Source organism: Thalia democratica, chromosome 5, assembly GCF_965202585.1.
Source record: "Thalia democratica chromosome 5, ktThaDemo2.hap1.1, whole genome shotgun sequence".
Lineage (NCBI taxonomy): Eukaryota > Metazoa > Chordata > Thaliacea > Salpida > Salpidae > Thalia > Thalia democratica.
The window spans coordinates 34,108,873-34,180,961 of NC_139169.1; the positions used below are offsets into that span (position 1 = coordinate 34,108,873).

The 72,089-nt window shown below is 25.8% G+C and overlaps 2 protein-coding genes across 3 annotated transcripts; one reads left to right on the plus strand and one right to left on the minus strand.

Annotated features, from left to right (window-relative positions):
• Nucleotides 1-744: 744 nt before the first annotated feature.
• LOC145836437 (uncharacterized) lies at nucleotides 745-4,428 on the minus strand. The gene is made up of 4 exons (XM_082944236.1): nucleotides 4,222-4,428; nucleotides 3,787-4,067; nucleotides 3,186-3,293; nucleotides 745-1,045 (listed from the first exon to the last, which is right to left on the minus strand). Exons 1-4 carry the CDS (start codon nucleotides 4,426-4,428, stop codon nucleotides 745-747), a joined length of 897 nt encoding a protein of 298 aa, XP_082800362.1.
• An 18,035-nt stretch (nucleotides 4,429-22,463) lies between these two features.
• LOC145835839 (tetratricopeptide repeat protein 13-like) lies at nucleotides 22,464-58,010 on the plus strand. Of its 2 annotated transcripts, XM_082943573.1 has the most exons (24): nucleotides 22,464-22,634; nucleotides 23,711-23,820; nucleotides 25,378-25,453; nucleotides 25,879-25,949; nucleotides 33,197-33,370; nucleotides 34,028-34,144; nucleotides 35,345-35,544; nucleotides 36,396-36,537; nucleotides 39,013-39,117; nucleotides 39,370-39,436; nucleotides 39,934-40,052; nucleotides 48,310-48,347; nucleotides 48,647-48,737; nucleotides 49,603-49,723; nucleotides 50,201-50,252; nucleotides 50,360-50,446; nucleotides 50,690-50,764; nucleotides 51,289-51,376; nucleotides 52,636-52,766; nucleotides 53,441-53,579; nucleotides 54,370-54,455; nucleotides 54,700-54,778; nucleotides 56,873-56,952; nucleotides 57,266-58,010. In XM_082943573.1, exons 1-24 carry the CDS (start codon nucleotides 22,478-22,480, stop codon nucleotides 57,384-57,386), a joined length of 2,526 nt encoding a protein of 841 aa, XP_082799699.1. In that variant the 5' UTR covers nucleotides 22,464-22,477; the 3' UTR covers nucleotides 57,387-58,010. The 2 variants fall into 2 exon arrangements, with proteins under 2 accessions (XP_082799699.1, XP_082799700.1); XM_082943574.1 differs by lacking the exons at nucleotides 54,700-54,778; nucleotides 56,873-56,952; nucleotides 57,266-58,010 and having other exon boundaries at nucleotides 54,380-54,426.
• Nucleotides 58,011-72,089: the final 14,079 nt, after the last annotated feature.

The following is a 72,089-nucleotide window of genomic DNA, read 5'->3' on the forward strand; positions in this document are numbered from 1 at the left end:
ACATTCAAGGTTTTAACACGTATATTTTTTATGGCTTAAACATTAATTTTACTTAGATTTTTTGGGCTTTAACAAATCAGTTTAAGGCTTCTTTTTGTTTTAAGACACGAAAAAGATTATATTGGCAGTGCTAAAATAAATATCTCAAAATAATTAATGCGTACACTTTTTGAAATAAAAAGTATTGAAAAACTTTACAGTAGAATACTCATAAAGATAATGTAGTTAATAGATTACACAAAATGTTTTTCAAGTTTTTTTCATGTTTAGCGGTTAATGTTTTTTTAGCATTAGATTGTTTAACTAATATTAAGTTTAAAAAATGAAATATGAAACTTAAATACTATCTTTTAATGTTTTATAAAATTTTAATGCACAAAAACTTTGTAAAATTTTCATACATTATGAGCTTCATTAAAAAAGTTGAACAAAAATTTTGTTTAATAAACATAAAGTTTATTTGATGCCTTTGATTTTTAAAGTATATATGTACAGCTAAAAAAAATAAAACAAATCATATGTAAAACATTTATAAGAAACTAAATACAAGAGATTAATTTCAAATAGTAACTTATATGTTACAAAAAACTTGTATGTCTCTTCAAAAATCAGATAAGACTTGATTAAAAACTGTCCAAATAAATACTTTGTCACTAAAAATAAAAATAAACAAAAACTCATCAACCCGTTCAACCAGCAACCCTGCTTTCACAGTTTCCCCTTTCAAACCTCCACATGCCCTCACTACAGAATCCCGCCCACCACCGTCCCGTTCACGCACCCCTCATGCCTCCTGTCCACCACCAGCCCCTCCTCCCCGCAGCACTCCGCATGCTCGCTCCTGTCGTGCAGCACGCCGTAGCAGCACATGTGCTTTGTGACGTCATAGTAGCGCGTGTCGCAGCACTTCATGGCCTTCGAAGGCAGGTTGGAAGGCGCGGGCTTGGTGTGCAGCTGTCCGTTGCAGCACTCCTTGTAGTAGGAGTTGTAGCCCTGCTTCTTGCAGCACTTGTTCTCGTCTATCTTCCTGTCGCAGTCGTACAACCTGCAATGGTATTTTATAGCATGTGCATATATTTTTTTTTTCTGCATTTTGAACCTACAGCTAATGATTGAAAATAATTTTATTGACTTTGTGAAACATATGTTGTGTTTGTTTAAAACTCTAAATTTCACAATAAGTTATTTAAAAGCCATTCAAGTTGACTCTGTGGAAAGTGATTCTGTTTATGTCATGAAATCATTTTCTATATTTCTATTACATATATGTTTTTAATTTTGTAATGAGAAAAAATTGTTAAATCATATCAATCGTTTAATCTGCAATTTTTATTTAGCAGGCGTTAAATAAATTTTTAGGTCACTGTAAATCAAGCTAATTGGTATAAAAAGTTTGAATAAGCTAAGTTTTTGTTTTAAAAACTATGTTAAATATATTTCTGTTTTACTGCATTTTAGAAACTATCTACGTTTAATTGCGGGAAACTTTTGATTTTTTCTCTGCTTAACAGTTGTCAAAAATGCATTATAATGTATTTAGATTTTAAGCTTTTCAACGACTGCTCAAAAATATACCAAATGCTATTATATCTAAAATTTTTAACGTTTTTTTTTGATATAGCACAATGTTCAAAAAAAGTTTATAAATTTAAAGTTTAGCATCTTATTTCTTTTAGTTGACAACGTTTTGCAAAGTTCAATGGTGCTTTAGGAACAATATAAGGTTACAAAAAGGGTCATAAAGCTCAAAAACCTTGAAGTGACAATCCTCATTTTTGAATTATAATTAGTATGTACATTAAGAAAGTTAAGATTAACTTACAGACAAAATTGTTTTTAAGACCAAAACTTTAAAAAAAAATTCTGTAAAGAATATTTTGAAACCAAAAAACTTTTTTAAGATGAAATTTATAATGAGTTATATATATAACTTTTACATAAAATAGTTCATCTCGTTTTTCTGTAGATTCCAAACCATGTTTAAGACTAACGGTAAAATGTAGTTATAAATAAATATTTCAGGAAGTTGTGTAGTTTTTTCTTGTCAATTTTTGAGAAATTTATAGAGCATGTGAAGCATTTTTGAATTGAAAATAACAAAGTTAGTCGCATTTAAACTTGTATAACTTTTAAAGTACTTCAAGCAGAAAAATAACTAACACAGTTTTGAAAAGAAAAAATCAACTTCACACAACTTAATTTATTTTCCTACTTGACAAAAGCTGTTAGTTTTCTCTTGACCCTCTTTTGAACCTACTGTGCAAATAAGAGCTGTTCTAAATTATAACATATTCTAAATATGTCACTGTTTTCCTGCTAGCATATTTTTCCAAAAATATGTTAAGTTAAAACATTTAACACTCTTCACAGCAGCAAGTAGTTTAAATTAAGAGTTTGTAATAGTTTCATTTATTTTTCATTGACGACTTTCTTATAATTCATGCTATATTACAACTTTTGTACTTTTGTAGATAACTATGTTTTTCAAATATTTTAACTTTTTAAAACTGCTAGTGAATGAAGGTGTTATCAAGTTAAATACAGAGCTTAACAAATATTCAATGTTTTTTCTTAATCTATTGAAAAATGCAAACAACTGAAATTGATGAATAATTTGTTTAGCAGTAGCAAAGGAAACAGTATACAACAATTTTTGTATGTTAAAAGTTCAGATAGATAACTTCTTTTTTATCGTCTAAAAAACATTGCTTCCGTCATTAACTTGAAAAACAAAAAATAAAGTTAAGTGTTTTTTTTTAATTGAAATTATACTCTTAAAGCTTATATTTGTTTAATTATTTATCTTTTTAAGCAAGTTTTGGTCTATAACTAGATGTTTTTGGTTGCTTAAACAATTAATGTGTATTGTAAATGTTACGAAATCCGACAATAAAAATACAAGCGCTTTTGGAATAAAATATTTACTTAGCCAATTATTATTACGATTACTTTAACTAAGCAATCATACGTTATACCAAACTTTCTCTGCTTTTGAACAACAACGTCATTATTAATATACTAAATACAACAGATAAATTGCAAACCTAGTAAGCATGTGAGGATATGATTGTATTTGACAGTTCTTACAAATAAATAATAATAAATAAAGTGAGTATACAACATAATTAAAAGATATATATAAAGATGTATTTTTATTATAAGATAATAAAGATATAATATCAAACCTGGTAAGTATGTGGGGAGACGCTTGTATCGGACAGTTTTTAGCCCCCGTCTCCTCGTCACAACAAAGATCCGTGTCCACGTTATAAAGATCATCAGTCAGTGTTTTCCTGTTTTGTATATCAACATTGTGTTTATTTTAGATTACATTTCAGTTTACTTTTATATTTATTATTATCTTTTTACTGTCACTGAAAGTACTCCTACTTTTTTTAATGATTTGTATGTATTTTAATTTGATTAAAACCAAGAATTGTACTCATCTTAAGTCTTTTTATGTCTTTAGTCAAATAACCTTATAATTATGTTCTTTAATGTATAACATTAAGTTTTTTTCAAAATGTGTGAAAGGAGTCTATACTACTTTTCATGTATTCTAAAAGTCGTTTTATATATATTTTTTTTGGAACGTAGGTTTATTTTAGTACCTATAATTTATTAAATATAGTTTTCATACCACAAATTGTTGTTAAAATTTTTCAAATTTATTTAAATAAATTTAGTTTTTGTTTTTGTTTATTAGTTTTAGATTACATTTCCTCAAGTCATAAAATAGTTGACATAAAGTTATTATGACGTCACAGCCATCTGCAACTTTCCCACCTGTTCTTGAGGAAGCACTCGGCGGCCGCCCTGTCGCACTCGCACAACCGCATCTCGTACTCGTCGTTCCTTGTGACGTCACAATGGCTCTTCTCCAGCACCTCCATGAGGTCGGTGGAGTTGTGGCAGTGGAACTTGTACGAGTTCCAGTAGGACGACCTGCCCATGACGTCGTCGCCGTAGCAGCTGTCGTGCACGTAGCAACAAGCGTCCGTCTCGTCCAGGGGGAACCCGTGACCGCCCATACCGCAGAAGCACCCGTAGTCGTAGTAGAAGTGCACCTTTTCGTTTGTTTTTGGTCATTATTATTTTTACTATTTTCATCTTATTTTCTCAACCTCAATTCACATTTTTTATTGTTTTATATTATTATTTATTTTCGTTTGTTCATTTGATATATATATATTTGTTATTTATATTTTTTTTTATATTTACCTCGATCCATGGTTGGAAACACCTCATCAAGTGCTGAAAGTTGTTAATTGACCGCTTGCGGCGCACCTTGCCCACTTTCCCGCCAAGCTCCCTCCGGTGGCGACTTTTGCCGCCTAATTTCTTCTTATGGTGGTGTTTCCAACCACCGAAACTTTCCAGGCAGAGTTGAAGTAAGATTAAAAAGTATATGAGGTACTTGGTGTTCATTTTTATTTGTTTTTTTTTAGTTAAGTTTTCTGTGAAATACGATTAAGAACTGATTAGTATTTATTAGTTTCAATACTTCGGCTGTTGTTAGATAAGTTGAGATGTATACAATAAGCGCTAGATCACGGTTTCCCAAGGTGAGCAAAAAAGGGAGGGGGGCATGAGCTGCAAAAAGGACCAAAGGGGGGCATAAGCGATAAAGAAAAACTTATGCCTACCTACCTTTGGCCCCACCACAGGGCCATGAGGTCATATTTTGAAACTTAAACTAGATATTCTCGATTTGTTGATGAAGAGCAAAAAAAAAGAAAATAAAGGTCTTAGTTGTCTTTTATGGGTAACCTTGGTACAAGGGGCCTTAGTTTTTTTTTTTTTTTGAAGGGGGCCATTAGAAAAAAAGTTTGGGAAACCCCACACGAGATGCTCCGTACGATCATCAATAACAATATATGCTACAACCTGCGATATGACTTAGTGCTTACGTATTAAAGCAACGTTTATCTGTGGCTGCTCGGCGAACCCTAACAACGACGAAACCAGATCGCAGAATGTCAAGTTGTTAACTATTTCTGATGGTCGTGCGGTTCAGTCTAGTGCTCAATTTAGTAGTAGAAAATTCTTATAAAATTTATTTAAGACTTGTTTAAAGTTAAATCTACATTTACTTGTTATAAACCTGTAACCAGATTAAACCTTTGCTATACAATTTATCTGCAGTAGATATGTTTGTTAAACAGTTATTTACTAGTAAATCTTTAAATTTGGTATAAAACTTTGTATTTTGTTAAAAAACATTGGTATTGAACAGCATGTTATGAAAAATATACGAAACAAAATATTATCCAATCAGGTTGTTAAAGATAACAATAGATGACAAGTGACACAGTAAATTAAATTTTTTGAAATTTTATCAACTTATAGTAACCACTAAAAGTTTATTCTGAAAAAGAATGAAAAGAAGAACGGCAGTAAATCTTCATTTTTAAGTTAAAAAGTACTATCTAAAATTCAGTAGTTTAGATTTGTTGGAAATCTATAGAGTTATAAAATATTTTAACTATGATGTCTACTATTAGAATTTATTAAAATGTACTGTAGTATTAAAATTTTGCGGTTGAAATATATTTAAAAAATATTTTTTTTGCATTATGTTTTTGTTCTAAATATATCTAAATATGTTACTTTTTATACATAAAAAGTGAAACAATGTTTCCAGTTTTTCCGAACTTAATTTAGTTTTAATTTCAATTACTATATAAAACTTCAGTTTTTTTTAACAGTAAAACGTTCTGTTAGCTTAAAAAAAAAAAAGATAGCTATTAAAAAAGGAATAAAATGCTTTAAAAGAACTTCTATTAAAGCTTTAAACTTAAATATATCAGGGATGAAATGTGTATTAATAAAGTATATCAAGCTTTATTTTTTCCATGTACTTTAACTGTAAATTTCCAAGCTGGTAATTTTTGTAATCAATGTCTGCAGTCATGAACTATTGTAACATAAAAGGTCTAATGTAAAACACGGTTATACTGAAAAAAAACATATTACAGACACGTTTAAACTTATATAATTTTTTATACAACTACTTTTACAATTTCGTTTAAATAAAAAATTTACACATGTGTTTTTTAACTTCACTGCAACTTACACAGACTCCATGACTTAAACTTAGTTAAACTATACGTTTGATATAATAAACTACATAAAAACAGGTAAACAATATGAACTTTTTAAAAAAAATTTAAAACTAATTTTATTAATAAAAACTTTCATTAAACAAAGTACTGTAAATAACTTAATATGTGGTAAAACTAAAAAAAAAATGAATAAAAATCAATAATAAATACTTCAGTTTACCATAAAAAAAATTAAGCTTAACGTAATAAAAAAAATAAATAAGTAAAACTTAAAGCTCAAGTTTTCATAGCTAAAAGTTCTTTTTAATCAATTCATTATGAAAACCACATGCTTTAAACACAATGCTATCCAAATACATATTTACATACCAACATTGTCAAGTACAATCGACAGATACATAAACTAAACTACTTAAAGATTTAATAACTTTTCTAATTAAAACAGCTATGTATACAAATACACATTTAAATGAACTCGACAAAAATATTATTATTTTCTTTATGTAGCTAATTACTTAGTTATTCTTTAACTTTTTACAATAAAAATTTTTAGGCAAAAAAAACACTTTGTTTATATTGAAAAGTATCAACTTAGCCAAATAAAGTTTTGAATTGAATGTAGTTAAACATAAAAAAAAACTTGTACATTTAGAAAAAAAATAGTACAAAGCCTAAAACAAAAACATAATAACTTTTTTGATTAAACATTCTTAAAAGGAACCAACTTGTACTAATTGGCTAACTAAAAATAAATAAAACTATTATTTAACCTAAAACAAAAAAATCAAATGAAAAAGTTGAAACGTCTGCACTATAGAACAGCACGTACTGACTAACACTGAGGCCACACTCATTTTAAGTGTATGAATGCGTTGGCTGCGAATTTGTTTTTAATAGCTTGCACCTAACTTTTTTTAAGTTATTTTTTCTTTTTATTTACACAAACTTCTTAACAAATAGTCTTTTTTAAGCTTGAAGCTAAATTAACAAAACTGGAAATATATATTTAGTCCATTTGACCTAGTTTTATAGTTATAAAACTGTAAGTAGAATCAAATATAAATAGTAAAAAAAGTGAGTAATAAAAAAAAAAAAACATCGAATTAACCTAACTTATATTTTACACATATAACTTAGTGTTACTGTTCAATTCAAAAGCTATTACAGTTAACAAATGCTTAAAATTTAGAAAACAAAGAAGCTGCAACTTATAACTTGTAAAACTAGATGCTTACATAGTTTTAAACTACAACTGAGCTTTAATTGATATTTAGTTATTTTTTCCTTTTTGAATTAAGTATAAAAAAGTTCAGTTAATGGACAGTTCTTGTTTTATCTTATAATTTAAAAAAACATTTTAAATAAAAGTTCTTAATTTAGTTTAAGCTTAATATTCTGGTTTAAAACCATAAAAATGTAAACAAAAACTATAAAATTTAATTATTATTGTTTTTATGAATGGTTGATAAAACAATGACTAATTTAAAAGTATTAGTTATCATTCAGTTATATATCAACAAACACTTGTTTTATTTATTTTTTAACAGCCGTAGACAAAAAATTTTCAGTCAATTCTTCAAATATATTTTTAATCTATGATACATAATTCTCGTAACTTATATATTTGAAAAAAAAGCTTGATTAAAGTATAAAAAGCTTAATTTGAAATATGATTAATTTTTTTTTTTCTAATTAATTCTTTGTTATTTTGGTTTTAATACCTTAATTATAACTATAAGTAATAAAGCTTAAATTACTTTAAAATTAACTAAAAATATATCTTCCGCTTTACAACGTAACAACTGAAAATTTTATTCATACTTTATATCAAAACGTTGTCAATTTTTTTTTTTTTTTATGGTAAAAAAACATCAGTCTCAAATTTGGTTAACACAACAGCAACGCTCACAAAATTTTGCTCATCGAAACCTAAAACTACAACAAGAAAAAAGCGTAAAACATGCATGTACAAATGCAAGTTTAACTTTAATAATCCAGCTTAATTAACAAAACTGGACTATAAATTAATCAAAAGTGATTAAAAAATATATCAATCAGCCTGCTAAATAACTCTAAACCAACTAAGTAATGAAGCTTAACTCTCAATTTAGCCTAAAGGTGTTACGTAACCCTTTTTTCACTACAGCAAGCAAAATCGAGAAAGCTTCCTTCCAAAATCACTTGAGCGTGACCGAGCTAACTATGCTGTGAGCGCCTTGACTATCAAAAATGCCAGCGCAGTAAAAACCCTCGATTAAAAAAATTTGCGAAAAGTTTCAATTGCGAAAGCGTGCTCCTATATACGAGCCGGCATCAATTGACCTTTAGTGACCTCCGGCCGTCGGCTCAACATGGTACGATCCGCAAAGGTCACTGTGGGCCAGCCGTGATCGCGCCATATGTATTGGAAACAAAGGCTTGACTTTTGGCTTACATTTTTCTGAGTTTGCGGCTATATGGAATGCGCTTTTGTTGGAAATGGTTAGGAGAAAATGGTTTTATGTAGCTAGGTTTTGGCTGTTGTGTTTAGTGATTCATTTACTGGCGTTTCTGTGTTTTGAAAAAGGTGAAAATTTAGCGGTTTTTATTCAGTAAATTACAGTAATTGTTACCTTTTATCTTTATTTTCAAAAGTTTGGAGTTTTTCTAAACAAATGCTATTTTACTAAATTTGTTTGCATACGTATTTCAGTTTTATAAATAAAATTGTTGTGTTAGGATTTATTAAAAATTAAATTTCAACTTTATATAATAATATAATTAAGCCTTATCACAACTAAGATTTAAAAATACATATCCATACTTATTTATGACCGCCTAAAATAGGGTAAAATAAGTTAAGGCTATATAAAAAAGTTATAAAGGTTCTACACCTTTGCATTTTTACATACAAAAAACTTTCTATAAATTTACAAGTTAATTTTTTAAAATAAACGTTTTCTTTTGTTTTAAGCTTACTCAATTTAAATTCATTAAAAAAACTTTTGTTTGTTTCTATAAAAGTAAAGCATTTCAAGAAAAGAGTTTTGTTTTTTGATTTATTAGTCTGCCCTATATAATAAATTTCAGTTTAAGTCAGTAATTCCGCAGCATATAAAAATGTTTTCATTTAATAAATATTTGGAAGAATTATAGTGTAACTCAAAACTCGGACCACCCAGTTAGAATTTTTGATTCTGCTCGAATAAAATGCAGTAATTGCCTGCACAGATGTTAAAGCGCAATTGAGATATCAGATAACTTTGTTTTTATTGCAATATGGTTATAAGTTATTGTATTAAGTTCTCTTTTTGAACTTTCGAAGTAAATTTTTTTATAAGTATAAATTTTCTTTTGTTAAATTTAAATCTGTCTGCTAAATAAGTTACTAAAACGCTTTTTTAGTTAAATCTCCAGGTTTTAAAAGTGGCTTTAATTAAAATTTTAAGTATTCTTATTAATGTTTTAAGATATTAAATTAACAATTGCGAATATAAACTAGTAAATTACTTCCTTTTAAATTATATACTATGTATTGTTACTAAAATACTTAACAAATTTAATTTTCATTATTCAAATTACTTGATAAATAATGGTTACTAATTTTAATAATAAGCTAGCCAATTTTATTCTGATGATAAATGTTATATGGCTCCCACGTGGTAACAGGCTAAATTAAGGCTTAGCTCACAACAATTATCCGCTTCATAGTAATCCTTAAAACGTTTAAGAATGTGCTAAACCCAAAAGGTCGCAAGTTTTTTTACTGAATTCTTAAAGCATTTATATCTAATATAAAGTATTGCTAAAATTGAGTTTGTAAAAATTTTATATTTCTTTAAAAAGTTTTTAACTTTAAAGTAAGTTTTAATTATTAACCCTTAAAATATTTTGTACCTAATTTATATACAAATATATAAATACAGCTGTTAATTTTTTATTTTAGTTAAGAAAACAGTCATGTATTTCTTTCCATTTTAATATTTAAAATATTTGTTAAAAAGAGCAATTGTATCGATCATACGATATAACAGAGTATAATGTAATATACAAATAACTATTAATTATACTTAAAAATTAAAAATTTATTAAACTTTTAAATAAAATATGTAGCGTAATTTTCTTCCAACTATGCAAAAACACTAGGTTTTTGTTTAAAATTTGTTAAGTTTAAAACTTTAAAAACGTATTTTCAGTGCTACAAAATCAATGCTTCTTTTTAGCCTTTTATACTTAATAAAAATGTTTTTAGTTACTTGTTAAATATTTTTCATATAAGAATGTATCATTATACCTATATTTTATATAACTTGACAATTTTACTATGAAAAATATTAGACTTAAATATTTTATTTATTTTTAATTATTTTAATTAACTATATAAATAATTTATTTGCTTTAAAATACATTTGTTTAATAGATTTGTGTCATTATTAAGCTGCAATAAGTTGCAACTAAGTTTATTGTAACTAAAAATAATCTAAAATGTTATCTTTGCATAAAATATAGAAATAAAAATATAAGTTGCTAAGGAACAAATTAAATTTTTGCATAAGTTATTCTACAATACGTAATTTTATTTAATTAAGCTTTAGTTATGGTTTTTTTAGACATTTTGTTAGATTGTTTCACAAATATTTATCGTTGCTAATTGCTTAAACAGCTAAATCTTAACTTTGTCAACGAAACTTAAAAATATCTATAGCTTTTGAAGTTTATCTAAAATTATTTCTAGGTCATTATTATCTTGAAAGTAGTGTTTTTATTTACTGCGTATCTTGAAATCAGGTTTGCACACTCGAACACCAACGACTTAAGTTGAAAGAAAATATGTAATCTTAAAATTTTAACAGTTTTCATCACGTTCGTAATTGATAACACTTTGTTCTAATGATTTATTTCTTGAGCATAGCTAACCCACAATGTCATTGATAAACTCAAAAATGTAAGAAAATTGTATATAACTTATGGTAATTAATATTAGTTTGACCAGTGTATTTAATAAAATTAACGCTTATGGTTTTAAATTAAAGACTGTCTTAAACAAATAAAAGTTTTATGGCTTTTGCAAAAGATGTTTGCTGAGAAACATACATTTTAAAATCGAAATTTGTCACCAATTTTGTTTGTTAATTTAAAAATAAAAGTTTACGACACGTTAACTATAGTTTCAATTTGTTAATATATATAAACGTAAACGAAAAGTTGAGCTCAAAATTACATTGAAATAAATTGTGTTAAAGAATGTACATCAAAAAAATCAACTACTCTCTTTTTGTTAAGTATACGGTGATTTATTGCAAAAGGTCGGATTTGTAGCAGCTTTTTGCAGTAAATTAGCCTTTAAAAGCTTAAATTCAAACTTAGATTACTGCCGTATTTATCACGGTTTTATATTTTACTAAAACTCAGTTAAGCTGAATGTGATATTGGAAAGGTTACTTTTTAAAAATAAACATTTTTAAAACAAAAAATTACAGTTGTACAGTATGTATTAAGGTTTTAAAATTTAAATAAACTTCAGAGATTAACTAAATTTACAATATAAACATATTTTGTTTTTCCTAGTTTTGACAAACTTCATAATATAAGGAAAAAAACCTCATAATATATCTTGTTATAATCAAATCATTCTCTAATTCTTAATTATGTAATCATTTAGTAAAACTTTAATCATGTATCTATTTTCAAAGTTTTATTTCAACTAAAATTAAATATTTAGCTACTGAAGAGTACTTCAAAAACTTTTGGATAATCATAGATATTTATGTTCTTTAAAAACATAAAATTCATACCTGCATAGCTTATTCTTCAAAACAAAAACAAAGTTATTAAAAAGTTTACTGCATTACTTGTAGAAATAAAATTTTGCAAAACAATTATTATAAAAAGTTGTCATTGAAACAATTAAAGGATAATTTTTTGTCTAGAAACTTTAAACATCTATATTTGTCTTCGACAACTGAAAAAAACTACTTTATGGTTTTATTAAGAATTCTTGAATCTTTTTTATAAATTTATCTTTGTCAAAGCTTAAGTAATAGTTTTACAGTTCAAAAATAAGTTTAAAATTAAATCGAAAAAAAAGAAACTAAGAATAAAACGTAAGAAAAGAATTTAGTTTCAAAAGTTTTATAGTAGTTTATAGGTAGACTTAATTTTTGTAGTTTAACTTTACTAGTTTACATTATAAAAAAATTAGCTAAAGACCATTTTAAGAGAGTTCCTTAAAAAATATTAGTTGTAAGTTTTCGATTTTAAAACAGTTATTATAGTTACTTCGTAAAATATTTTAGTAAAAATTAAAAGTATTTTAGTTTATCTTTTGTAAAACTAACCGTAATAGTTGTTATTACTGTTTTATTTTTTCACTGTTCTAAATACTTACATTTATTTCTAAAAATACAGAAAAGTTTACAAAATATACCAAAAATGATAAAACTTTTGTCTAATTTAAAACAAGTCAGTCACAAATCGATATGTAATAGCTTATACGTAGTACTCACAAAATAAATTCTACTTTATTTTTTGTAAAGCTTGAAACTTTTCAAGAGTTTAATTACTTTAGTTTTTTTTTTTTTTTTTAATCAACTAGGTAAAATAAGATTTTTTAAGTATTTTTTTTTTAATTAAATAAATTTGATATAAAACATCAAAAAGTCTACTCTTTTACTCATAAGTTTTAAACCTGTTAGCTACACAAGTAGCAATTACCTAAAAATAGGTTTTAATGGTCAAAAAATTAAAACTGGTGTTTAGGAATTTGGAAAAATCAAAACTTCAAAATATTTTTTTAAAGCTAAAAGGGTTGTAAGAAACTCATCAATAACTTAAATATAAACTCTTTCAATTAGGTTTGTCAAAGGAAGTTAAACACCTTATAAGTTTAAATAACAGTATGTATATATGCTTATTACTTATTGAAAGTGTATCTTTATTTATTTCTCGCTTTTTTTTTTGTGAATTTTTAACTAGATATTTAAAGAATATGTAATTTTTTAATTAAATGTCTTTTTTTTATGTGTGGTCATTGGAAAAAAAATAAAAAAGCAGATTTTATTTTGAAAGGTAACAACTCATCATTTCTGACAAGATGAAATACCTGATTCCGATCATGATGTACCTGATTTTATTCCTGATGTTGCACTATATTGACCTACTGAGAAGTGAAGGGAGTGTTATGATGAACATTTCCAAAATCTTCTTCTTTTCTTACCTTGAAGTTGGCTTGATCCTTTATGCCTTGGAAAAACTTCAATGATTACAAGAACTTCAAAGGTGTATTATCATAAATGATAAGTGGAATTTAACTAGCTTGTGTAAGTGGAAGCCGATGTTATTTAAAGTTATTGGTGTTATTACATTTTAAGTCTTTACACATTCTTACATTTCAAGAACAAAACTGGTGTTTTTAATTAGTCGTATATTTGTTTTGTGGATACTACATTCTCCTCTTGTCATGTATTGTTTCTAAAAAATAAACAGCAGTGGAAACAAATTTAGAGTTTAAAAAATTAGTAGCTTGTTGATAAAAATATAACAACATGTTTTATTTTTTTTTAACTAATATTGTTCAAACAAACAAACACGAAATGTTATCAAGATTCAGTTTAAATTTTAAATGTCAATATAATACTCACCTCTAATTTAGTATAATATATTCATTATGAAGATTTCGCGGTGTTTAAACTTAAAGACAATACCTAAAGATTAAAATACAAATTAGTGTTAAGTAAAATCTAAGCCGTCGACTGCAAGTATTGTTTTAAAATATAATAGTTATCTTTATCCGGAAAACGAAACCATAATATACTAATTTTGCTAATAATTCTCAAAGACTGTGGCTATATAACTCATAAACTGCCAAAGCCATGTCTTGTTCAAATACCTATGAAATTAAAAACCATTAACCTTTGATAAATATACTTTATTTTATTGCTCATTATCATTCTTTATTTATTATTTGAATTTAATTATAAAAAATGCGATCCGATTAGTCGTCAACAAATTAGCTTTAAATTATTAAATTTAGCTTTTTCTGAAAATCAACTAGCTCTTTTATAAAAATTAGAAAATGCTTCATAATTTTGTAGTTTTTATATTAATGTGTCTAAAAGTATAAAGTTTTTCTTTAACAAAACCATATAAATACTTGCTCGACAAAAAACATCTAAAATTTATTACGGCCAAAGTAAGGACCAAGTTTTATAGCAATAGAATGAATTCTTTTTTTATAAATACTGTTTTTCAACCAGCTTTTGCTTTTAGTTTATCTATTTCGAGTAGATTGATAAATTCATTATTTTCAAAATAATGTTGCAGAAAGTCGAGGCAACAGCTTATCATCTAAGAAATAAAACGTTGTTTGGCAATTTCATTTATGATGTAAGTTATAATTTTAACAACCACACATCAAAAACAACTAGAGTATTTTTATACACCTACGTAAAAGTTTACAAAAAAATCTTAATACTTTATTTAAATATTTAATGCATTTAATATAAACGTTTTCAAAAGGAGGTGGTGCTACTTTTTGACGATGTTTTCGTATAAAGCTGATCGGGTTGGTAGGACAGATAATTTTAATAGTTTTTTTACCGACCCGCAGACCGTGTATATTTCAATTCTATCATTTTATTAAATTGATTAAATTGTAAAAAGTAAACAACCCAAAGTTTTTTAACTAATTTGATTTAGTTTTTAATTAGAACGAGTCAGAGGTGTAAGAATTACTAATTTAATACTTTTAAGCATAAAATTTTTGCGATACTTAGTTTTAAATTGAAAACAACTGGTTCATAACAAATAATAGCGGTGAATTGTATTACAAGTATGTTCTGTATCTGATTTTATTTCAATTTTTGTATACAATAGAGCTTATTAAATAATCATTACTATATGATTTTTAAATTATAAAAAATAAAAAATAATAGTATGAATATCTAAAATAGGCAGCTTGCAAGGATTATTTTTTAATATTCTTACTGTAAAATGCTGCTTGAAACGTTCTCAAAAAATGCTGCTGAAAGTGAAAAAACTAAAACCCCGTATTACTGGTTTGAAAATCTTAATCTATCTGTTTTTAGATCTAGTTCCGGAACTAGTAAACTTAAACCTGATCTGGATTTGATTTGCCTAGATCCTATATAGTGGATTTAGTAAATCACTAACGAAATAATTTTTTTAATGTTGAGCTAAAAAATATCTTTAATACTTTAATTTTTCCTCTTCTATAAATTACACTAACTTTAATATAATAAACATTTATTCAAATCTTACCAAAGGATGACTAACACCAACCTATTTAATTTAATTTACAAACCAAAACTATTTGTAAGACACTGAAATATAAAAATTTGTAACTAATACAGCCAAAAAAATTGATTTTTTTTAATGCTACAAACTGGCCAATAAAAATAAAAAGTTGTCAGAATAAGAAAATAAGCTTAAAAAAGTTAGTAAAATAAACAAATACGTTGGCTATAAAGTTTCCAGCTTAAATTAGATGACTTAAGAGTAACCTTAATAAAACAAAATGAGATTCTATACTTACAGTGATATTTAACTCAAGAAATCTCGTAGGAGAAAAACTAGAATATTACAAAAGAAAAAGTTTACAAATCAAGACAAAAAACTGTAATTGGAAACTAAATGTGAGATGAATATTTAACATCGGTTTGGCAAAAAGCTGAGATAAAACACTTCAATTAAGTTTTTAGTTATAAGTTAGTACAATTATAAAATAAATTTGTCATTTTTAATTATAAAAAAAAAATATCGTTGAAAAAGATACAGCATTAACTTTTGGTTTAAAATATTTTTAAGAAAGGTTAAAAGGATTACATTTAATACCTTCGGTTGATTCAATATTAACGGTTAAATTGCCAACAAAAATAAAGTAAGTAAGCTTTTAATAAAAAGATTAAATATTTTAACCGTATAATCAAAACAAAATTATTCAAAATCGAAAGTTAAGCTAAAAATAGACGGAAATCTGCAAAGTTATAACCATTTTAAAGTTTCTAAAACTATTTGATGTTAAAAGGTTTAAAGCTTAACTATTTGCTAAAAAATACTCATAGAGCTTAAGTCTCTATAAGATTAAGTTTAAAACTACATATAAAGAATCTACAAAAAAGAACTTAAAAATGGTTTTAACATTTTTTTTAAAGTTCATTAGCCAACTTAATTTTTGCTCAAGATGCTTGTCAACGGTTTAAATAAACTGAAAATTATTTTTAATATAATTCTTTTTCTATCATTGTACAGAGCAGATAACTTTTATTGGTTTTCAAATTTTAACTTGTGAAATATATCTATATATAAATAGAAAACAAGTTTCTCCCTGTGAAAATAAAAAAATTACTACTTATGGTGTTTTAACTTTTTACAATACTGTTATGGGTATTACCCTTAACTTTTAAAGAATAGTACTAATTTGTAATGTATTTAGCAACTATCAAGCCAAATGACTTGTAAATTAGAGAAAATCTTGAGCAAGTTTACATTTATTCAAGTCAATAAAAGGCACAAATTCTTTGTAATTTTTAATATTAATTTAGGCTTTTTAATATACTTTTAATTCCTTTTTTGTAGTAATAACTGTTCACAATATTGTTGTGTGGCCTGATGGAGTAGGGCAGGGTTTCCCACCAAGGGGTGCAAGTAGGGGATCCTAATGGTAACTTTGAAGACTCTCTGAGTTTTTTTTTTTTTTTTTTTTTTTTTATGGTAAAAAAACATCAGTCTCAAACTCTACCCCTTGCAACGATAAACGTTTTCTGGGGAAAAGTGAGTGTGTTACATCATATGTAATTTTACCTGCCCCATTAATATTTAACTTTAACTATCCAAAAATAAAATAAACAAAAAACTATCTTTTAAACAAATAAAAAGCCCTTGGTGACACGCCATTTGGAGAACACTCTCAAGGCTAAAATCTCAACACTAAAAACCACAAAGTGTGGGAAAATCATGAAGCTCAAATCCCCAAGTAAGTGTTCACCGGCGCTACAACAAAAAAAAATCACACCAACAATCCAATCATGTGATCACCGCCACCAAAGTGAACTCACAATCAGCTGTTGAGCAAATGCATAAAACTAGTATTATAATGAATACATTAGCATTAAATAACTATCTTAAAGCTTGATAATTAACTAATTTACTGAAATGGTATTCAGAAAAAAAATCTAAAAATTAAGCTAAATTAGAAAAAAAATAAAAATAAATAAATAAAAATTAAACAAAAACTATTAAGAAAAATGTAGTTTCTGAAACTTGTATTGGTGGAATGTATTTTAGTCTAATAAAAGTAAGAAAAAAAAAATTATATTTATGCAATAATAATTAATATATACAGCTAACAAATAAATATAACAAAAATATAATAAAAACTGGATAGTAGCAAAAAAAAAAAACAATCACGCACAACCATACAATACCCATCAACAGACCAAAACCAGCCAATCATGATCAGAGTAGACACAAACAAAATTGACCATACATATAATAAGAGAAACAGATAAAAATAACAACCAAAAGCAATTAATCAAAATCTGCATGCAACACAAAATATTCAACCACAGCACTCTAAACCTACTCAGTATACTGGCTCAACAAGAATTTTTTGTAACTATATTTAAACTGATCTTTTTTTAGGTTTTTAAAAATTTCTGGAACACTAGACCACAACTTAGGGCCCAAATACTTGAAGGAGTTTAGGCCAAGTTGTGTTCTAGGTCTTTCAATAACAAAATTATTATTTTTTGAATGTCTTGTATAGTGTGTATGAACCATACTTACTGGAGTAAAACAACTGTGGTCAACCTCAAATCCTCTCAAAGTATTCAGCATCAACTTACAAACTTGCAAATTAAACACCTCAATAAATTTCAGTATACCAGTTTTTAAAAACAATGAATTTGTAGGAGTCAGTGCAGGTACGCGACAAACATATCTTACAATTCTTTTTTGCATACAAACAATTGGTTTCAAATGACAACTAGCAGCACCACCCCAAACAGATATACAATACAGGATATGAGGATAAAACAAACTATAATACACCATTTTCAAAGTACTCGTATCCAAATAATATCTTAATTTTGACATCATAAAACAACTTCTTGAAAGCTTAGACTTAAGGTACTTTAAATGTGCCTTCCAATTTAAATTATCGTCTAATACCACACCTAAGTATTTAATATTTTCACTCTGCTCAATCACAAAACCATTTACCTTAACACTGAATTCATTCTTTTTTGCAGTTCTATTAAACAGCAAAAACTTAGTCTTTGAATAATTAATAAACAATCTATTTTTACACAGCCATTCATCAATTTTCTTCAACTCCATATTTATAACAACATTAACATGGTCAATATCACAATGTTGATAACTCAGACAAGCATCGTCTGCAAACAATCTCAATTTAATATTTGTAGCTGAAAATATGTCATTTATATATACAAGAAACAACAGTGGACCAAAACAAGAACCCTGAGGTATCCCAACATTCAAAATTTCACGCTCAGAAACAACATTATTTACAACAGTAGACTGACTTCTATCTTTTAAATAACTTTCAATAAAATTTAACATTGAGCATTTTATATTATAACATTTAAGTTTTGATATTAGAATTTTATGGTTAACAGTGTTAAAAGCTTTAGCAAGATCCAAAAAAACAGAACAATTTACCTTTTTTTTTTCACCAGTTGAGTGTTCCAAGATCAAAACCCATAGCTGACATAATATAAAACGTTTAAAAGTAGAAACTTGAAATAAAAGTTATCAAAATGAATTTGTACAATTTAAGCATCAGTATACTTTGTGTTTAGTATTCTTTTGAAATGACTCTCTGAAAGCTCTGTTAGCTTTTTTTTGTTCATTAAATTGTCTCTATATATTTTTCTACTTAAAAATCTCAGTCTTAAAAACCATCCTTTGCAACAATACACATTTTACAGGCAATAGCTAGTGTCTTACATCACATGTAATTTTACCTGCCCAATCAATATTTAATCATTAATAAACAAAAAAAAAAGTTTAACAAATAAAATATTCTTGGTGGCACAAAATTTGAAGAACAGTAAAAAAGCTGAAATCTCAAGAATAAAAACCACTAAGTGTGTGAAAATATGGGTTTCAAATCTCCATTACTATTTGTCTTTGATAAATCAATAAAAGGTATCTAAGAGGCTTGCAACTTGATAACCAAAATATTCTTTGCGCATCAGGTCCTAAGACCAAATATTTTGAGCAGTTTTTTTGTTTGTTCAATAAACTAATAAGCTAGTATTTTTTCATGCTAGAAAAAAAATCACACCAATGTTCTAACCATGTGATGATTACCCTCATAGTGAACCCACGTTTAGTAGTTGACAAAACATTTTAAACTAGTGCTATAATAAAACATTAAAAATTTTTAGACAGCTAAAATATTCAAAGACATATTTATAAACTATCACTTTTTAAAGAAAATCTAAAAAGGACAATATTGAATTGCTTATTTTGTATAAAAATTCCAGCTTGCATGTAAAGTTCAAAAGTTTTATTGCAAACCAAGTAGGTAAAAATTAAAAGGTTTTTAATTAACTTAACACTTTATTTTATTTCAACAACACATTAAGCAAAAAAAATACTTCAAAAATCATATTAACAAACCGTTTTATGCAACTATTTTACTGTAATAACACTAATAAATGTGAAAATAATTTAAACAACACTAAAGCTTCTAAATTTTATGAAGTTAAATTGAAAATCAATCTAAAATAAGTGATACCTAAAAAGCTTTTAAATTAAATAGTGCAAAATAAAGACAAAACAATTCATGAAACTTATGTATCATGTTAACATGATAGAAAATATTATGTTCATAATTTTAAACTTTTAAAGCTCATTGGTAACCAGGATTTCTACATGTCAGGCTAAACCTTTTTTTTTAGGAAACTTTGACAAATTTCAGTTTTTTATAGCTTCAAATTTTTTTAAACTAGATTACTATAATTTTTCCTTTGATTTTTATAACAAACTTGATTTTTTAGCTTTAATTTTTGTAAAGTTGAGGCAATATTGTAGAATGTCAAATTTTATCACTATACAAACCTAAAGTTTTTAAATCATTTGAAAGAAATTTGGGAGTAGCTTTTTATTTTTTTGGATAAACATTTGGTTTTTGCATTCAAAATTAGAGTTGTCAGTAAAAAAGCTTGACATTTTTTTTAATATCTCTGTCACAGTTACATGACTATTCAACTTTTAATAAATCAAGTTTTTATGATATTTTCCAAGGGTATGTCTAATTTATTTAAAGTTGGAAAATGATAATGTAATTAAAAGTTCTTTTAAGATTAGATAACATTTTTACAACTTAACCCCACAGGCTTCATCATAACAAGTGAAAAACTGGGTTCTAATTAATAAAGGTTGCAGAAAATGACAGTCTAAAGTTGCAAAAATTTATAAAAAAACCTTGTTTTTAACTTATTTTTAGTAGCCTTTTATAAATACCACTTTTGTTTCTAAACATACAAAATTTGTTTTCTTATTTGATTTGCTAACCCTTATATAAAAACAATAGAGAAAACTGGCATGCTATTTAACCTGGAATAACGTGAAATTTTAAAACTTACACAATAAAAAACCTTAAAATTAATGTTTAAATTAATGTGGAAATACTTGGATTTTAAACAAAATCTATAGAAAGCCTGAAAAAAATTGAAACTTTGAAAAACTTTACTAGTGAGATAACTAAATTAAGATAGGATATAAAATATATATTAAGGCTTAGGAGGTAAATCACTTTTTTCACAATTTTATCTAATTTTATAAAGTTTTAAGTGAGCTACAAGATAATTTATACAGATTTTAAAAGCTCAAAATAATTTCTGACGTATTGCAGATCAAAGTCGGAAGCATTAATAGGTTTCTTATGGGAGGCAAAAACTAAAACAGTAAAAAGAGACTATTTTACTGAAAATCTATCTCCCACGTTTTTTGAGATAGCTACCTCAAAATTTCAAGAAATGTTCCTTGCAATATAGAAAATTCTGTCTAAACAAAGTTTAAAAAAATTCAAAAATAATTATAAATGAAAAAAAGTTTATTGATTGTAAAACTAATTATAACATTTTTTCAGCAAATATGATAATTTTAATTTATAAAAAAACTAAATTATACACATATTTTTACAAAGTAAAATCATTAACGTCCTTGTCTACTAATTTTTCTGCAGTCCCTAATGTAATTAGTGATATCTTAATGCTTAATTTATAGTTTTGAGAAAAAAACCAAAACAACCATCAGGGTTGCCACACACTTAGGGAACTCAGGGAGCTCAGGGAATCTCAGGGAATTTTTAAACTGTAGAAAATCTCAGGGAAACTCAGGGAATTTTGGCATTTTTCTTTTAACTCAGGGAAACTCAGGGAAGTTTTGATTTTTTCTCTAAATTTCAGGGAAGTTTTTGAAAATCTCAGGAAAATTTTTTTCTAGATCTAGAATGAGGTTTAGTTAATCCAGTTTCAATATTTTGTTCAAAAGTAGTAATTTTTATTATTTAAGTGGTTATTTAGAATTTTTTTTAGCCTTGCGGCTAGTTCTTCAATATTCTTAGTATTAACATTGTAGTTTTTTTAAGTTTTAAATTTATATTTACTTAAGTAAAATCAAACAGTTTAGAGAAATGAAAGTTGTTGTTAACTATTCATTGAAAAGTTCTAATAAACTTTTTATTTTTAGTTACTTATGTAGTTTAAAAAACACTATGTTGTACTATTAATTCTTATTTATAAATAATAAAGTAATAAATAATCACACATCAAATGTCAAACAAATTAAACTTTATTCTTTTATGTAGAAAGTTAACTAACAAGTTTACACAAAGTTGTGCAAAAATTTAGTTTTTAATTTTTAATTGGTTTAAATCTTTTAAGATTAAGTTTTTAAAAACAGTTTTTTTCATAAATTTAATGCAGAAGCATACACATACAACCTTCCTTTTATTATTAAAGAAGAAAAATGAGAATGAGGTATTAATAATTTGTGTTAGAAGAGAATTTTTTTTTTAAGATTTGAAAAATACTCAGGGAAACTCAGGGAAATTTAAGGTTACTCAGGGAAATTTTTGGTCACTCAGGGAAGATTTTTTGGCTCAAAGAGTGGCAACCCTGAACCATACCCTTATAAATTTTTATAGGCTGATAAATATGAAAGCTTTTGTTTTTTTTTTATTTTTCAAGTGCGTAAAGCAACCTATCTTAATGAGAAATGAATGCCACTAAGTCTTGTATTATTTTAATTTGCTAATCTAACACCACTGTAATTCTTGTAAAGCAAATGAGTATAAAATAACTAAATAAAAGTAATTAATTTGTTAAGTATAACTTGAAATATAAAACAAACTTAATCAGCTTGGGTGAGTAATTATTATGTTGGTTTATGGATTACTACTGTTAACCCTCATAAATGTGTCGAACCCAGCTTCCAACAACTGCTCATCCACATCTTCAATGGGATATGTGGCACCTGATTTGTATTGTGGAACAAATAGAGAAGTGTGGGAACCTATACTGCCTTCACTTGAACGTTGGTTTACAATTATTTTTAATAAGCTTGTCTGTTTTAATATTTTTATTTATTTATAAACTCAGTTTAAAAAGCAAATTTGTAATTGTGGTATTACAGTTCAAGAGTCATCTATTTTTTAAATAGTATAACAGCTTAAGAGTATAACTTAAGTGTTGAAATAACTATACTTAAATACAACTGTTCAAAATATGGGTTTAATTGTTTGCTAACGAAAGATCTTAGTGAAGTAACTTCACTGGAATATAAATTAAAACTTTCCCATTAACAACCCAGTTAAAGTGTGTTGATTCATTAACACACAGAAACATATGGTGGTAGAATAAAGGAAGATTACTGTATAATTTGTTTTTATATATACTTAAATATATTATTCTTTGACAACTAAATAGAATAAAATTTTATACAAAGGTATCATAAAATATTTTACTTAAGTTAAAATTAGAACATTATAAATTATATTCTTATTTTATTTTAAATGTACCCCCTTGCTGTTCACAAAAATTATAAAATTTTCATTTTGACTTTTTTAGATCTCTTTCGGAAAACATCTGACTCTTTAAAAGTTGTTGAAAAATAGTTGACACAAATATAAATTTTAAATTCATATTTAATAACTTTTTATTCATTCAGTATAGTTGAGTATAAGATACCACCAAGTTTTTGTAATTTAGTTAACAAAATGTAAGTCTTAAATTTTTAGAAAGATCTTAAAATATACTTGGTGAAAAAATATTTTGATTTGATCAAGTTAAAAATCTTAACTTTTAAGTTACTAGTGTTTTTACATATGATACTTTAAAGGTAGTTTAAAAGGCTAATATACTTTCTATCTTTTGTTTTTTTTCAACATTAATTTTTAAATAATAAATAAAATATTTTTTAAAGAAGTATAACATATATTTTTAAGTCTTGAGGTATTTTTTGATTAATTTTAGTATAGATTTATTTTCTATGTTGAATTTTTTGAATTTTATATTTATTTCTTCAAAACAAACAACTAAGTAAATAAAAAGTAAGAAAGAATATAGTGATAATTGTTGAAATATTAGTGAACATTATTTTTTGTTCAACAGACATACCAGCCAGTATAAACTTGGACTTGTGTGACAAGTTAACCAGCTTGCAAACGTTCGAAGGCAACTCAATATGCCCTTTCGAACATCTTGACAGGAAGCTTATAAGGGTAAGTTTTTATAAACACATTAGTTCAAATTAACTTCTGAGATATAAGGGATCAAGTTTGGTGAGTTCAATAGGATTCTAATGGAAGGATCAAACCAAAATGGCAAAACAAAAACTATTTCGTTAAAAGTCTATATTTTTCTCTATTGATAATCAATAAATAAATTTTTCACTATTAAACTGTTGTTTTTGTTAATTTTAGTTGTTTGAAAGTTAGATGGTAGATCGATTTTTGTACTGAATTTTTTTAATGCACAATATTACGTCATACTGTTTTTTGTCTTTATTTTATAACTTTTGCATCTATGTTTAGAAAAGTGCTTTTTATTTTAAATTTAGCTGGCTGATGATTAAGGCGTCTAGTCTTATGAAACACGTTTACCAGTATTTTTAAAATCTTATTTTCTAATGAATTATTTAAAAGCCCTTTAAGTGGGCTCAGTAGAAGGTGTTTAAGTTTAAATAATAATCTTATTTTATATATATATATCTAAAATCAATTAAGTATTCTATTATTATGTGGTACCTAATTTTGTATATTTTTGTTGCTGTACTTACAAGTTTGCTTTTCATTGAATAAAACTTGGCTGAAGACGTGTATTAAACGCAGAAACAGCTGTCCCAAGCAAAAGTATATTTTGTGTATTTTAGTTCTATATATATAATATTAAGCATGTTTCCTGTTTAACATTATATTTGATACTTATGATTATGAATTTATACTTAAGGAGTAAAATACAGTATTTATAACAATAAAATAGTGGTAACTTTCTAAAATGTATATATAGCACACAAAACTAACTTTATTTGTTTTAAGCATTTTTAAAGAAAGAAAAATGTAGTATGTTCTTTATTGACACCTTCCATACATACTTATTATCTTAGATCCCTCATATCTCAAAAGCTTTTCTGATAAAAAGTAAGCTGGTAAAAGCAACTGGTAGATAAGTTGAAAATTAGACAAATTTTAAAAAATAGAAGATGAGTTTCCATGTAGTATTAATTAAAAATTCATTAAAAAATATATTTTAAATGTATATTACTCAATTTTTATAGATTCTTCTACTTTTATAACTTTTGATTTGAATTTCATAAACTTTTTGTTGTATATTTTGATAATAAAATTAAATAACAATAATTATTTTATAGGAAAAAGCAACCAAATTGAACCCTTTATGATATAATTTTAAAAAAAGGGTATTATTATTTTTAAATAACTATATTATTCAAATTTTTTAATTTAAAACTTTTTCTTGTAAAGCTGTAGCTGTTGGTTTGACTTAAAATAATTATTGTATATTTTAATAATAAAGTTAAATTACAATAATTATTATCAATGAAAAGGCAATCAAGTTAAAAAGCCAACTTTTTAAAATAGAAAATGCATCTTCGTATATTGCTAATTAAAACTATTGAAAAAAAAATCAAATTTAAAATTTATAATATTCAATTTATTTAAAGTTTGTACATTTTATTATGAACTCGCCCTTTATAATTTGAACTTCATAGTTTTTTTTTTACATTTTGATTTTAAAATAAAGTATAAATAAATACGCAGGAAAAAGCAATCAAGCTGAGGAGCGAGCACATGCTGCCTCTGAGCTGCAAGAACGATGAGATGAGCGTGCAAATTGGTCAGTTGAGAGAATTTTATTTGTAAATCAGAAAATAAATTCTTTTTGAATAAGATTTTATTCAATAAATGATCTCGTTTGATTTAGTTCAAACGAGTGAAAAGTTGTTTTGTTAATAAAATTTAAAATTTTGAACTGATCATTCTCCTTATCATTAAGTCGAGAACTTTTATCTAATAAGTAAAAAGTACACGACAAAAATGCCTTTGTAGATTGATACCTTATTTAAATGTGAGACTAAAGTTTTTGAAGTTTTTCTTCCAAGAAAGCTGTTTTAGTTCTTTTTTGTTCTCGAACAAAAGCATTCTTTGCAAACGTTTATGTTGTGAAGGTAAAACTTTAGTTTTGAAAGTAATTTTTTACTCTTAACTTAAGTGTCAATAAATGTATTATTTATATTTGTTTGAGATCAAGTTTGTTTAAAGGTGTTGGATTTATAATATCGAGAGCCGGATTTCCACATCAATCAGTGCAACACTACACCAATTTAATTGATGTTAGTTTGTATTTTAATAACATTACACCAATTTAATTGATGTTAGTTTGTATTTTAATAACATTACACTAATTTGATTGATCTTAGTTTTTATATAGTTGATTGACACCTATTAGAATATTAGATTGATGTTAGTTTTTGTTTTATTAAGTTTACACACATTAGATTGATGTTAGTTTCTATTTTTATATTTTAAGTTTACACTCATTTAGCTAGTTTTATTGAAACATTTTATTTAAATAAATTTTCTGGATTAATTTTCAGTCATTAAGCAGTCGATTAGTTTAATATTACTATACTTTTCTACTTTTGATGACAGTTTCAATTTTTTTTCCACTACTTTTACTTATTGATTTTAACTTTTGTTTTTCTTTTTGTAAAATCAAGTTGACTTGCTACATTTTAGCACAATTTTATCATTTAAAAGCAATTTGTAATTAATAAAGTTTTTTGATGACTTTTGATGACGAAATTCAACAGATGGTCAAAATATATTTGTGATCTTCTGGTTATTTTTCTGTCAAAAAAAACTTTTTTTGTATGCTTAAAATTAGGTGTATAGATGATTCAGTAACAAATGTATAATAAGTAAAGTTTTACAGTATGAGCTTAAGTTAAAGACATTTAATTATCAACTTTTTAAACAATCTTATGTTTAGTTGATTCTCTTTAAATTTTCATTTAAGTTAAATAATTTTATAAAAAATTTTCCATGTTATTACATACTATGTCCTTATTTTTCCATAGTACTTAATACGAATGTTTGTATATGTTTAAGTTATTGTAATATTTTGTTTTAAATCTTCAATACTGTTTCTTGTTGAAGTATGTTTATAACCTTTTGTATAAATATTAAGTCGGTATACCTTTATATTTTTTTACTGATTCAATTAACCAAACATTGAATAACACAATGAAAAAAACTTTACTTTCTTAATAGGTTTAAATAAGTTGTACTATATTTCGTCCAAATACTTTATAACGTTTAAAATAAATAAGTTAAAAGAAAACTGTTTAAATTTAAGACTTTAATAATTAAAATATTTTAAAAACTTGATGATAACGATATAGTTAACGTTTATTATTATTAACATTATTATTATTATTATTATTATTATTATTATTATTATTATTATTATTATTATTATTATTATACTATAAATTTATTACGTTTACAATTAATAGATTTTTAATTCACACACTGGTACTTACAAGCGATTTTGTATCTGTAACTTGAATGTTAACCCTTCCGTCAATATTTTAAAAGTCAAATTTCGGTTCACACCAATAAAACAACTTTCAGTTAAACTTTTTATCGAAAGTTACTTGTTTTTCGCTGCAAAATAAACTTTTGTGCTGCATTCAATGGGCTTTATCGCTGCAAACTAACGGTTACAATAAAGATTATGCTAATCGAATCAGTTACAAAGTATCATTCTGTTTTACTCAAATAGATTAAATCTTATTTTGCTTTAGTACTTTTTTATGTTTTTTTATTTAAAGTTTGTTCTAAAATAAAGTAAATATAGCTTAAAATAAGCTTATTTACCTAAATGATACATTGAAAAACACTGTTCTATTAAACTTAAAAAATTTTAAAGTTAGTATAGTTTGTTTTTACTTTGATTAAATAAAATATATATACATTTTATGAACTTGTGAAGATGATATAAAGTTTATGGTGTAATAAATTTTTAAATTGAAATTTAACTTATACTTGCAATAAAAATTTTGTATTTTTAGGTTTTTAACAAAAATGCTCTAGTTTTATTCTATTAAGTATAAAAACAGAAAACAAAATGTTTTTAAAATCCTGATTAAAACAAGAATGTTTAATTGTTTTTCATCAAAACTCAATCTAGCTGATTTTGAAAAATCAAAGGCTTTAGACCAGGGTTTCCCAAAGTGGGCGATATCGCCCCCCCCCCCCCTGGGGGCGATTTTAGTATTTCGGGGGGCGATAATTAGTAATGGGGCGAAAGGGTGGGCGATAACTAGTAAGGGGGCGAAAAGGGGGCGATTTTAAAATTTTGGGTTGTCATAAAATTTTTACTTTTTATTTTGCTATTTTACTAATTTTAGCTTGCTATTAAATATTTGACCCTGTGGTAAAACTTAAACAAAAAAGTTTATTGTGTTTATGTAAAATATAGAGAAAAAATCAAGTACTTATGACTCCTGCTTTCAAATTAATTACATATTTTCAATTATATATTTTCTTATTTAACACTTACATAGATCATAGACGATCGGAATTCTTTTCACTATTTTTTAACCTTACATATATGTTATTTAGGTTCATAAATGGGTTGTAAAAATCTATGTTTTCTATATTAACTATCACTTCATGATATTTCCAATTGTTTTTTGAAAAGTCATTAAGTGAGACTAAGAAATAAAACTATACAGGGTTGTTAATTTACCTAGAAAAACCTGGAATTTGACAATTTAGGCAAAAATTTTTTTTTTAACCTGGAATATTTAACAATTTCAACATATTAAGTAGTAAAATTTCGATTTGACACAAAAAAGCTATCATATAGATAAAAATATGGATCCCTTCGAGGCAGATCTTTTTGAAGTTAACGACTCACAGGAAACCTTCTCTGACTTACAAACTGACCTTGAACTTAAAGTAATCTTTTCCAAAGAACGAAATGAAAGCTTTTGGACTTAACAAAAACTAAGGCAAAAGTATCCAGTTATTTGAGAGCAATTTAGGTTGTTGTGTATAGGTTTTCCTTCTAGCTTTGTTGTTGAAAAAGCTTTCAGTTTAGTTATCAACATCTTGAGCAAAATATCTAATCTAGATATTTGTAAAGGAGGTGACTTGAGGCTTTATTTGACTGATTTAGAATCAGATTAGAAAAACTTGCAAGCATTCATGAACCTCATCCTTCGCATTATATTAGAATTCAGTAGCAGACATTATTTTATGAAAGTTTATTTATTTTTTTGATCTTTTAAAATACTTCTTGTTTACCTGGTTTGTATTGTATTTAAGTAGTCTTTAAAAAAAAAAAATTTAAGTTACTTGTTCTATAACAGGTTTGCATAATGTCTAATAAATATTAATTACGGTAGACTTCCTCTTGAGTTCGCACTTTTTACCCAAAAAAAGTGCAAACTTATACTTTTTTAAATTTAACTCAAATAAAGTCTATTACTAACTAAGTATTAATAAAAAAAAAAAAAACACAATATTTAATAGCTTATAAAGATTTTTTTTTTTATGAGTGTTTGTTTTATGTTTTAGTTGATTTCATGTTTATTCATAACGTTATTGCATATAACATATTTAAATTTATCGTTTTGTAAAAAAAATTTTGTTCATTGTGCAATTTTTTTATTTTGTTTAAAGTGCGAATTGAAGAGGAAGTCTACTGTATTTATAAAATGTTTTATGTTTTAAATATGTTAATAGCTTTGTTTTGACCTGGTTAATTTTGTAGTTTATATTTGTCGATTTACATTACACTGAAAGTTTTTATAGCATAGTGGTTAAAGTATTTGTTTGAAAGAAATTTATTTGACATATTTTTGTTATTACTTGTTTAATCTGTAGAAATAAAAAAAACCTTGATAACCATTAAAGTTTTTATTTAAAAAATTATTTTTGGTTTTAAAAGAGTATAGATTTGAGGTCTCTATTTGAAATGACTTCAAATTTTTCATTTAAAAGATTATTAAACTCAAATTTATTTTCTAACTTGATTTATTACTGTTAGAAAATCTATATATTAAATAATTTTAAACTATTAATACAACTGTTTTTTGTTTTATCTTATTTTTTAATATATTAGCAACTAAAATATGTTGTTTATTTTAATAGTTCAACACTAGCTTTTAGTTTTTCACAATTTTCTTCTGGTAAATTATTATAGGCTAATAACTAGAGAAAAAATAAAATTAAACAGTATTAAATAAGCAATCAAAAAGACTGCTACAGTTACAAAAGAAAGCTTAACACAATTAAAAGAATTTTTTGATTGATTACTTTCTGTTCACAGAATTAACTGTAAAACATTTGATTTTTTTTGAATTTAAATGAAGAAAAAAAAATTAAAATTAAGGTTTAGTTTCCTAAAGGTTATTTTAAGTCAAATACTGTTTAATGGTATTCTACTACAAAACATATAGTTTAAAAAGTTTAGAACTGAATTTTTAGTTTTACAACTAATTTGCTTATAATATATCTCAGCATTGAAATTAATAATTTTACTGCATTAACAGAAGCTTTTGATAAACCCACTTTTCATGTGAGATAATCAACCAGTCTGTCAAACTTCCTAAAACTGGATCAGCAATAATGTTTTAATATCTATTTCATTATGTTTAAAAAATCTGTTCATTCTTTTATAGTTTTTTAATCTCTGATATAGTTATTTTAGAATATACCTATTTATAAAATAATTTAAGTATTTTGTGCAGCTTAAATAACTTACTTAGTATTCACTCTAAATGTCCGAAATTCGTTAAATGAGAGATAGTTATAATGTCAGGTTTCAGTTAAGATTTCAGATGGGTAACTTACGGTCCAGATCCAATCAAATTTCGACCCGCCAAGTAACTTGAAACTACTTGTGCAAAATAAACAAAATTTAGTTTTTTGATGCTTATGATTTTGAAATACACTTTAAATTTGGTTTTCAGTTACTTTAGTATTTCCTAGATCACAATAATAGTAAATCATAAATCATTTTATTACAATTATGCTCGAGTTTTTTAGTTTTCTATATGTTATTTTTTTAAATTATGCAGCCCGCAATTACATTTTTTTAACGAGTTGAAACAATAAAAGATTTTTTAGTAAATATGAATTGCTGACTACAAAAGTTGTCCACCACTACCCTAAAAGTTTCATTAGTTTCAAAACAATTCATATTTAAATGAATTGATTACAGATTACACAAGGCTTTTTAATATTAAAGTATTTTAATACACTTTACTGGGCTTATAAGAAAACAACAATACCTTATTTTCTCAAGCCCTGTAAACTACTTTGAACACAGCCCAAAAGTGCGTGTATAAGAAATACCAAACTAAATTACATTTCGAACGCAATTTTTTTGGCTCAAAAGTTTGTACTCAAGAGCAAAACTACTTTTTAAAATCATGGGGGGCGATTATTTTTCAAATTTCCGAAAAGGGGGCGATTTAGTAAATGAGTTTGGGAAACCCTGCTTTAGACTAACAAAAGCGGAAATTTTTTGAAACTAACTTTAAAGGGTTTGATAAAAAGCGAATTTTTAAAAGCATTATAGCTTAAACGATTTTTTTCACCTAAAGACTGGTTGCTTGCCAATTTCAAAACCCAAGTTCATATTTAATCTTTTAGCTTTTCGCAAAGTGAACCTTATAATCAAATTAAAGTTTAAGAAAGGCTTTTGAACAATCACATTTCAAAGCTAACAGTTACTAGAATAAGCACAAAATTAAATTTAATGTTAAAAAAGTTTTTTTTAAGTAACATACGTAGCTAAACTGCATTTTTGTTTGTCAAATTCTATTGTCAACGTATTTTTTATTCATTACTTATGTTGCATTTAATTAAATGTAAACTGTTTATAAGTTATTTATAAAAAGAAAGAAAATAGGAAAATTAAGTTAAAGATAAAGGATATATAACTTTAATCTGTTTTAAAGCTTGAGTTTTATATACACGTGTCTTTTGGTATACTCACGTCATTTCGATATAACATGAGTAATTTTTATTGAAATCTCTTTTAAGTAATAAAATTGTAGTGTATTAAAAAGTTTTTTAATTACAAATAAGCTTAACTTCTGTTATTCATTTTTTTTTTTTTGTTCAATTCTAACTTAAAATTGTTATGAGTTAATGCTTATCCTAAACAATTAATTTTAAGCATTTTATGTTATAAATAAGGAATACGATAATTGATGTAAAGAAAATTAAGGGTATTTTTTGTTAAAGATATATCATTTAATTTTTACACTTGATGATTTTTAAATTTCAACGTTTTGAATGTTATAACTAAAATTAATATTTTGAAGTCATGATGACTAAATAAAATAATTAAAATAAACCATTTGTGAGTTGGTTATAAAGCTAACTATACATTTAGATTGGTTGTTTACTAATGTTTTTTCAACTATGAAATGTACAATTTATATATTACATGTACAATTTTTTTATTTTTTTCACAGTATTTAATGGTTTATTTGTTAAAAACTTTAGTATTATTAAAACCATGTGTTGAAATTTATTTACTATTTATTGATGATTTTAAGTCCAAGTGATCGACTTCATTAAATAAGTTATGAGCTCATTATTTTAAACTTTTGATTGTTTCAAATTGATAATTATCGTCTACTGAAATACTAAACCATTTTCCCTTTGCATTCTGTTGATGGTTGGATCCCTCTATAATACGCTGTTCAGAAAATAAGTAGTTCCTTGAAGAAAGCTTAATAAACAAATTAAATATGATGTAGTGTAAAAAGTTTTTTAACCGAATCAACTTTCTTTTATGCAAATACTATGTCTTACGAAGTTTTCGTTGCCCATGTAGTATGAACAGCTCTACAGAGTCTGTAAATACCACCATACATTAGACAAAATAGGATTGCCACAAAACCTGCAATCTTGGAACAGCCTGGAACGTTAGACTGTGTTTATATGTTAAGTAGTAAAACATTGATTTGACACAATTCATCTTTCATATAGATAAAAAAATTGTCATCATCAAACATTTTTTTATTGAAAAACTCATTTAAAATAGTTTTACAGTATGTTTTCAATGTTTCTATACTATTTAACACAGGTTTATAACTTGAACTTAGCTTTTAACTAAAAATAGACCCAAAAATGTGTACTTTCAAGAAACAAGCTTAATTTAAAATTTTTATTTTGCATATAATACTTCTATGTTATAGTGAAGCTCTTTACATATTAAGCATTATAGTATGTTTGTAGTATAAAAGAAAAATTGCACTGTATTATATTTTTTACTAAATCTTCGCAGAAACTTCTTCATTCGAACATTCGAAATGACTAAATAATATAAAACAATCAAAACAAAACTTTTAACCGAACAAGTAATTAATGCTACGGAGAACTAATAAAACAAATTATACCAACCAAAACACAAAAAACTGCTTCATACGAACTCGGTATGAAGTCCAGAATAACCAAAGAAAAACATAATGCACATTTAAGTTTCTCAGAAGCTGCACTGTAAAACTCAATAGAAACTAATCATCACTGAAAACAAATATTTTCACAGAAACTTCTTTCTACCAACTCGGAGCAGTGCGAGCTGTGCGGGGCGCTGTACTTCAGCAGGGGCCACATCAACCAGAGGCTGGGCGAAGTGAAGCTGGCCCTCTCGGACTACACCGAAGCGTTGAAGCACGCGCCCAGCCACCAGCACCTCAGCATTTACGAGAACAGGGCGAGGGTTTGTTGTGGTTGATTGTTTGAAAATTTTGATTGGTCATAGCAAGGATTTGTTTTCATGAGTAGCTACTATTTAATGGTGAAATTTGTTTGGTATTTAAAAAGGTTTGTTTTTAATTTAAAATTGCGAATTTATAGTTTTTTAGAACATAAGTTGGGTATTTAGTTTATAATTTGTACAGGGATTTTTATTTGATAAAAACTTAAACAATGTACGTTGAATTGTAAAGGTTGTATAGTCATGGAGGTTAAATAGTGAAATTCATTTGATGTTTAGGAAGGGCTGTTTTTAATTTAAATTTGATATTTGTAGTACACTAAGGCATATACTTTTCACGGAAACAAAAGTATTTACTTAAGTTTTATTTTTTAATTCAACAAATTCTAATTATATTAACTGTAAAAATTGATTAGTCATAGAATTTGTTTTCGTGAGCAATTTACCATCTGGTGGTGAAATTTGTTTGATCTTAAGTTTTTAATTAAAATTGATTATTTATAGTTTCCAAGCACATAACTTTGGTGTTTAACTTACAGTTTTTACAAAGTTTTTAATGATATATAGCTGTTTTTTATTTGAAAAACCCTAAAAAATGTATCATAACGTTTTTAGAAAAAATATGAAAAAACTAATAAGTAATCAGTTTAATTCTTTCAGCTGTTTTCGGCATTGGGTCAGAAAGATTTAGCGCTGAAAGATTTCAATGAAGCAATAAAAATACTACCATCAGCTCAACTGTACAACTACAGGGGTTCCGAACTATTCAATATGAAGGTATTTTTAATTTATATGTAGGTACAAAAAGTCAAAAACTTTCTAATTAAGACAAGAAGGATACTGAAAAATTATATGTAAGACATGATTTTGTTTAGGAGAAAAAAACCTTAATTATTGATTATATATTTTGTTTAATTACTTTAATGTTAAAAAACAAAAACATCATTTGATTTTAGTTGGAAACACACAATAGCTCCACTACATATTTATTGTCAAAGTCATAGTTATAATAATAGTTAGGGTTAAATAAAATGTAATGTTTCCTAATTATTCTTTGTAAAAACTCAGATTATTTATAGAAGGTAAAAAAGTTATTTGTTGTATGATTATTATGTTTTAAACTAATCTGTTTGTTGGGACCCTTAGACTGTTAATCTTAAACTAAAATTGAGGACTTTTCGAATTTGCTAACCCAATCAAAGATATCTTTTGAATGATCAAAGTAGTTTAATGTTACTGATTTTAGATGTAACAGTTTAAAAAGCTCTATGATGTTTTTGAAGTAAAGTTATTTAATAGTGATGGAAGGTATTAAGCTAGCCAAGTTAGATCAAAAAACATTTGTCAATTACAGCATCTCTAGTACTCTATACTAATGCATTCAAAGTTAATCAGCATTATTTTACTGTGTATAACTTGCTAAAACCCTGCAGTTAGTTTAATTTCAGACGTAAAGGCTATGTAAAGTAATGCATAATAACACGTTTACAAAACAAAAAGTTTTCACTGTTTAAAAATGCAATGAAAACAAAGCACCAAGAAAAAACATGAAAAAAATTAAAAACCGATAGTATTACCTTAGGCATCATTTTGATAGTTTAAAGTTTAAACACAATGTAAACAAAGTCTGAATATAAAAAAAAAAGACTTTCCCAACCAGTGTTACAAGAAAACACACCTGGATACTTCTTTTAATTTCAGATGTGGAAACTTGTAAAATAACAAAGTTTAACAAATAAACGATTTACAAAGTTTTCATTATTTAAAGTATAATTAAAACAAATCCCAAACATTAAAATGTTATACCTTATCCGAGATACCAGGAAACGCAGGTGGGTTTTTAATCCTCATAAGTTTCGGCACTAGAAAATTTAAAAAATAAAATATAAAAAACGTGTCAAAGTGCAAAATTTTTCATAGTTTAAATTAAGTAGCAAACGTCTCAAGCTGTAGAAAACAAAAAATATTCCTTACCAGAGATACAAGGAGGCGCACGTGGATCTGCAGTCTTCGCTGCGCATAAGGCCGGAGGAGGGTTCGGTGGTGCTGAAGCAGGCCAGGTGCTTGTACGAGCTGAACAGGTTGAAGGAGTCGGTGAGGCATTACAAGAGGGTGCTGCAGCACGACAGCACAGAGCTAAAGAAGGAGGGATTGATCGGCATGGCCAAGGCTAAGAGGTTGGTGGGGTTTAGATTGATAATTTTAAATGTTTGAGTTCGTGTTGAAGATAGCAGTTGTGATGTATTTTCTGAGACGGAAATAAAATTAAGAGTAACAGCTTCGTTTGCCAAATAAGTTCTTTTTTTTTTTTTGATGATTAGGAATATTTAAAAGTTTTAAGTTGTATTTAATTTTTTTATAGTTCAATTACCTTTTTCATTAGACTTAACAAACTTATCTTTTTGTCTAATTTGTGATAAAAAGCAACTTATTTTTTATTCTTGTCGTAGTATTGTCTACTTAATAATTAAACACGTAATCTAAGAAGTACGTTTTTTAATTAAACTCTTTTCAGAAAAAAAAAACATTCCTGTATAAAATAAGATGGTAAACAATGAACATGTTAACTATTGAAAAGTGAAACAATTACTTGCAAATGAATAAAAAGTAACTAAACTGTTAAAATAAATGTTTGTATTTAAATTTCCAATACAAGCTAATTTTTTCACTACAACCACTATTATTTCGTTAGTAATTTTATTTGTATTAAAAATAAGTCATAGCTTCAGATCTCTAATAGAGTTGAACATCGTATTACATCATAATTATTTGATATGCAATATTAGGGACTCTTAATAAAAAACTAATGTCCCCCCACAATCAACAAGCAGCTGAACGATTTGAACGAAATTACAATGTAATTTAAAAACTCTAACATTAAATTTTACACGAACTTTTTGTTCCAAACTATCAATGAAACAACTAATTTTCCCACTACATTGCGGATCCCCTCTATCCAAATAAAGTTTAACAATTGAACCAAATGAATCCAAACTTTTTAATACAAACTAATTCACAATCAACACAGACAATTGAACGATTTGAACGGAGTGCTGAAATACTTGGACATGTCGCTGGAGATGCAGCCCGACAGCGAGGAAACGCACCTGATGAAAGTTTTCGTGCTGCTGGAGAACGGGTTCAACAACCTCGCGCTGCAGACCGTCGATGTTCGTTCTATTTGTTGCTTTTGTTTTGCTGCTTTATATACTTACGTGATCAGGGTTGCCACTCGGTCAGGAAAAGTCAGGAAATCAGGAAAAGTCAGGAAAAATTTAAAAAAATGACATAAGTCAGGAAAAGTCAGGTAAAAACGGGGGGTTTTGAACAAAAGTCAGGAAAATTTATAAAATTAAAAAAAAGTCAGATTTCCTCAGTTTAAATTTACAAAATTCCTTGTTTTCCAAAGCCTTCAAATGGTAAGAATTGATTAAAAGTCCTTTAAAGTCACAAAAAATTCCAAAATTTTTAAAGAAATTGCAGACACAGAAACAGATTTTTATAACTAAACTGGAAAGCAGATAAAACTTAAACCAAATCATAATTAAAATAAAAAATAGGTTATTTTTCTTGATTTTTTCATTGAGTTTTTGTTGACATTTGGCTTAAATTGAAAATAAGTTTTTTAGAAAGTTCTTAATTCAACTTAGATAAATTTTTAGAATTTTTTTTAGATAGTTCTTAAATCCGTTTAAATTTTGACTGTTATGTTAACTTAACACAAATTAGATTTTGAAATCTTCAGCGACTTTGAGTTTTATTAATGTTTTGTTGACTCTTGGCTTAAAACCACAATTTTAGACAATTCTTAATTTCATTTAGATAAATTTCAAGGTATAAATATTTTGTTATTATTATTTTTTTTTTAAAAAGCTCTGGATTCAGTTTTTTTATTTGACTCATTATATTAATATTAATTCAATCCGTTTTTTTAAAAACTAGTACCAATTTTACCTAAATATACTCTGATATGCTTGAATTTTCGAATATGCAACATTTTTGTTTTTGTTTATATTCTTCACGCATGAATAAGTTTCTAAACAACAGTATAATTAACTAACATTGTTATATGCAGTTTCATATTTTATTTTTGCTTGAAAAGGTCGCAATCTCTTGCCACCGAAACCGGTCGCGAATAAAATATACAATTTGCATAAATCTATTTTAAGAAATTTACAAAAATATTTTATTTCCAATGCATTCACCTGGTATAAATTAATAAAATATTTTATAAAACTGCAAAAATTTTCTTTTAATATATTGAACAAGTACCCTACTTGAACAAGCATATTTTCTAAGCTTTTTAGTATTGATGATCTGTAGCAAGGACACTTCCATAGTGAAACTGTGATATATACACAAAAATTGTAAAAGTTCCTTATATGTCATTTGTTTATCTAGAATCCAGATACATTTATGCTAGGAAATGCTAAAAAATTGTGTCTTTTTTCAGACAAGCTGTGTTTATAAGGTGATATTACAAGTACTTTGCTGATAGAGCTGTTTATTACAAACATTAATCATACACAGATGGTTTAAGTGATGTACTGGAAGTTTGATAGTATTCAGCAAAAAACTGTTGTTTTTAACCTGTATTAAAATTAGATTGAAAGCTTTATATAGTTTCAAGTGTTAGATTATGTATTATAGAATAAGTTTAATTCAAGAGTATGATTTAGAAAAGTCAGGAAATTTTTCTCAGCTTAATCAGTGGCAACCATGCGTGATGCATGTTTGTATTAAATTAATTTAGAAATTTTATTAAAACCACCATAGTTCATGGTAGATGTTTTGGTTTTTTTTTTTCAATTTCACTCATTTGTTATTAAACAGGTCAACTTGTATTTCATTAATGAAACTTTAACTGTACAATACATGTCAGTACTTATATTTCATGTACTTTTTTACATCACAACCTTTCAAATTTTGAAAAGTTAAGAATTTAAATTATAAATCTAGACACAATTGATCAGAAAATTATACATTTTATATTCAGTTAATACACAACCCTTTTATATAAACTGGAATAAAGTTAGCTTTCATTTTCGTTTTTTTTTAAATTAGTTAAGACTGTATTCTATATTGAAAAAACACTTTTAACTTAATCCATGCGTTGGAATTATCTGTTAAGGTTTGTTTTGAAGAGGTCTACTTAGAGAAAAAATTTCAATGTAAGTTCATTTAAAATCTGAGTTTTAATGTACAAAAAAAATATATATACTATAAAATAAAAAATATTGTGTTGTATAACATGGTCTTAGTTAAATCATATATTCCAATCATGCATAAGATCTATATAGTAAAAGCACATAATTAAATGAATGTTTTTCTTCATTAAACAAGAATAAAGTCTAAAAACGTATTTAGTTCTATTTATAAAAAATATTAAAAAAATATCAATCTCAAAATAAAGTCATTACAAATGTTTATTTTTATCGTTGTAATTTAAACATAAAAAAAGCTTTTAATTTTTATTTTTAAAATCTAACCACTAGTAATATGATTTTAAATGTATTTTTGAGAAAAGAATAAGGTTTTAGTTTCTTTTACACTACAGAGAAGAGCTACACAAGTCTAAGTTAACAAAACTGTTTTTAAGATTCCTAATTAGTATTTGCTTTTATAAATACTTATTTAAATTACAGAAAGCGATCTCAGTGCATCCGCGTAATGAGTTGATGAAAAAGTTAAAAATGATGATTTTAATGGACCAGGGAAAATTTTACGATTCAATAAAACTCATCACTGAAGTTGGTTTTATTTATATTTAAGTGTTATTTGTTTTAAACATATATTATTTGGTTTTAGCTAAAAAGTTTGTCAGCTTTTCTGAGTTATATATTTAAAACGTATAACATAAGTTGCTAATTGTTAAGAACTTTTGTCATATTTAATTTTAGTTTATTGAGTAGTTTCTTTTAAGAGCAAAATAGTTACAGTATGTAAATATAACTAAGCATTACTTTCAAAAACTTTTACTATAATATTTGTACTATTTTCAGTTAGCAGAGAAAATGGCACTAACTGTGGAAGGAAAGTCGCAGTATCCAAAAATATTTTATCTGAGAGGTTAATAAATTAAGCCTCATTTACAAATTATATTTTTACTTTCTTATGAGTGACATGAAAAGCTTAAAAACCATTGATATATAACTAATTTGTTTAGTTCTCATTTGAAGTTATTGCTGCCTCTATGTATTTTTTGTTCTACTTCTGTTAGAAATATTTAAAATTTGCTATTTAATTTGTAATCTGTATTTTAACGGATATACTATTTTCTTAGTTCTTAAAATACAGCAAAACTTAATGAACTTAATAAAATATTGTATCTGTTAAATTTATGATTAAAAATATTGCTTCAAAAGCGAAGAAAATGTTTGAAAAAATAGTTCAGACTGTTACTTAAAATTCCGAAGGTAAACTACAACCAAAATTATAAAAACTCATTTAAGTGTGTACTGCAAAAGATGAAATTTCATTAATTAAAGCCAATGTGTTTTATTCATTTTAAAACATTTTTGTATAAAGCTTGAGTACTTAACTTGAATACAACAATATCACAACAGAATGGTGCAGGTTCCTGCACATGAACTTGGACGTTCCTGTGAAAGATGTCAACATCGACAAATCGCTCAGCTTTCCGTTCGTGCAGAGGTGGTCGCGCAGAATGAAGTTCCTCATCAAGGTTGGTTACTCATCTAAAAATTTTTTCATTGTAGCTTTGTCACTAGTGTTCAATTGCTTAATTACGTCACATTAAGTCTTTTTTAAGTTTTTAAGACTTGAGTTGAGTGTTTATGGTCGCGCAGAATGAGGTCTCTCATCAATTTCGAAAAATTAACTACTTACTGGTTTGTCTGGCTTTGTCATCTGGTATAGTTGACAACTTAAAAGTGCATAGTCTGGGTATTTATTTTTTGGCTTGCTCTATTTTTGCCCACTTTATGTTACTCAATTTTTTTTTATGGTTCCTATATTTGAAATATATTTGAAGTTATAATAGGTGTAGAATGAATTTTTTTTTAGGTTATAAACGTTGAAGAATTAACTTTGTCTAACTAGTTTATTTATAGATAATGAACGTTCTGTAAAGGAAATAACATGTAATGAAATATGGTACTATTAGTTACGTTTACTGATCTGAGGGGTTTTGCCATCAATATTGATTTATATAACCAAATTGTTTTAATCTATTTTAATGCTAGTTAGATATTTGTTGTTTTGTTTTACTATGCTTTGTATCTTTTAAACACTTGATACCATTGTTCCAAAGAATTGTTTTTAAAGATAAAAGTTGTATGGTGGTTTCCGTTCAATTTGTTGTGTCTGTAAAAATAGGAAATGACTAAAAAGTTTTTTATTGGAGTACAGTCTAGGAAATTGTAAGTAAAAGTTAGTAAATACAGTTGTTTTAGATAATGTTAAACTACAGTTAGTAATACATAAGTTTTTAATATAGTATTTTTTTGCAAACTGACTACTTTTATATATTAGTTTTTTAGTAAATTAGTTTAGCTCTTAAATTGTTTTACTTATTATACTTATTAAAAAGAGATAACTTTTTTAATAATTAGTAATGCTACAAATTAGTTTTATTAATCTGACAAAGATTTTTCGATAGTTCTAATATACAAAAAATACTTTGCAATCAAGTTGGTAGTAGTCTCGTGAAAATAAACCTTTTTATTAAGTGTTTGTTTTAATAGAAACATTGGGAAATCACAGTTATATATTTTGAGTAAAATATCAATAAATTTTAATAAAACTTCAACTGTTTTGTGACTTAAAATATATTAGCTGTAAAGTGTTATTATGAAACGTTTAAAGGTTTTTTATCCATACTTATTTACAGTATATAAAACAATGCTATAAAAATTTCGACATAGTTTTTGAACTAGTTACCCTGCATATTGCCAAAACAGTTTGACAGACTAATATTTATTGATTTTTATAACTCATATCCATTGTAACTACTCCATATTTCAAATTTCATTAGGAACATTTCTAAAGTCTAACAAAACGATAAAACTTATACTACTTAGCACCAAGGTTCCTAGATATAAAAAAGAGGTATTTAAGTTTGATTGCTCACGATCCTTTAAACAACAATTGCTTTCTTATTTTATTTTAACTTTTATATTATATTTTTTCTTAACATTGCATTTTCTTTGCAACTTAGTTTTTTATCCTTGACAAATGTTGCTATTTACCAAAATATTTTAAATTTGAAAGAAAAGAACGAAAATTTAGGTGTAAAAATTATATAAAGTTAAAGCTGTATGTTTAATTTTTTGTTGTGATAAAGTTGTAAACAGAGGATTTGTGAAGTTATGTGAAAATTCCGTAATCTCGCCTAAGTATAACCTTATAGCCGAAGTTTATTTTTGCTAGTTTTTAACTATAAAAGTATATTAACTTATTAATGTTATTTTTATATACGTGGTATAATCAGTTTTGTTTTTGAAATACACTGTCAGTTTAGTCATAATCAAAAATAGTTAAACTCTAGCTAATATGTTCCAACAAACATTTTTTTTTCTTTCAGTAATTTTAATACTATTATTTTAGCAAATTATCTTGGTTAATTTTTCTTGACTTGTTTACTTTTCTAGTGACGTAACAACATAAAATCACATTTTATTTGTAAATTTATCAATATAAATAAACATTCTATCCAAATATATAAAGAGCCAAAAAACTATACTTTTTTTTTACCGCTGAAAGCAGTTTACAATATTTACATTAACAGTAACGAATTAAATATAACTGAAAATTATTAAAAAATTCAAAAAGCTCAAACGTGTGATCGTCTTTTTGAAATTTATTTAGATTTAATGTTGATTTAATCGTATAAAAATATTCTTCTAAAACGAATAATACTATGTTCGTATCCTCATATAACAATATATGGCTCATAACAGTATTTATCATACTTATTGAATTATTATTCACCTAAGTGTTATATACAGGTTTGCCAAAAAACCTTGAAACCTGGATTTGAAAATTTAAGCTAAAAAAACCTGGCATTTAAAAATTTTAAAAATCAGCTAGAGAAAATTTGCCAAAAACATTTGGCAACCCTGTATGTATTAAATGAAATACGAGTTTGGCCTAACGACAGGAGAGAAAAGTATTTTTGTTCGATCAAGTTTTAAACTGGCCAGTAAGGCGTTTATTTGATTTCTGCTAAAAACTTTCAATACTTTTACCAAACTTAAGTTTATTCCTGCAGTCATAAATACACAATGTATTGGACTATTTATATCTAACACATTGTTTATCTTAATTAGAGAATTCATTTAATTAGTATAGCTTTTTGTTAGTGTACATTGCAGTGCTAGTATAAACATAAGATTGCTATTAGTAGTATATATAAGTTATAAACGAAATCAATATTGAATTGATTCTTTATAAATTAGCAATAAAGTCTGCTTTCACTTTATACATGTACACTCTTTTATAGAAAAGTTTTGGAGTTTGCTTTTCTTTAGCTAAGTAAAGTTTAAATATACGTTTTTTCGAATTTAGTTGTTACAATCAGCATTTGCTTTAGATTAAAATTATTAAAAGTAATGATAAAACTCAATATTTCACCCAAATTTAATTTATTATGATTTATTATCATATAGACAAAGTATTAGTTAAAAATTGTATACATTGTATGACAAACATCTGTTGATTTTTTTCATTTAATTCCTGGACAACTTTTAAAGCAAAAATTATAAAAAATCTGGTTGATTTGTTTTTGACTTTTTAAATTTGTAGTGGAATATAAACAAATATTTTGCAATATGTTTTAAAATAATACTAAATTTAAAACAAACTCTTTCACACTAACAAGCAGCTTGCTTTAGAATCTCGTTTAATTTATAACTCAGAATGCGGCTTACATATTATTTAAACAATAAATGCTACACAGGTTTTTCTCAAAGACTTTAAACTTGAGTCGTATGCATAATTTTTCTTACTTACTAGTATACGAAATTTAATGCTCATTTGTTTTCACTACACAGTGTTTAAAAATGATAATTTTATCAAGTCTTGCTTTTACGTATATTTTTCTGTTATATATGATTTTAACTACGTGGCCTGCAAAAAAAAAAGAAAATATCTTAAAAATATAGCCTGCGAAAAAATTTTTTCTGATAAATCTGAACTACAGACTATCCGTCCACTGCTGATTTGTATGTTGTAACAAACATATATTACTAACTTTATTCAGTTACAAGTACAAATTAACAAAAATCTGTTTAGATTTTATTATTTGTAAAATTGGTGGTGACGTAATGCCGTAAATGTTGTAGTTTTATTGAACTTTGCCTACATATTGGTTTACATCAAAAGTGTTGTTTCTCCTTAAACTTTCCACTGCATAGAGCGGTTTATTATCACATTGTACAAGTTATTAGACGCGATTATTTGATTAGTTTAATGCGGAAAACTACAAAATATTACTAAACCAAGTGATAAAAATTTTCGATGCTTGTTTAGAATTTTTCTAACACAGGAAGCTGTTAGTCGCAGGCTAAATTTCAAAAATAGTCTCGGCCCGTAGTTTCTTCGTCGCCTGATCGAACACGAAACGATCCAATAATAAATTAAACGCGTAAATAAGCCCATTTAATAGAACATTGTGCACCTTACATGTAGCATACATGTTTGTGAGGTTCACTAAAAACTGAGTTACCACTCATTTAGGCTGTTTTAATGTTTTTAAGTTGTTGCTATATTTACTACAATGTCAGAGCATTTTTTAACTTATTGGTAAGATAATTCGTTCTTAAACTTTTTTTCTATGCATACTGAATAGTGCGTTTTTATAAGTTAACTCACTACCACAACACTTTTTCTTTGAGTCCTCTCTGTACCTTGCGTAAGTAAATTCCGTTATAAACTTGATAAAAAGTTGAAATTATGAAAGCAGAGATAATTTAATCTTAGCCGATATTCTTTTTAAAAAAATTTCGAAAATGTTTTCAAATGAATGACAATCCAGAATTAAATGAGGTATAAATCAATATACACTTGTGGTGATTACTAGTCTTTCTGGTTTTCAACAATGTCAAAACTGTTAGTAATGTACTCTTGCTAACATACTTAAGATGTTATTTTTTTAATTTGAATACGGCTTTAATGAGTTCATCTAGATTCAGAAAGTATCTGTTAGATAAATCTGATTTAAAGAATATAAAAACTAAGTCTTTAATTTTCCTCAACAAAAGCATTAAACAACAATAATAAATGATAGAGAATTAGTTGTTCTTCAACATTTATTTAGTTTTATTTATATAGATTAGAGTATTAACTTAGTTTATGAATGTAATCATGTTAAGTTTAAATTTTCTCGGTTTAAGTGAAAAAGTTTTGTTGTTTTACAACTATAACATTATTTAAGTAGCTTGAAATTAGTAAAGTTCCTTTGCTTTTGAATGATAATTTTACAAGACAAATTAAACTGAATAGTCATTAAGATAGTCATATTACAAACTTATAAGCTTTTTCAGTAAAAATGTTTTATTTAAGATATCGAATTTTACAATAATTAAGTAGTTATGCTTATAAGTTTACATTATTAATTAAGTTTTAATATTTTTTGATACTGCGGACTATGTATGTTGCTTCGTGTTTGATAGTGCTTTTGTTGTTTTGTTCTTTTATTTTTTATATCAAATTCTGAAAGTTTTAAATTATCAGTTTTTTTTTCAGCGACAACAGTTTATAATATTTTTTTTATCAAAAACTCAAGACAACTCTTGTAAGGGTATTACGTTAAATATACTTGATTTTTAGTTTCAAATAGTATCTTAGTCTTAAGTTAGTTTTTAACTTTCTAGTACTAAAACTTACAATATCTCAATGAATTAACAAACTACAAGTTTGCTTGAATATTTTTGACTTTTAATACTTTGTAGTGAGGTAAAAAGACAAAAATTTTTTTTTTTGTGAATTTGTAAAAACAAATCTCAAAATAGTTTTCTCATTATTGTTCATTTCAAATTTTCTGGAGGAAGGATTTTGTAATTTGAACCGCTATATGCGGCTCACAATCTGTATAAGTAACGAAGTAGAATTCCAATCGTTTTTATGCAGGTTTAACTAAAAACTATGCGTTTGTATGCGGATGTAGTTAAGAAATTTATTTAACCCACACAGCAGTATCAAGCTCGTAGATAATACTTAGTATAAACTTGTTTTTCAATTACTCAAGCTCCTTCAAAATTAAAAAAAATACCTTTATCGAAAACCCGAACTGATTTTTTATTGAATTTCTATTTTTTTACTTTTTATTTATTAAGTACAGGAGAAAGCAAGTTATGGCCCGTCAAGCAAAAGTTTATTTTTTGGTTTTTGCAGTAGAAATAAATTTAAGCTTGAACGATAAAGTTCTGCAAATATACTTCATGTTTCTAAATTAACTGTGCTACTTTTCTATGTTTATTTCATTACACATTTTTTTTTATTTTGAATTAACTTTAATCAAAAACACTTTGGTTCGGGAAGAATTTTTATAAAACCGTCCCGTTCTCTATTAAAGTCAGTCGACCCCAAATTAAGTAATAATAAACACAGTTTTGAGTTACAGTAACCTCTCGCTTATTTACGCACATTGTGTCCACAAAAAAAATGCGTAAAGATATGAGAGATCGTAAAGATACGATAGATACCAAGTATACTTATCATAATGGCTGTTTTTTGATATTGCTTCTAGTTAAAAGCAGACTGGGGACTTTCCTACTTTTAACAATTTGTTTACTTTATTTATAAAACGAAAACAAAGATAAAACTACACATCTATTAAAAAAGAGGATTTAAATTTATATAAATTAATAATATTTGTAGAAAAATTTTACTAATTTTATAAATAAACAGATTACATCTTTATCTTATTATTTATTTTATTTATTTACGTATATGTGACTTATTTGATACTTAACATTTATATTATGTTCTACTTACCAAATTCAATTTATAGTTAAGCATTTGTTTGCAATTAAAAAGTTGTGTGGTGTCTATATTAAAATATGTTTTTATAGCCTTTTACAAAAATATGCATTTGGTGCTGTAATGGATTTCTTCTTTTGAACAAAAATATATAAAGTATAAGAAAAATGTTTAATAAAAGTTGTTTATGTTAATAAAACTTTTTTAATTTGACCTTTGCCCACATAAGGATAAACTTGTCTTGTAATGTATTAAAGATATATTAATAGATTTTTTGAGTAGGAATGAAACTTCATGTCATAAGAATTTTGAGGTATTAAAATTTTTATTTTTGGAATTTTTTAGAATTCTAAAATGCGTAACTAAACGAGAGTGCGTAACGTCATGAGTACGTAAAGATGCGAGAGGTTACTGTATGTTTTATTTATATCATATACTATCTATTGTAGCAAAACTGTTAAACGTGTTATAAGTTTTTCAATTAGATTTCGTCAATAATTGTTAAAAAATATCTTGTATGTTATTCAAACACTTAGAATACGTTAACTAAATATCAAAGTATAAAATCAAACGATATTGAGTATTTTTTTCTCATTTAACTAGTAAACATGGTTAAAAACCTACTTTTTTTATTACCGCAAACTAGTTTTTATCTCGAGGACTTTTGATCTTCAGCGCTAACCATGTACAAATAACTTATGATTTAAGTCTCTAGCCAGCTGTTTTTTAAGATACTGGTATAACTATCTTTGGAAATCAAAACTTTATGTTTTTTTAGCTCAAATATAGTTTTTAGAACGAATAAAACATTAAATAAATTAAACAAATAAAAACATTTAATATACAATCGTCTTATATTAATGACCTTTATTTTTTAACTAATCGGTCATGAAATGATCTAAAAACATTATCATTTATGTAAACTGCAAAACAATATATAGCTCGAAACAGTATATTCAATCTATATAAGCCAATCACTTATGTTAATTTGAATTTTCGCATTACTGTAATCGTTGAAAAGAGAAGAGAGTAAGTATGTTCTTTCATAAAAAATGTTTGGCTAAAAGTTTCTATTGAAAACTGAAGCTCTTTTTATATAAATGACATAGACTCGAACTTGTTTTAGTATATTTTTTAGTTTTTTTTCGTAATTCAAATTACAATTTTTAGTTTTTTTTTCATGTTGTCAGGACACACATAAAAACTTTTGAACAACTTTTAAACTTGTGGAAAAATTTGCAGTTGAATTATAAAAAAATTGAGTTCAATTTGATTGTAAACAGAACGTTTTTTAAAATGATTAAATTTTGAATTAAATTTTATTTTACATAAGAAAAACTAACAGTTATAATATTATCTGTAAAAATTTTACCCCGCCTACTTAAGCCTTAATAAGTCATACAAAGTTTTTGTGTTGATAAATATAAATATGTGTTGTTAAAATACATAGTGTTTTTGTGTTAATAAATATAAACATGTGTTGTTAAAATACATAGAGTTTTTGTGTTGATAAATATAAATATGTGTTGTTAAAATACATAGAGTTTTTGTGTTGATAAATATAAATATGTGTTGTTAAAATACATAGAGTTTTTGTGTTGATAAATATAAATATGTGTTGTTAAAATACATAGAGTTTTTGTGATGATAAGTATAAACATGTGTTGTTAAAATACATAGAGTTTTTGTGTTGATAAATATAAATATGTGTTGTTAAAATACATAGAGTTTTTGTGTTGATAAATATAAATATGTGTTGTTAAAATACATAGAGTTTTTGTGTTGATAAATATAAATATGTGTTGTTAAAATACATAGAGTTTTTGTGATGATAAATATAAACATGTGTTGTTAAAATACATAGAGTTTTTGTGTTGATAAATATAAATATGTGTTGTTAAAATACATAGAGTTTTTGTGATGATTTTATTTAAACATGTGTTGTTAAAATAATAGTGTTTTTGTGATCATTTTTATTTAAACACTGTTGTTTTATACAGAATTATACCGAGCAGCCTGGTCTTGATCCAAAAATAAAGTTTGTTCTTTGTTGTTAAAAATTTCTTAAATAAAATAATTTTAAAAATCACTGAGTTTTGTACCCACAATAAAACTTTTTTATGCTTATATACTTACTTAGTTGTGATTGTAACTCTTTTTCCTAAAACATTTTTTATTCAAAGCTAAATACAATTTGTGACTCATACTTTAAAATGTAAATTTATAAAACATTTCACACAAAGAACTGTTTTGAGTACTTTTATATAGTTTACGGATGTTTTTATTATATGAAATGTAATAAAGGTGTTGTGTGTTTCACTAGAAAAATTAAAACAGGGATGTAAGAGTGCCTACATTTGAGAGCTTATCCGCTAACCACCAAAAACTTCTTTGTGAAGGATACAAAATCGGATCAAACATCTACAAAGTTTTTTTGTTTTTTTTTTATTATCACATGTATATTTTTTACATTACAGTAACTAAATATTTGTAATGAACAATTTTTTTTTTCTACAAAAGTTTAAAATCCTAAGAGTCAGTATCTTGTTTAAACATGATATCTTTTTATATTACTAATAAAAATTTAAAGTAAGGTGCACATATTAAAGGCAACACTTTTTTTAAATCCTTTTCTTTTAATCCCGTTCGAAAAAGTACCAAAAAAACAAAGAGAACTTAGTTCTAAAAGAAAGTGTGATAACAAAAATCTTTTAAAATTGTTGTAGCATTTTTGCCAATTTCATTATTAGTTTTTTTTTTGAATGCATAAAAACAAGTGTGTAAATTTAAATAATTTGGAACTTATTTTAACCTTTTGCCAATCGATGAGCTTCTTTTTCCATATTTTAAGAATAAATACTAGCGCGTCCATTGGCTCAGGGCAGGGTTGCCAAAAAACCTGGAATTTGACAATTTAGGCTGGAATTTGAGAAATTTTTTAAAAACCTGAAATTTTAAACAACTTTTAGATTTCAAGTAAATAAATTTCAATTTGACACAAAAATCTATAGTATAGATTAAAAAAAATTGTTATCATCAAAATTGGTTTGTATTAAAACCACATTTAAAGTAACTTAAAGGTATCTTTTTAATGTCGTTATACTATTTGGTACTGTTTTTACCTTAGATTTAAAATAAAACTAAAAATAGACCCCAAAATGTATACTTTTAAAAACCTGAAGAAAATTTGCCAAAAACATTTGGCAACCCTGATATTTTCATAATAAATACAAGCGCGCGCAATGGCTCAGGGCTTTAAGTTTTCATTATGACGTAACATTGTGACGTAACAGGGGACGCGGATGGGACGGTCGGTTAACCGAAGGGTTTACACTGCGAGTGGGATGGCCGCGCTCGAAATCGGACAGTTGATTTCAGAGTACTGGAACCAGCCCGCAAGTATGAAGAACAAAGGTTTTGAAATTTTAAGTTGTAATCACTTTGTGGCTTATTTGATTTTATAATGGTATTTATAGATAAAATGGTAAGTTTTTGTTTTGTAGTAAAGCCAGTTAAAGCATTTTGTTTTGATTAAAATAAGTGTAATTGTCAAAAAAATGTAAAAAATTTATTTATTAGATGATTTTAGAGGTATATTCATTTAAGTATAATAAGTGTGTTTAAGACAAATTAATCAACAACAAAACAATTCTATTTAGTTAATGAGGATTTAATTGAATGAGACTCGTTTTTCCAATAAGTTCTAAAAATCTAAAGTAATAAAATTTCGAATAGCTATGATAATGTAAAATAAATAAAAAAACTACTATCAATAAAGATTTCATTACTGTTTGTTACAATTTCAAGCTTAAACAGTTACTAAAACCTTCAGTATTTAAAATAAATAAATGAGAGCATGTTCATGAATTCTGAAACACTTTTGTTTTGCAGTAAAAAATATATCTTGGCGGAGGTCTTTTGATATAGCAGTTAAATGGATCAGGTAAGTTGCGTTAAATATATATTAAGTCTTTTATAAAATGGTTAAATATTATTTTGTGTATTCAGAAACTTTTAAGCAAACAAAAATTCCAGTTCAAATATTTGCAGGTTCGCTGAAACTTACACGCCTACATTTTGGGTGGACAAGGAAAATACGGAATTTATTCCATATTCACACTATTACAAATTAGTTGTGTGAGTTTTCGTACTTTTTTGCACTCAACGTAGATAAAATAATTTTAAAATTTAAGCATATTTTATTCTTACTTTATTCCCTTACGAGTTGAATATTTTGTTTGTGGTAAAAATAATATTTTTAAATACTTATAGTTTTACACTGCACTATTTGTTACAAACATAACTGTTTTTAAAAAATTTAAAATTAAGTATTTTTTATAATAAAAACAAAATTTTAAATATTTGATATTTATATTGTAGGAACAACCAAACAGACTACAGATTTGAAACTTATTTTCCCGCATTGTACAAAATATTCATTGAAAACCTTAAAATGTTAGTTTTTGTTGAATCATTAATGATAAAAACTTAAAGATACTTGTTTCCCTTACTAGAAGTAATTTCGTGATGATTATAGCTATAAGTAAAAATGTTATTTTTAAATTTGGAGATGTTTGTATTTTTTATTTATTTAAAATGTTTCCTACTGTTGATATATTTAACTTGGTAGTATTTTTTAGACTTAATTAGTATTCCTTCTACTAATGTAAAACTTAAGTTTTATTGTATTGTATTTCAATTTAATGTTACGCACAACTAAGTAAAAGCAAGTTTTCAAATTTGGTTCTCCATTTTATTTAAATTTATTGCTTAACTAACTTGGAGTAAAAATCGACAAAAGTATCAACTACTTTAAAAAACTTTAATCCCCTTTAAGATGGCTGCTAAAACAGTTACACACATTAGCTAAATAAACTTTTGTCATTCATATCTATTTGAAACAGTTTTACCACAGGTTTCATACTTTTTTGCAACTACAATTTAACATCCAATCAAATCACAGTATTGTTAACTTTCAGCCAATCGGAGGCACGGAAAGTGAAGGTGAATTCGAGCAACGCGGTGGACAGCTTCTTTCAGCTGCACAAAGAACTTTCTATTTGCTCTGTGAGTTTTCTGTTGAATTTTGTTCTATTGTGACTTGAATCTTCTGTTGAATTCTATTCTAATGTTCTGTTGCTCGGAAAATAAACATTGATTTATGAAAGATAATTTATAATCCTTATACTTCACTTTTAGAAAAAAAAAATTAGTTTTTTATGCTAATATGATGCTAGTGCAGTAGTTTTATGCTAAGACTTAGCATTTGTTTTTACCTTAAGTGTAAGTATGAGAAGGTTATGTTTTATTATCAATCGAAATAAAATGAAATTAATTGCACTACTTTTAAGTTGAACAACCTATTTCACATTATCAAAAGTTAGAAAACATCGTAAATTTTATTTTCATTACATACTTATAACAACTGTACGTATTATGATCATAAGTGGGTATAAGCAACATTTTTACAAAGTTTTATTTCAATGTCTCAGAAGCCAATTACGAGATATTGTTTTTGGTAGTATTTAAAAAAATAATATCTCAAAAAAGATCAGTTTTAAAAATAGTTTGCTATTAAATTTATGGTGTATTTTTTTGTAAATTTTAGTTATTGTTTAAGATATATCTTTGAGTTTGTAACTTAAAAGTAAAAATCTTGAATTACTTTGATAGATGATCACTGAAGTTATAAAAGTTCTTTTAAAACAAAATGTTTTTAACTAAGTAAAATACTTAAGTTTTTAGTTTTTACCTGAAATATGATATGGATATAACAGCAGTTTTACTAAACTATGAGAAAAGATATACTCTTTAATTAACTGAACTTGTTTAACCTATTGCTATTAACTTATAAACTCCAGTGTTACATAGATTAAAAACTTAACAAAAGTAAAGTTCAATTTGGTATTTTTAAGTTTAAATAAAGTTGAATCTTGAAAGTTTATTTTCACACTTAAATAAATGTGTGCAACAGTTTTAAATTGAGCAATTTCTTAGAAACACTGCATTAGCTCACAGAAATAAATAGCCATTAAACCAAAATTTATAAATGTATATTGCAGTTTTATTTATTAGTTTAATTTTTAGTTGAAGTTTCCTAGAAAATATATAATTTAACTTGTTTTCAGAATGGAAATCTAAATATTTATCAAGCGCATACAAAATTAACTAATACAAAAACTTACAATGACCAAGTGAAATTCTAACCGGCAACAAATATATTTTAGCTACTTATCTAATTTCTCAATCTTTTAAAAACATATTTATACCCTACTTTAAAGAGAAGGTCGAGTTGAAAATAATTACAAACAACAAATTTACAACAGCAACAATTAACTAGCGACGGCAAATGCCCCGTGGACACAAAAGTGACCGTTGCGCTGAACGAAGTCAATAGCAAGAAGGTGAGGGGTGAAAAGCAAATGAAGGGAGCCCTGATCACCATTCACTCCAACAGGTACGTCATAATAACGACTTTTTCTGGTTTTCAAACCCATAAGGCATTAAGGATTAAAAAAAATAAATATGTGGTAGTATAGGTTTATGATTAGAATAAGGTTTCCTACCACTTTTATATTCAAATGTGTTGTTTGTTGGAGAAAAAAATGGACTTATGTTTGCGCATTAGTGATTTAAAGTTAGCATTAAAAGCTGTTAGATATCTTTATTTTGCGTTTTTTAATGAACAACTATGTAACGCTACAGATGTACTAAATATTAGTTTTTACTCCTCGATAATGACACAAGAATAATTAAAGAAGTTGAAGTAGGTTTTTTTACTAACAATTTCGTTTTTTTGCTATAAATTAGTAAATCAATTTAAAAAGTTTAGTTTTATATTTTTAGTTTGAGCGAAATAAGTGCTAAGTCTGTAAAATAAAGAACAATTTAAAGAATCAAATGACAGTTTTTGTTTAAGTTAGTACTGTTTTACAATTAAAAATATGAACACACTTAAATATCAATCATGAACTTTCGTAAAAAACAAAAATGTAGTTGCAGTTCTCTTTGAGAACAAAAGCTCTTTTTTATTCGCATAGTCCCTTCGTATGATTTTGAAAGTAAAAAATTAAATGCACGCATTGAAAATTAGTCTATTAAAAGTCATTATGAATAAACTTCACGTGGTAGGGAGAAGAAGATGAACTTGACGGTGAAGGTGGCGTCGAACATGCGGGAAATGAAGAACTACCACGTCGAGCTGGACTACATATGGCGGAAGATCGATGAGGAGCGGAACAAGTTGACCGAAAATCCTACCTCCGCCAGCGTTAGTTGATATTTGTAATCAGAATCTCTGGAATAACGTGCGCGTTCAAAATCCTAGGTTTTAACTGAGTTAATAAATTAAGTGTACTTATTTAAGTGAATGAAAAACCCCACCTCAGCCAGCGTTAGTTAAAGTTGAATCGAAATCTCCGAACCAATAGTTGTAGTGTTATATGTTCTGAGTGTTAGAAATCAAATAAAGGGATATCAACTAGGAGAAAAAGTGTATTTATTATTTTAAGACTTTATGATGCAAGCTTAATCGTACTGTTGCTAGAATTTTTACAGAATAACTACGACTAAATCTAGATTAGTTACATCTATATTTTACATTTATTTATCGGTTGATTTTTCTGAGCTAACAGTTGTCCTTTTCTCTGGGTTTTCATAACTTTTTCAGTTAAGTTTGATGCCTGGAGGCCAATGTATGCATTTCTTTTTCCAGACTTTTGGTGTAAAAGCTAAAGTTAAGTCTACTTGATTTAAAAAAGAACTATCTTATCTCCCACTTCTGCCTGTGGTAGTTGAATTTATAGTTTATTTTGACCAGCCAGGGTTTAAAATAATCTTCAGGGCTTTGATTTCCTAATAATTTTTGTTTATTTTGATTGAAAATAAGCTACTTAAATTAAAAATAAACCTTTTAACGACAAGACACAACTTTGTTTATTTGATTATTTTTGTTATAAAAGCCTCACATTTAGGTTTTATTGCACTTCGTTTACCAGGTTTAAATGAAAAATTGAAATTAAATCCAATAAATTTATAGAAAAATCTTCAATATTATGCAGGTTAGCGCAGTGGACCCGATAGTGAACCTGATAGTGTCAATGATGTTCTACTTCGTAAACCTCATGCCTGTATCTTCAGCCACACCGTCAGTTATTAGTTTAATCAGTGGTGTAATGTGTGTATTGTTTATTTTCATTGATTTTAAAACATGTTAGTTTTCGATTTACTGTCTAATGACGGTCAAACTGACTATTACTATTTTTGAATTTGGTATTTATTTCATAACTCTGTTTTAATTTTTTTTATTTTTGAAATACCAAAAATTCTTGACCTCTAAGTTTTTAGATTACTAAAAAAAACAATTTATTTTTTTTTTTAATATTTAACAGTGAGGTAGCTTATTCAACAATGGTGGGTTTGATGTTTGGCCTCGGTAGGGAAACTACGGGGAATTTCCCTAAAGGAAGAGTAAGTTTAAGAGTTTACATTGTCTTTTAATAAATGCATACTTACGGTTAATGCTTAACCGTTTTATAAAAAATATGGTTTACTGTTTAGAATTACTGAAAAAATTGTTGCCAGGTTTTTTACATTTATACAGCAAGTCAGCTGTAATATACATTTTTTGTCTGAATTTTTTTTTTATGTAATTCATAAAACATTAATTTTTTAGTACTGAAATTGGCCTATTTGTAAACTTTCTACTTTACGGCGCTAAAATATTTTCGAGCGTGAAGTTAGCTTGGGAGCGTTAAAAACATATTTTTTTTTAATGTCCAAACTTAAGATTCTTTTTTTTTCCATATCTTAATAGCTAATTAAAAACTTTATTTTAATATAAAGAACGGTTCTTTGTCGTTAATTAAAAAAAATCCATTTAATTGGAGTTTGACTTTTAAAGTTTCGAGTTTTTTATTTTTTGTTTATACAAGCTTTTCTCCAAATTTTTTTTTCTAAACCTACTTATTAAAATGAGTTTAATGATACTGTAAATTTTTATTTCATTTTAATACAATAAGCCTGAATACATTTTTCAGAAGAATTCGAATTTTGCACTTTTTTTGTTTTTCAAGTATACAGCTTTTTATGCAAAAGTAAAATATTTTGTTAATGATTTTATTTTTAACTAACTTGTATAATTATTTTTTATGATGTTGTAATATTTTTTCCCAGTTTATTGTTGATTTTAAAATATATGACCCATACAAGTTTTACCTAAACTCTTAGCAACGCTATTTGAGGGATTTCTTGCTCAAGTGCCAAGATTTTAGGTAAAACTTGTATGGGTCATATATTTTAAAAAGAACAATAAACTGGGAAAAATATATCAACAACATCATAAAACATAACTATAAAATTCTGTTAAAAATAAAAGTTATCAAAAAAATATTTTATTTTTGCATAAAAAGCTGTATATCTGAAAAACGAAAATCGTGCAAAAGTGGAATTTTTCTGAAAAATTTATTCAAGTTTATGGTATAAAAAAATTACAACATAATTCAACTTTTTTCAATAAGTATGTTTAAAAAAATATATATGTTAAAATATCATTTTTGGAGAAAAGCTTGTATATATAAAAAATAGAAGGGATACCACTCAAAAATTCAAACCCAAATTTAATGGATTTTTTAATTAAAGACAAAGAACCGTTCTCTAGATTAAAAAAATATTTTTAATTAGCTATTAAGATAAGGAAAATAATTGGGTCTAAAGTTTGGACATTTTTTTTAAATTCCTACAAAACGCTCTCAAACTAAGTTCACGCTCGTAAAATATTTAAATTTCAGTTTATTCACATTCACAGGGTTGCCACTCACTCAGAAAAACTCAGGGAATTTTTAAGTTATAGAAAATCTCAGGGAAACTCGGAATTTTGATTCTATTTTTTCACTTAAGGAAACTCAGGGCAGTTTTGGTTTTTTCCAAAATTTCAGGGAAGTTTCAAGATTCTAGATCTAGAATGAGATTTAGTTAATCCAGTTTCAATATTTTGTTCAAAAAGGTTAATTTAATTTAATTTTTGTGTTTATTTAGAAATTTTTTAGCCTTGCGGCTAGATCTTCAATATTCTTGGAATTAACATTGTAATTTTTCAATAAATAGTAAAGTTTTTAAGGTTTTGAAAAAAACTCAGTGAAATTTTTCAGAGAAGATTTTTTACCCAAAGAGTGGCAACCCTGCATTCACTAAAAGGAAAACTGTATACTTAACTTAAATGAACAGTTTGTAACTAAAATTAAGTTACAGTAAGTTTTCTTTTCAATTTAAGTTTAATTAGTAAAACATGTTGAAAAGGATCAAGTAGACTTATTAAATAAATGGCTTAAACTATTGAATATCTATTGGTAACATTATCAGTTAGAAAAGTGCATATCTACTTTATGATGTGCAACCATTTTTTGTGTATCTTCAGTCTTGTAAGTATACTATCGAAAAAAATTTAAAAATGTATATTAGTCTCACCTATTTCTGCGTTTTATAAATAAATAAACAACTATACACTCTACTCATGAAACATTTGTTGAAAAACAAGTACTATGTAAGTCATGTAATATTTTTCAGGAATTGTTCATGGAAGCGCTCACCCATTCGGATCCTGAAAAATTCAGATCTGTAGTTCGGAGATGGGTTACTTTCAAATAGTTTGTTTGCTTTTAAAAAAACATGATTAATTTGATAGACTAAAAACTTATGCGTAGTTGTTAAGAAATTGACTAAAATTTAAAAAATAGTATTAAAGTAGAAACCGAATTTGTTTTTTAATAAAGTAGTAATTAATGAATTTAAATTACTGAAAGGAATTAAAAATTAAAATCAATATTATTTCCAAAAAAGTTTTTTTTAAAGAAAAAGTATACAAAAAAATGCATAACCATGTAATATAAGTCGGTTTCTCCTCCTTCGGTTAGAAATTATTTTATGAAAGTATTAAAAAATGCAAATTGTGTTGAACAGCTCACGAACGGTGCACAGCTACATATCGGTTGAAGCGCCCAAAGTGAGCGAATATTTTCCAACTTACCGGAGCATAGTGCAATCGCTGCTGCTAGACCTCGAAGACCTCTGCAAATCCTGACCTTGAACTGTATTCACGAAAATTTTGATGGCTACAGCTTGTAAAATGCAAGTTTATTTGCTTTTTCTAATTGAAAAATTTCTATTCGTATAAAGATAATTTCTTAAATCTACTTATATAAGAACTACTTGTGTTTAAAGCTACATAGTTTAGTAAAAGACACTACATAGCTGAAATTGTTTAAATTATACCCTGGTTTTACTTAAAGGGACTTTATTCTCGTTTAATGACATTTCTTCAAAAGTTGAAAATTCCTTCTATAAGAAAAAAACTTTAAACTAGTTTATAGTTCGTGATGGAACTTTAAATTATTTTAGTCGCTGTAGCCACCTACCAATAAAATTTCTTTATTTACCAGTTTAAAACTAAAGAGAATAAGGTGATTTTGTTTGAAATTTTCCCATTGTAGTTCATTTTTTAAAACTTAAGTTTGTACGTTTTTAGCAAGTCATTAGCGTTTAGAACAAAGATTTCTGTAATTTTCTAAAACGAAGCAAACTAGTCAAATATTAATTTTTAATAACAGTGAGTGTCAAGTGTTCGTAGTAGAATAATTTCAAAATATTCAAAAACCAAAGCAGTAAATGTTTGAGTTGCAAAATTTTTTTAAGTGTCTTATTTGTTTTAATTGTTAGGAAATTTTTCCTGTGCCTTGTTGAAATTCTTTTCTTTACACAGAACAAATAAACATTTTTCTTATGTATTTTCTTATATATACATATATTTTAATGTGTTTTATATGGCAAGTCTGTTGTTATTTTGTCTAATATCAATTTTTTAGTTAGCTCATTTGGAATCACTATTGAAGTTTTTTTGGTAAAATATTGTGTTAAATCATATTATAAAGATTTATATTTTTCTTTACAAAACATTCATACAGCATTGAAATATGGTCATAAATAATGGATCTAGTTTAGATATAAAAAAAGATTAAAAGCAGCTGTTAAAGTAATTAATTCGAAGTTATAAATAGCTCATGCTGTTATTATATTTTTCTTACATAAAATATATTATGCCGTCTTAATTGTTATTATCAAAATTTTTGTATGTGCTATTACCAAGAATTTTTCTTGAAAACAACTTCTAGCCAACTTAGAAGCTGAGATCAAATTATCAAGATTTTTTAGTGATCTTACTTCAACTGTAACCATTTTGAGACTTTTATGCAAAAAAAAACTTTATATTCTTAATTACACTGGACAATGAACAGGTTAGTTTGTAAAGTAAAAACGGTGGTGTTTATTTTAGAATTTTTGCTAAAATATGTGTCTGATACCTTGTATCAGACTATTAACTTTAGAAATTTTGCTTTGGCAAACTTGAAACAGGGTTGCCAAAAAATCTGAAATGTTGGAAAAAACTGGAATTTGAGAAATTTTGAACTAAAATCATTGAAAAAACTGGAATTACAAACAGTTATTATGTGTTAAGTTGTAAAATTATGGTTCGACAAAAATAATTTATCATATATATAAAAACTTTTTGTGATCATTAAAATAATGTCTCTAACAAAACAGAGAACTTCAACGTGAAACTACGTTTTAAGTAGTTTGTAACGTCGTTACAGACAGAAACCAAAGTAAACTTATCAAAATTTTGCTAATGGGATATTTAAGAGTCAACCAATATATATCTTTACCCATCAATAGTAAATAATATTATTAAGAATACCCTACATATATACTTTTTAATAAATAAATATACCACCGGAAACAATTCGGTATCTTATTATTATTATTATTATTTATTTATTGTGCAACGATGGACTCGGGCAATAAAACCTGAGCCGCTTAAACAATGCAATCGAGTAAAAAAAAAACAAATTCAATGAAAATTAAAAAACATAACATAGTAAAAAAAAAAGAGTTACAGACAAATAGCCCTGTATTATCAAATATAACTAAAAAACATAATAAATTTCCATAAAACTTGTGTATTGACTGTAAAAGATTACAAATTTACAATAATTATATATAACAATTTATAATCTGTAGGGGGAATAGGGAAGAAAAAATATTTTAAGTGATACTAATACTTTTAAATAAACAAAAATTAATTCAAATCATCATTATAATGAATTTTTAATCGATAATCACTGTATTTTACTGGTGTTTATACTAACTAAATCTATTTATTTAAGTTTTAATCAAAAATATTCCACACAAAACCACATCCTGCGGTAACTTATTCCACATATTTAAATATAAAGTTCATAATTTTAAAAGTCTGGACCGTTTTTACAAATAGCACATAATTTTATAAGGTCAAAAAATGAAGGAATTTTTTTCTAACTTTTAACACGAATAAGCTTTAAGAAGCAAAAAGGCTTAAAACTAAAAAAGCTTTGCAGCTTATTGTGCACAACATCGACAGTTGTAATTCATCTAAAAGGAAAATTCAAAGATTGTAAATGCTAAGCTTACATGAATGAAACCATCAAAAAGATTCTTGATTTCGATACAAGAAAATATACAATAAACTAGTAGCTTACGAGTACATATTAAAAAAAAAACTTTTTTTGTGTTCTCCGATAAATCATCATGTATTGGTAAAAAAAATAAATTTTTTCAACTTAAATGAACGTAATTTTTCTATATTTTGAAATTTTATTGGATTACTGCAATGGTAAAGTAATCTTGTAAACTTTATAAGTTTTAAGCATGATTTAAGTTGATAGAAAAATATATATTCAAAAATTAAAAACTTTTAATAGCTATAATGTAGTTACAAGATAATTTATTGGCTCTACCTCTCTAATATAAAGACATTTCACAAAAATATACTTCAATATGCAAAATAATAACTAATTTTGTTTCAAATTTTTCTTCAAAATTTTTGGTAATCTGTAATTTTCTTTTTGTATTAACATGCTTTAGATTAATATTTTTTTCCAATTTTTTCACAGTATTTAACATTTACATTTCCTTCTTAACTAATATCCAATCAACTATAAAGTCTTCAAGCTTTCTAAAACTTTATTTTTTCTTCCATTGTATATTCTAAATAGTCAAAATGTATTTTTTGATTTTAAAATTTATAATCCTTAGCAGATCAACAAATGATCTTCATTCATTTCTTATTAAGATTCTTTTAATATCAAGCAAGAACAATCTTTGTTTTGTTTTCTGACACTTTTGATTCAAATTATTTGGTTTTGGTAGTACTACTAGAAGTAAAAATAATTAAACTCAACAGCCTATAATTTCAACTTTAGTTTTATTTTTGTTCATTTTCTTTAATTTTTTTTTCTTTGCCCACCACTTCTTTTTTTGACAAAGTAGCAGCTTATAACATTCTGTAAGTGCACTACCTCTCTTTTAAACATTTTTACTCTGTAACAAGTGAACAAAAGGTAAAAATTTCCGAAATACGAACTGAAAAAATACACAGTATGTGCTATAAAGAAACGCTGTGTTGTCAGCATTATGAAAAGTTATAGATTATGAATTATTTTTAACTTAAATTAGATAATTTGTTTAAATCAAAATTGTTTATTTATATATGCGAAAATTTAACGATGGTAATAAAAAGTTACAAAATAGAACAATTTTAGCAAAAAATTATTACAACTGCTGCAAAAATGACCTGTTTGAGGTATAAATAAAAAAGAAAAGATTGAAATAACCAACAAATTTTTGAGTTTTCAAGAGGTGTGGTTTCATCTTTTATATTCTTTTTCAAAATTTTGCTAACATAAAAATTGTCTTCTTTAATTTAATTTTTGAATATTACACCAAACTAGAAAGTTATGTTGTATGTGTTAAACATTTGTTAGTTTAATTATCCTGATTTAGATAAGCATGATTTCAAACAAGTAAACATTTATAAACTTCAAATGTTTTAAAGTCACAAAGTGGATAAAAATAAATTGGTTAGTTTTACATTTTTGATCTATAAATATATACATAAAAAACGTAATATAGTCAACTTACTATAATCAGATATTTTTTTAAATTTCATCCTATTCTTTTTATTTTGATTTCTTTTAGTGAGGTTCAAAATAATTTTCTTGATCTAATTTTTTTTTATAGTATTGAAAGTTTCTGTTTTCTTTTGATTATCTTTTAAACTTTTCAAATATTAGCTTCGTGAGTACAAAGTTTTGCTCAAAGTTGTAAAACTAAATCCAAAACTTTGTGTAAACGAAAATTTCTAAACAGCTTACATCCCCCAAAACCTTCACGAGTTTCATTACTTGATGACGTCTTTTTTAGTTCCCTTTTTTGTAATTGGCAAGAACAACAAACTTTTGTTTTTCTTGTACTTTATCTTCATTTCTAATTTATATAACCCCATTTTAGAAATAAATCCACAATTCACGAAGTACTCATCAAAGTTTTATTTCAACTTTAGTTAACTTTTTCTTTGTTAATGGTTCTTTTGGTAAACTTTCTGTAAACTTCCTTTGAAACGCTACTACATACTTAAACATAAAAGTATGTGAAGAGCTTATAATATACTTGAAAACAAATTATCTCTTTTTCACATTATAACTTTGTAAGAAAAAGTATAATTAACAGTTTTTTAATAAGAACCTACTGTAAATTAAATGATAGTTTAAATAGTAGATATGTTTGTTAATGTTAACCTATAGTGCAGTTAGTTTTTATAAAAATAATTAAAACTTTACAATTCTAGGTTTTAATTTCTTACATAAATCAATTTTGAAGTGTGCTGATCATTTACTAGCTAAAGCATTTGATTTTTTTTTAATCTACTATGTCTCGTTAGCTCTTTTTATACTACAATGTTACTTTTTTGAAAACATATTTTAAATAAGGTTACAAGAAAGAACTATATTCAAACTCTGAATTTAGTATTTTACGTAATCTAAAACTGTTTACGCTTTAGAAAAGTTAAACACAAAAATAAAAGCTGATTGAATTAACTATTATTGTAAAATTTTGAATGTAAAGTCATCTTTAACTTTAACATTTTTTTTGTAAGTAAACACACGATTGTAGAATTTAAACGCATTATAAGTATGTGATTAACAAACTATGAAATAATTTTCTGCACAACTGGTGTTTCTTTAATATTTTTATTGTTGTAAATAATTTTCCTACTTTTTCAAATTTTACTTTCAAATTTCAATCAAATTATCAATATTGTTGATAAGGCTAAATAAACTCAAAAAAACACAAATTGTAGCTGTTTAGACCGGTAAAATTTACAAAGATATACTTGCTTTGTACAATCTAAAAATATATTCGCTTCATAAAAAACGATGTTTATTGAGTGTAAAAAAATATATGAAAATAAGCATTGAACTAGTATGTATAAAGCAAAATAATTACTTTGTTTGGTCTTTTCATATTCCTATCTTGAACTTTATGAAATACTCCATTCTTGGTCTTTTACTAATTTTAAGTGCTTTTGATCCAATTATCAATTTAAAAAGTTATATTTTAAACAAAACATCTTATGATAACAAAGAGTAGCTGACTCTGACTGCCTTAGGTTTACGTCATAAACAGTTTATTTTACACACATTTTTTGTAAATTTGATTGTTTTATGAAATTTTTGTGCATTTTTTTTAATTTACGCAAGTTTTACTACACTACTAACTTTTGTAACAAAATTAATTAAATCTGATAAAAATGAATTAACTAGTTCTGGAGTCAGTAGGAATTTGGTTGTCGCTGGCCAAATTTCGAAAATAAAATGATCGCATTGTTAGCTACAAAGTGACCTTTTTCAATTTTACTAACAATTTCTTTCAAAAATAAAATACTGAGTGACTTTCTTTTCTCGTTGTTTAATTTATTAGAACAAAAACAATGTAACATAACAAACAATAAAGTTTTAACTTGGGGTGCGCATTTTATTTTTTAGTGTTCATAGATTTTGATCACCTTTAAAGTCATTGGTCTAGGTGTGTCAGCTAAATTAACTAGTCGGGAAAACTAAAATAAGCCAACAAAATGCTGCACGATTATTAAAACTCAAACATTTAAAATTTTGAGTTACTTTAAACTATCTCTTTTAGTAATACTTTAAACACTTTTATTACTGTCATGATTTTTATTACTTAAAACTTCTGATACTACATTTAAGGTTTGTTTTTGAAAAATGATTTTTTTAAAGGTTATTAAGAATTGAGTTTACCATAGTCAAAAGTGTTTGAATTTATGGATGATTAAACTTTATACTACGCTCTTAAACTATGAATTGGCCACAAAAGTTTAAAATTAATCTTTTTTAATAATAAACTGTTTTGTTAAAGTTTTAAGTTAAAAAAGAATATGTATAAGTGTAACATTTAAACATGTTAAAGGCTAATGGTTGTAAATGTAATAGTTTCTAATATTTAAATCGTCTAGTCTTAACTTATAGAGAGCAAAAATAAAACAAGAACAAGTTTTAGAACCGCCGAATATTTGAAACAGCTGTGTTTTGAAAACAGATTTACATTTGGCTACAAAATTGACATCTGTGCTTTTTTTAATACTAAGACTTGTGTTTTTTAAGATATTTCACTTATTTAAAACTTTTTACTTTTAAAATGCTCCAAAAATTTTAATTTGCTTATTAATTTTATGTTTTCTTTTTTGTTTACCAGTAAATAAAAGTTGCTAAATTCTTGAAACGTGTAAAAGGAAAACTAATAAACACTCTAATTTTGTTCCGGGTATTTATCTGTTATTGTATATTGCAGTGCATAGCGCACTTAGTAAAAACAACCTTTTTGAACAATATTTGTTTAATTATACAACAGTAGTATATGTTTACCATATTACCTATTTTTCTGTTCTGGTAAACATATTGTTTTCAGTTAGCGCTAATCATAAAAAACCAACTAGAACTTTTCATTTAAAACTATCTTTTTTACAAAATTTAAAATATCTAATGTAAGAGTTTAACTATAACGAAAATAACCAAGTACAAAAAACATTTAGAAAGTAGATAATTCTTCTTTGTTAAAAAACAACTTTGCATTTTCAATTTTACATTTAATCAGTAACTTTAGCTTATCACTTGTTTTTAGACCATCAAATGGTAAAACCATATTAATCAGATTAGAAAAGTAAATTCATTTGAACACTAATTTTAAGGGTTAAACTTAAATTTTTCACAACACATATTGGTCAATAAATATATGTTTTTTAAGTTTTATTACTTAAAATGAATTACCTCTGTTTATAAATAATTTTATGTATTGAAATTTATCTACATAAATTACTAATCAGAAATAGTTTATTTTAAGCGTATAATTTAAACTAGCCGATAAGTTGCTTGTAGACTATATGACTCCAGATATATTGTATACTTTTATTAAAACATTTAACCAAAAAGTTCTTGAACACTTTTAAATTTAGAAGTAGAATGGGTAAATTTAGAGTTCAGGGTCGGCAGCTTTTTGTAACTCGCAGGCCAGTTTTATCAGAAAAACTTGCTCGCGGGCCGCACAATTTAGAAAAAGGTCTTCGAGGGCCACAGTTATTTAAAACTAATGACAGTTGTTATTATAAAAAAAACTATTTAAAACCAAAGATGTATAAAATAAGCAGTTTGATAACATTAGTAAGAAGTATTAACTTAATGAAGAGCCTAATTATAAGTTTTTCTTTCAAAACCTTTTGTTTTTATTTATTTAAAAACTGAAAAGTACCTCGCGGGCCGCAGTTTGCCGACCCCTGATTTAGATGATGCATTATTACTATTTATATCAAAACCAACGTTCACGGACAATTTTTAAATACAAGTTTTATGAACGTTTAACTTAAAATAATATTTAAGTTAATTATATCTTTGTACTTTTGTTATATACATACTTAAAATTAAGTTAGTTTATATCATTTATGATTTAACATTTTGCAATAATAAATCAGAAGTTAAATAAATTGACATTTTTATAAAATTAAAGTTTTGTAAATAAACTCTATTAAGGTTTTTTAAATTGAAACATACTTTTAAAAGCGTTGTGTTAATTACAAAAACAAAGTTCTTGTTATAGAACACAAAATCAGATTTAATTCTTTGTAAAACTGATACTAAATAAGGTAATTCATATATTATAAAGAACTTTCACTATAATTGTTTTATTACATTTTTACTTTGCACGACTACTAATTGAAACATATTTTATATTTGAGTTTATAGCTCTAAGCAATTAAGTTTGTCTTAAATTCTATTTCAAATGTTATAAAAGTTTAAAATGTAAAAATAATATTGTTTAATTTATTTTTTTAAAACTTTATTTAGGGTCTCTGAAACTATTTTGTTTTCCTTAAAGTTAAAATATTAAACGTTTTTTATAATAAATTAGTCTTATATAAACAGTTCGCGCACCAGGTCCTAGGACAAAATATTTTGAGCGTTTTTTTTTTGTCGTTAAATAAACTATGATAATAATATAGTATAAACTGTAATAAGGAAATAAATTCTTATAATAAACTTTCAATGGTATTTTACACAGAGCTAAATGTAGTTTTTTTTTCCTACGTTAGTGGTATCTTGTTATGAAGAGTTCTTGGTTTAAAAAATCTAACGTGCATTAATATAGTTATTTAATAATAAACCTGCCATAAATAATACGTTCAAGTTGCTTTTTTTTTAATTAGTTTAAAATTTTTAATATTTATTTAACAAAAAAATCTTTTTAGGTCTACTATAACTTAGTTTATAAAGTTTAATCTTATTAATTCTACTATTTAAGAAAAGATGAGATTATTATCTATGTATATTCTGCAATGTACATAACAATTCAAAACAAACAAAAATGTTTTACAATTTTTAATAACTTTATTTTTAGACTTAAAAAAGTTGCAGTTCTAATAACCACAAACTTTTTAGTTATTTTAATATTGATTTCTAATTTTTCAGACAACAAAGTTTAAAATTACTAATGGTTATAAATTTGTATAAACGTTTGATCAATATATATTTTTTTGATTTTAAGTGTAACGCTGTACAACATCGATTTAAAATAGAACAAAATCATTTCATATTGGTTAACAATATATTCTTATTTGAAAGATTTGTAAGTTTATAAACGACGCCGACAAGACATCTATTAGAAAAATAAAAATTTACAAAACTTGTATAAACATTAAAAATAAATTTAAAACAATTTATTCTAATGGTGATTGTAACAACCTAAGGCAGAAGTCGAAAACTTTTAAAGTAAGCAATCTAATTTGGCTAAAACAAATATTTTTGGGTCGTTTTTATTTTCTGTTTTTTTTTTTTTGTACGGGTTAATTTAAAAAGAGTACATTGTATATAGTATTTTTTGAGAACTTAAGTTAGTGACTCGTAGCGTAGTTGTATATTGGTCTTAGAACAACTTGTGTCAGCATTAGAACTGCTAACTAATTGATCCTCTAGGAAACAGGTAAAGAACTTAAAAAATTTAAATATAGTTTGATTCGGAAGAAAGTAAAATTAGACGGCTTACTATAAAATAAGAAAAATGTTCAATAAAAATAAAAAATCTGCAGTTTCAGAATTTTCCTTACTTGATTGGTTTAACCTTTTTGTAATAGCAACTAATAAGTTATAGAATTGATAAAATATTCTACATTTAAAAATTTATTAATTTGTCTTATATTTAATTTTAAGAATAGAATACAATCTGCAACATTTTGTTAAACTGGCTGAAAATTAAATGTAATTTGAAAATCAACTTTTTTTTAGTATTTGAAAACAAATGTAATAAATGTTAATTCAGGTTGAGTTTTTACATGTTTTGAAATTAGAAATATTGTTAAAAGAGCACAGATACTGTGTAGATTATTTTGCGACAAAAAAAAACAGCTTATAAACATATTGGTTTAACCAAGGACTTAGTGCATGAAAAAAAAAAAACTATTCGGTTATCGATTGCATATTTCGATTTAAATATGTTTAACAAACTTAGTTTTTCGATTTAGTTAGGGAAAGTTTAAGCTCTTTTATAAAAACTTTTTTTCTTTCTTTTCACATTTTACTAAATTTTAGTAGTAATTTGTCGTAAGTATCTTTTAAAGATAACCATGTATATCAAATAACTCAGTTTGCTTTTTTCCTTTTCGAAAAAGCTGTTAAGAGGTGGATTTTTATTATGTCTGTACAAGACGTTAGAAGGCTTTTAAGTCGTTTGCGACGCAATAACAAAAAAGTTTTTGTGCACCAGGTCATAAGACTAGTTATTATGAGTTCATTTTATTTGTCGTTCAATAAAAAATAATATGCTGCTTTTGTAGTCAAAAGTTACAGTTTGCTACACGATTCATTAAAGAAAGTGCAACGTTCGGCCTAAATCATAAGTATTTGGCCTACTGCGTCCTATTTAAATTGGAAAAAGCTTGTTTACAACAAAAAAAAACATTTGTAACAGATATTTTTATTTCTGCTCCTAATTTTTTTATTAAAACGTGATATTAAATAACAACTCCTTTAAACTTTTAAAAAAAGTTATACTGGTTTTTATACAACAAGATGTATAAAATACGCAATTGTCAATGACTTTTGTTAACAAGTCCGGCCCGTTAAAGGTTTTAGTTATTAAAAGTGACCTGCCGACTATAAAATTGGTCAGCATTAATTTTATGAAAACATTACTCAGCAAAAAAAAAGTTTGTAATTCTTCGTTATGTTTAAATTAGTACAACATTATGTTGATAACAAATGTGTGTGCATAGATTTTCGTTGAGTTATATTTAAACAACCAGCTTAAGTATATTGTTAAATTTTAAAAAGTAGAAATTATTTATCAAAAAAAAAAACTCAACTAATTCAATTTAATGAAATTTAGTCTTTAAAAATTTATCCACTAGTAAAAATTTATTTTTTCTGAATGTAATAAAGCTGAATACTTGACAGAGAAAATGTATTTTTAGGTTGCCAATATAAATAGCCTGTAAGTTATGTTTAAATTATATTTGAAAATAAAAATCTAAATAGTCAATTGATCAATCTTGATTTAATTAAGTCTCAATGTGTTTTCAGAACACAAGAAAAGTTTTATTAAACTTATTTCTAGTTATTCTTTTCTCAATACAATTTTTATTGTTTAACTAAACTGCTGGATCCAAAAAGCATGGTTGTCTTAAAAATAAACTTTTGAAGGGGGTTGTTTGTATTCTATTGATATGAATTTGTTTTATGATAGTTGATTGTGGTACAAATATGTTATATGTATAAAAATTCCAATGTTCACAACTTTGCTGAAAATGAACATTTTGAATCATCAATGTGAGAGGGTGCAACACTTTTGTTTAATGCTGAAAGATTAATTAATTTACTATTATTAATTTTGTACAAATGTGTTATGCCTTAAAAACAATGCTTCAGGAAAATCATCTTTTTGGTTGTAATTTCTCATGAATAGGCATTTACTAATTATTTTTGTATGCACCAGGTCCTAGGACCAAATATTTTGAGTTTTTTTGAGGTTCAGTAAACTATAGCTAAGTACTAAGTTATTGCCTTTCATAAAACAAGTAAGTATAACGTTTACTGTTGCAGAGGGGAAGTGAGTTATGATATGTTTTTTTATGGTAAAAAAAACATCAGTCTCAAACTCTACCCCTTACAGCAATAAATGTTTTCTGGGGAAAAGTGAAAGTGTTACATCATATGTAATTTCACCTGCCCCATTAGTATTTAATTTAAACAATCCAAAAATATAATAAACAAAAACTATCTTTTAAACAAATAAAAAGAAACCTTGGTGACACCCATTTGGAGAACACTCACAAGGCTAATATCTCAACACTAAAAACCAAAGTGTGGGAAAATCATGAAGCTCAAATCTCCAAGCAAGTGTTCAACGGAGCTACAACAAAAAAAAAATCAAACCAACAATCCAATCATGTGATCACCATTATTTTTCTACCTTAAAAAAAGTTTATATTTATTAATCAGTTCTTAGTAAACTTGACTTTGTTTAATTTTTTGTTGAGTTTTAAAGGGTCAGGTAGAATTATAGGTTATGAAAACTTGCTTGCTTGACCTTCAAAAAATGTTTATTGTTGTAGAGAGTAAGACCAATGGTTTTCCATCTTAAAAAATGATACTTATCTTTTTGTATTGTAGTTATATACAAAAACATTTTGTGATAGGCAGCATATTCTTTTTGTCCAAGTAACATGTTTTCAATGTGTAATCAATTAATAGAAAAAGAGAATAAACTTAACAAAACCATAAAATATTAAGGGCATAGGGAGGGGATATGACATATTTTATTTTACTATAAATAACATTGGATTTTATATAAAAAAAAACATTATTTAGCTTTTGAGATGTTGTAATTTTTATAAAAAGTTTCTGATACAAATGTATGAACTGCAAATTTTTTAGAGTCAATTTTCTCAGAAATTTAAAAAATCATTAAAAATCTATCTTCTTCATCATTTTTTGAACTAGAGACCTCAAACTTTAAAAAAAAAATTCATTTTATAGTTTAAAAAACTTTGAATGCTGCCATTAAAAAAAAATATATATAAATTTAGATAAAAAAAAACAGAATAATTAGGTGGTTTATTTTTCAAAATCAGAAAAATTCCTGCATTTATTCTTTTTAAAATTTAATAATGGACTTTCTGTAAAAATTTAAAGAAGATTGCTTAAAAAGTGAAGGAGGAGATATATTTTTAATTAAATGGTCTTTTTTTGCTTTTGTAGTTTGCGCCTTCCATTAGGAACCTATTGAGGTCACTAGATTTGATCGCTTATATCTCAAAAATTACTTTGAATTTTTTCAAGGGGTTGAAAATATCTGATAGCTCAGATAAAACTCTTTAAAATAAGATTAAGGCCATAGGGGGGGGGGTCCACTTTGTTTTTTACAACTTGATCTTATTTTGTAGAATTTAATCTAAGCTATCAGACACTTTTAACCGCTTAAAAAAACTCAAAGTAACTTTTGAGATATAAGCAATCAAAGAAAGGGCGTTCAATAGGTTCCTTATGGAAGACGAAAACTAAAAATGCTAAAAAAAGACTATTTCACTAAAAATCTATCTCCTCCTTCATTTTTTGAGTAATCTTTCTCAATTTTTTTACAGAATGTGTATCATTAAACTTTAAAGAGATCTATTGTAGGATTTTTTTCAATTTTGAGTAAAATAAAAATTATTGTCAAAAAACTACCCTTTTTTTTAGTTTTTTGTAGATAAAATTTTTGTTTTTTAAAATTTCAAAAATTCCAACATTCAGATTCTTCAAAATATTAAAAGGAACATTTCCTGAAAATTTGAAGTCTCTAGGTCAAAAAATGAAGGAGAAGATAGGTTTTTAGTGAATTTTAAAATTTCCGAGAAAATTGACCCCAAAAAATTTGCGGTCCATACGTTTATATTGGAAAATTTTTACAAAAAGTTAAATATCTCAAAAGTTAAATGATTTTTTTGAATTCTTTAAAAACTGGCTTACAGTTTGTACTTTAAGCTTTCATATAAAAGCCAAAGTTCATTTTAGTAAAAAAAAATGTTGGACCCCCCCCCTATGGCCTTAACTTGTAAAAATCAAGGTGGACTCCCCTAAGCCCTTAAATACATTTAAACAAAATCCAGCTAAAACTCATTTGTTTTTATCAGAAATAGTTATTTTGAAATAATGTTATCACCTAAATAAAAAAACATTTTTTTTTTGTAGAAGGTAATTTTAATCAAGTTAATTAGTTAATTTAAAAGAATTATTAACTAATTTAAAATTATTTGAAATTTAATAAAATTTTAAATGTCATTATAAGAATTTTTTTAAGTAAAAAATACATTTAAAGTAGCTTTAAAGTATCATTTCAGTGTTATTTAACTACTTAACACTGACAGTTTTTAACCAAAAACTCAAGTTTAAACTAAAAATAAACCAAACAATGTGTACTTACAAAAACCTGAAGAAGTTCATCAAAAATCATTGGCATCCCTGTAAACATTGAAAAACATATTTTATTAAAAAAAAAAATGATAAAAAAATGTTGAAAATAATTTTAAGTTTTCACTAAAAAAAAGTTAAGGAAATGTGTTTAAAAGCTGGGATGAAGCTTGGTATTTGGCAATCTTTGATTCTCCTGTTCTGATTTTGGCGTAACTTAACAAAAAAAGTTTGTATATCTTGTGGAATTTTTAATTAAAACTGAAACAAATTTATTAAAAAGCTAAATGTACAAGTATAGTTTGCACCAAAAACCTTCATTTGCTTATATGGCTAGTCATCAGGTAGCTTGGAAATAATATTTGAATTAAATAGCAACAAAATTCTACTCAACAATACAACAATGGCCTGAAACTATAGATCAAGCCAAAATGGATTTTTTTTTGTATTTAAATAATTAAAATTAAACTATTATAAAGTGTTGTGTAGAACTAAAGTTATCCTTTTTAAAAACTTATTTTTTATTGCTTCAAGTATTTTAAAAGTTTTTTAAGTTTAATGCCAAAAAAATATTGTTATTTCACACTTTGAAAGTTAATTAAAACAGTATTTTATAATTATAAAAAACTATATTTTTATGACAATAAATTTGTCTTAATTGCAAACAACTGTACAATAGGAAGCATCTGTTTTCTCTCAAACTTGAAAATTTTGTAGTGGAGCTCAGATTAAATTTTTAAGCATGGCAAATCATATAAAAAAGTTCTACAAAAGAAATTTCATCCAAGCTGTTAGCCAACTACCATTTGAAAATTTTGTTTTTGATAGGGGTGTTGATTTTATTTATTTATTTATTTGTAAAGTGTTACTCCTTTAAATTAAAAAAAGTCAGTAGGTTTATA

Excerpts from the sequence above, each read along its gene's own strand:
- LOC145836437 (XM_082944236.1), bottom strand. The coding sequence starts at position 4,428 with ATGAACACCAAGTACCTCATATACTTTTTAATCTTACTTCAACTCTGC. Across the intron at positions 3,294-3,786 it reads GAGTGCTTCCTCAAGAACAG|GAAAACACTGACTGATGATC; the intron begins GTGGGAAAGTTG and ends TATACAAAACAG. Across the intron at positions 1,046-3,185 it reads TCTCCCCACATACTTACCAG|GTTGTACGACTGCGACAGGA; the intron begins GTTTGATATTAT and ends ATACCATTGCAG.
- LOC145835839 (XM_082943573.1), top strand. The coding sequence starts at position 22,478 with ATGTTGGTTTATGGATTACTACTGTTAACCCTCATAAATGTGTCGAAC. Across the intron at positions 49,724-50,200 it reads CGCAAGTATGAAGAACAAAG|TAAAAAATATATCTTGGCGG; the intron begins GTTTTGAAATTT and ends TTTGTTTTGCAG. Across the intron at positions 54,779-56,872 it reads GGAATTTCCCTAAAGGAAGA|GAATTGTTCATGGAAGCGCT; the intron begins GTAAGTTTAAGA and ends AATATTTTTCAG.